Source organism: Numenius arquata, chromosome 29, assembly GCF_964106895.1.
Source record: "Numenius arquata chromosome 29, bNumArq3.hap1.1, whole genome shotgun sequence".
Lineage (NCBI taxonomy): Eukaryota > Metazoa > Chordata > Aves > Charadriiformes > Scolopacidae > Numenius > Numenius arquata.
The window spans coordinates 1-62465 of record NC_133604.1 but is presented as its reverse complement, the minus strand read 5'-3'; the positions used below and the strand labels follow the sequence as shown (position 1 = coordinate 62465).

Genomic DNA, 62465 nt, shown 5'->3' with positions numbered 1-62465 from the left:
TCTGGGGTGCAGGGGCTGCTGAGGACTGGGGGGGGGGGGTGTTTTGGGGAAGGGGCTGCGTGTCCGTGGTCTGCAGCCCCCCCTCCACTCTGCCCCAGCCACCCCGGAGCCACCCGGCCATGGAAGCCACCACCTCGCTGCTGGATGCCGCAGCGGTCGGGGACCTGGTGCTGCTGGACCCGCTGACGGAGGAGTCGCTGCTCCAGACGCTGCAGGAACGCTTCCGCCGCAGCGACATCTACGTGGGCACCGGGCTGGGGCGGGGGTCTGGGTGGGGAGGGAGGAGGGGAGGCCACAGGGTCTGGGGTGGGGAGCGGGGTACGGGCACCGGAGCAGGGACCACCAGGCTCCCCACGGCCCCACACCCACACCGTCCTGCTTGCCCCGCAGACGTACATCGGGAACGTGGTGATCTCGGTGAACCCCTACCGCTCCCTGCCCATCTACACCCCCGAGACGGTGCAGGAGTACCGCAACTGCAACTTCTTCGCGGTGAAGCCCCACATGTGAGCACGGGGAGCCCTCGGTCCCCCTGGACCCTGCCAAGGGCTTCGCGCACGGGCTGGCCCGAGGCTTCAGGGTCTGGGGGAGTCCACCTGGGGTGGCCTCACAGCCACAATGTGGAGGGGCTTTTGGTGTTTCCTGAAGCCCCCAGACTGCTCCAGCCCCCTTCTAACCCCTCCTCACCCCCAGCTACGCCATCGCTGACGATGCCTACCGCTCGCTGCGGGACCGGGACAGGGACCAGTGCATCCTCATCACTGGCGAGAGCGGGGCTGGCAAGACGGGTAGAGCTGGGGCTACCACTGGGCGCTGCAGGGCTGCGAGGGGCTCGCGGGACGGGTGGCCACGGCCATGGCACCCACGGCCCCTCGCCCGCAGAGGCCAGCAAGCTGGTGATGTCCTACGTGGCGGCGGTCTGCAGCAAAGGGGAGGAGGTGGACAAGGTGAAGGAGCAGCTCCTGCAGTCCAACCCCGTGCTGGAGGGTGAGTGACCCGCACCTGCCACCCTGCCCCCGTCCCAGGGGTCGGCACAGCCCCCCCAGCCCACGCTGTAACCCCGTCCTCCCCCCGCAGCCTTTGGAAACGCCAAGACCATCCGCAATGACAACTCCTCCCGATTCGTGAGTGACTGGGAAACCGGGGCGACGGGGCCAGGTCCCGCATGGCCGGACCCAGATGGGGCTGGAGCATGGCAGGGGATGGGGCTGAGGACGTGGGACCCCCCACGGCATCCCCCTGCCCTGACCCCAGCCGGTCCCTAGGGCAAGTACATGGACGTGGAGTTCGACTTCAAGGGGGAGCCTCTGGGAGGGGTCATTAGCAACTGTGAGTACTGATTCCTCATCCCGGGGGGGGGGTCCCTGCCTCACATGCCCTGGTGACACTGACCCCTGCCCACAGACCTGCTGGAGAAATCCCGCATCGTCCGGCACGTGAAAGGCGAGAGGAACTTCCACATCTTCTACCAGCTCCTGGCCGGGGGCTCGGCGCAGCTGCTCCGTAGGTCCAGGCTCCCCAGAACAGGGGGTCAGGGGGGGCCAGGGGCCTGGGGGGCCATGGCTGAGCCACCTCCTGTCCCCCCCAGAGCAACTGAAACTCCGCCAGGACTGCCGGCACTACGGCTACCTGAACCGGGAGAGCTCCGGGCTGCCTGGCGTGGATGATGCAGCCAATTTCCGCGCCATGCAGGTACCGCCGGCTGTGACACCCCCCACCCCAAAGCACCCTGGGGCTGAGCCCGTCCCCCTGAGCTGCCTGTGTTCGTTCCCAGGATGCCATGAAGGTCATCGGCTTCTCGCCTGCCGAGGTGACGGCGCTGCTGGAAGTGACGGCCGTGGTGCTCAAGCTGGGCAACGTGCAGTTGAGCAGCAGCTACCAGGCCAGTGGGATGGAGGCCAGCAGCATCGCTGAGCCGCAGGGTAGGGATAAGGATGGGGACAGGCCTGGGGCGGGTGGGAGGTCCCCGCTGGGACCCCAGCTCGGCCCTGGCACCGCTGCCTCCTCCCGCAGAGCTGCAGGAGATCTGCGAGCTGATCAGGCTGGACCCCACCATCCTGGAGCGGGCTCTGTGCTCCCGCACGGTGAAGGCACGGGACGAGATGGTGCTGACCACCCTCAGCGTCCCCCAGGTGAGCGGAACTGGCCCCTGCTGGGGGGGTGATGCCCAGCAGCCCCCCAGGAGCCCACATGAGCTCCTCGCCCCTCTCCCCAGGGCTACTATGGCCGGGATGCTCTGGCCAAGAACATCTACAGCCGCCTCTTCGACTGGCTGGTGAACCGCATCAACACCAGCATCCAGGTGAGCCCCTCGGGGTGACAGGCACCAGCCCCCCCACCCTGGATGGGGCCCCAGACCCCCATCGCACATGGGGCCAGAACACAGCTCAGGATCCCGCTGCCTCCCCAGGTGAAGCCGGGCAAGCAGAGGAAGGTGATGGGTGTCCTGGACATCTACGGCTTTGAGATCTTCCAGGTGAGCACAGGGCCCATCCGGCCCCATCCTGCTGCTGGGGGGGCTGGGGGCAACCACTGGGACATGGGGCAGGGCTGGGGGCTCGGGCACAACCTGTATCCTTCTCTCACAGGACAACAGCTTTGAGCAGTTCATCATCAACTACTGCAACGAGAAGTTGCAGCAGATCTTCATCCTGATGACCCTGAAGGAGGAGCAGGAGGAATATGTCCGAGAGGTACCCCTGGCCCGTGCTGGTCCCCCCCTCTGCTGTGCCAAAGCACGGCCCCGAGGAGCCTTGACCCCCCCGGGGATGGGGAAGTGCCGGAGACGGCTCGGCAGCATGTCCCTCCCTCCCTTGCCCCGCTCCCTGCCGCGAGCGGATTCAATGGCAGGAAGGCAGGGAGGGATTCGGGATCCCTGTCCCTGTGGCCGGACATCCGGTTCCTGCCCCACATCAGCTGGGGGTGTCCGTGGGGCAGGGTCTGTGCACCCTGGGGGTCTGTGCGTCTGACCCCCCTCTGCTCCCAGGGCATCCAGTGGACCCCGGTAGAGTTTTTTGACAACAGCATCATCTGCAACTTGATCGAGAACGTGAGTTGCCCCCCCAGTGCCGGGGTCCCAGCTCCCCCACGGTGCCCGGCATGAGTTGGGGCCGAGCAGAGCCCGGAGAGGCTCCATGTCGATGGAGCCGCTGCTCGGGGCCGGGGCCGGTTTGGGGTGACGACGACTGTCTCGGCACAGAGCAAGTGCGGGATCCTGGCCATGCTGGACGAGGAGTGTCTGCGGCCCGGTGTGGTCAACGAGGACACCTTCCTCACCAAGCTCAACCAGCTCTTCGCCACCCACAAGCACTATGAGAGCAAGGAGACACAGAACGCCCGGCGCGTCATGGACACCAGCCTCCCGTCCCAGTGCTTCCGCATCCACCACTACGCCGGCAAGGTCCGCCATGGCCACGGGCACCCACCAGCACCCGCAGCCCCAGCCCCGACGGGGGCAGCCGGGACCCCCGGGTCCTCTTCCCAGCTTTCATGGGGGCAAACGGGCACGGAGACACTGAACCATAGCCCGCTTGCTCATTCCCTCCTCCCTCCCGAGCATGTCTCCCCATGTGCCCCGCTGAGCCCTGACCCTGCTCCCATGTCCAGGTGACCTACAACGTGACGGGCTTCATCGAGAAGAACAACGACCTGCTCTTCCGTGACCTCTCACAGGCCATGTGGGCCTCCCGGCACGAACTGCTGCGCTCCCTCTTCCCCGAGGGAGACCCCCAGAAGGTGTCCCTCAAGCTGCCCCCCACCGCTGGCTTCCAGTTCAAAGCCTCAGTGGCCACGCTGATGAAGAACCTCTACTCCAAGAACCCCAACTACATCAGGTACCGGCCCTGGAGGGAGCCCTGACCCCAGCCCTTGTGCCGGCGGGACCCCCCCAGCCCACCGCTGCCCTCCCCAGGTGCATCAAGCCCAACGAGACCAAGACAGGGATGCTCTTCACGCCGGAGCTGGTGCTGGCGCAGATCCGGTACCTGGGGCTGATGGAGAACGTGCGGGTGCGACGGGCGGGCTACGCCTTCCGCCAGCTCTACGACTCCTTCCTGCAGCGCTACAAGATGCTCAGCCCCCGGACCTGGCCCCACTGGACCGGCAGCCACAGGTACGGGGCTGGGCTAGTCTTCGGGCACGTCCAGTGGCCCAGGGGCTGCTGAGCTCTGACCGGCCTCATCCCCCGGCACGGTGCAGGGAGGGGACGGAGGTGCTGCTGGCAGACCTGGCGTTTCCCCCCGAGGAGCTGGCGTTCGGCCACACCAAGATCTTCATCCGCTCCCCGCGCACTGTGAGTCCGGGGAGGGGGGAGCCAGGGGGACCCCGCTATGGGGCAGTCGGGCTGCCGGGGTTGGGGGGCAGGGCCTGACCCAGAGTGGGTGCCAGCCCCATGGGTCCCTGAGCCCCATGGGCAGCCCCGAGCCCATCCTGGGGGCTCCTGGGTGGTGCTGTGGCTCCCGGCGGGGGGTCCGTGTCCCCGTTCGGTGCCCAGCGCTCGCCCCGGCTGTTCCCAGCTCTTCGACCTGGAGAGGCGGCGGCAGGAGCGCGTGGCCGAACTGGCCACCCTCATCCAGAAGACGTTCCGGGGCTGGCGGTGCCGGACCCAGTACCAGCTGATGCGCAAGAGCCAGATCCTCATCTCCGCCTGGTTCCGGGGACACTTGGTGAGGAGGGGGGTCCCGGTTGTGCTTCTCCTGTTCATCCCTCACGCCTTGGGTAGGGCCCCCCCTTGGCTCTCCTGACCCCCCACCCCGCTCACCCCACCTCTCCTCACCGCAGCAAAAGAACAGGTACAAGCAGATGAAGCGCTCGGCGCTGATCATCCAGGCGTACGCTCGGGGCTGGAAGGTGAGGGCTGGGTGCCGCGGGGCTGCTGGCCGGGGATGGCAGGTTGCCCACCGCGGGCAGTGGGGTGGGGGCCGCGCGGCGGTGTGGGGGCCGGGGGCTCCGCCTGCCCCATGGTGGGACAAGACTCACCTCCTCTCCCCGTCTTCCATCCTTCTCTCCTGCCTCTCTCCTGCCTCTCTCCCTCCCGCTCCGTATCTGTGTCGGTGTCTCCCCGCCTCGGGCTCCCCGGGCTCTCACCCCCCGCAGTCTCGCCGGCTCCTCCGGGAGCTGAAGTCCCAGTGTCACCGTCACGCCGCCGCCACCACCATCGCTGCTTACTGGAGAGGGTACCAGGTAACGGGGCCAGCCCCGCCACGGGGCCGCGCGCCCTCCCGCTGCCTCTGTCCTGCTGTCCGCGCCGCTGCATCCGGGGCTGTCTGTCTGTCTGCCCACCCTGTCAGGCTGGAGCCGGCTGTCCTCTCCGCTGGGGCTCAATGGGGACGGGGAGGGGGACGGACACCCATGTCCCGGGGGGGCTGGCAGGGGGAAGGTGGCGATGTCCCATGTCCCCGCCGCCGCTGACGGCCATCTCCGCAGGTCCGCAGGACGTACAGGAGATATTTCCGCTCCGAGGCCAGCACCCGCTTGGCCAACTTCATCTACCGGCGGCTGGTGAGCGGGGCTGGGGGGAGAGGGGGCACGGCACCTTCCCAGCCCCCCAACCCTGGGGCTGCACCGGAGACCCTCCCGACCCCCCGCCGCATTGCCGCCCCCAGGTGCAGAAGTTCCTGGTGGGGCTGGCGAGGAACCTCCCGCCGCTGTCGGTGATGGACCGGACCTGGCCCCCCGCGCCCTACAAATTCCTGGCTGATGCCAACCAGGAGCTGAGGAGCATCTTCTACCGCTGGAAGGTGGGAGCGAGGGTGGATTGAGGGGCTCTGTCTGGGACCCTGTGCCCCTCCGTGCCGGCCCCTGGCAGGGGGCTTCAGCAGCACTGAATCGCCCCCTCCCTCGGCAGTGCAAGAAGTACCGGGAGCAGCTGACGCCGCAGCGCAGGGCCCTGCTGCAGACCAAGCTCCACGCCAGTGAGCTCTTCAAGGACAAGAAGGCTCTTTACTCCAAAAGGTGCCGGGGCTGGAGGGGTGGCGGGGGGGTGGGAGGGTGCACGGGGTGGCACCGGCTGACGGTCCTGTCCCCAGCCTGCAGCAGCCCTTCCAGGGCGAGTACCTGGGGCTGACGCAGAACCCCAAGTACCAGAGGCTCCACGCCGTGGCCAAGGACAAGCTGGTGATGGCCGACACCGTGAGAAAGGTGAACAAAGCCAACGGCAAGGTGAGCCCCATCCCTGTCCCCATCCCCACCGCTCCGGGAGGGGAGCGGGGCCGCGCTGACCCCCCCCTGCCCACAGACGGTCCCACGGCTGTTGCTGCTGACCACCGAGCACCTGGTCCTGGCCGACCCCAAGGCTGCCCAGCCCAAGACCGTGCTCAGCCTGAGCGACATCAGCAGCATCTCCGTCACCCGCTTCTCCGACGGCTTCCTGGCCCTGCACCTCAAGGAGGTACCTGGGAAGGGGGGCGCCTGGGGGGCTGGGGGGGTCCCCAGCAGGGCTGACCCCCCCCCTCTCCTCCCCGCAGACCTCCACGGGTGGGGCCAAGGGTGACTTCTTGCTCGTCAGTGACCACCTCATCGAGCTCGTCACCCGCCTGCACCAGACCCTCATGGACGCCACCGCCCAGGCCCTGCCCCTGCACATCAGTGACCAGTATGGGTGGGGCAGGGGGCGGGGCTAATGAGGGTGGGGGCAGAAGGGGGCGTGGTCATAGGGGCGTGGTCTGTGGCAGAGCCACAAGGGTGGGTCAGAGCGGGGTGAGGCTTGTGTGGGTGGAGCTTACATGGGTGGGGCTCACAGGGTGGGGCATCAGCAGGAAGGTGCTGATTGGCTGTGTGAGAGCCGCTGGGTGCAAAGGGGGCAGCTCATTGGGCAGGAGGTGGGGTGGGGCTGGGCGTGTCCCCACCCCACCCACCCCTCCGCCCTGCTGCCCCCCCCCCCCCCCAGGTTCTCCACCCGCCTCCAGAAGGGCGCCATGGCCATCACCGTGGTGGAGTCGGCCAAGGCAGGCACCAACATCCCCGTCTGCAAGAAGCGGGGCAGCCACAAGATGGAGATCCTGGTCCAATGAGAGGACCCCCACCCCCCCTGGAACCCCCACCCACACACCGGCACCCTCTGCCCACCCCCCTTTGTGTCATCCCCCCACCCCCCCGGGTCCTTGCACTGCCCAGGAATCGCTGCAAACCCATTAAACAGATGCTCTGGTGTCGGTACCCGGGCGGTGTCGCAGGGGGTGCCCCCCGGTACTGGTGGGACAGGGGCATCCAGTTGTGCTGGAGCCCTGGGACGCAGCGCTGCGGTGCTGGAGCAGGGTGGGGGCAGAGCCCGGCCCTGGGGATGAAGCCCCCCCACTCCAGCCCCCCGCCTTTCCTGCTGTCTGATTGCGGCCGGCGCTCGGCTCGGCGGTGATTGGAAAGGCCCCAAATTGCGGCCACTTTTCCCATTAAGTGGGAAAGCAGCTCGCTCTGCCGCAGAGGCAATTTCTGGGTGTCCGTGGGGGGGGGGGCTGGCACGTGAGGTCCTTGGCACCCGCCTGCCTGTGCTGCCCGTCCCCATCTCCCCCTGCTGCAGGTTCCCCCCACGCTGGGTGCTCCCCGCTGTGCCCCCCTCCTCGCCAGCAGCCCTCCCCAGGCTGGCCCCACGGCTCCAGGGCTGGCGCCGGAGCTGCGTTTGGGGACCAGGGCTGCAGCCCAGAGCAGGGGGACAGAGAGGAGCCACAGCCCTGGTGCCACCACTGCAGCCCACGTCCCGCAGGACCTCTGCCAGTCCTGCAGCCCCCAGGAGCCAGGTCCCTTCACAGCCCTCATAGCAGCCCCCCCCCCTCCCGCTGCCTCTTCTCTCCTGCACGCATCAAGCTCTTGGAGAGGGGTTTTTTTTCTTGTCCCCACACGTCACCGGCGCTACCTTCGGGAGCTGACAACTCCCCGTCACATCAGCATCAGCACCAGCTCCCAGGTGGGGCCTGGAGCATCAGTACGGTTTGTCGTGCACGGCGGGGGGGGGCATGTGCTGGCACGCGTGCCGGGGCACTTGGGCAGCGTGTGCACGTGGGGGGGGCACGTGTGTGCGCGGGGGCACTTGACGGCGCGGACGTGCCCCCGTTCCGAGGGCTCCCCTCCCTCCCGCCGCGGGCTGTGTCACATCCCAGCGCTGGGACCTTCCTGCCCGTGTGTGTCGAGGGGCGAGAGCTGTAAACAAGCCCACCACCGCCCGGGGCACCACGGCTCTTCGCAGCTGCATCGTGCTTGGCACCACACAAGTAGGTGTTATTAATTAATTAGGCGGTCTCTGGCCAGGCTCCGATTTAATTAACGTCCTCGGCATTGCAGATGCTGCCCTGCCCCGGGCTGTGCTGCCACGTGAGCCGCCGCTGCCAGGCCACCTTCCCGCGGGGCCACCGCCGCCGCCTGTTGCTTGGGCTGGAGTCAGCAGCTCTCACTTGTTGGCCCGAGTTGTCCCCCCTTCCCTCGTGTCCCTCTGGTTCTCCCCAACTTTTCGTCCCCATCTTCCGTCTCCGCAAACCCCAGCCCCTGCCCGGGGTGAGGGTGCGGGGGGTGGCTGGGGATGGGGGGGTCAGGGTGAAGGGCCAAGCCCAGGCTCCCAAAAGGCCAAGTTGGGCTGGGGCCATGGGGGGGGATGAGGTGCTGGCCCTGGCTGGGTCTCAGAGGGGCCTGGGGGAAGGCAGACGAGGCCCATTAGAGCCAGGAGCGCACCCCACGGGCAGGAGATGGGCAGGGTGTGCGGTACAGAGAGGGTGTGTGTGCGTGGGCACGCGTGTGCTGCTGTGCGCAGGTGAACACGTGTGTGCATGCGTGTGCACCGTGTGTGTTCGGTAGGAGCCCGGCTGGTCCCCGCTGTGGTGCGAGACCTCCCTAAGCCCGGCTGCAGAGCCACCGCCGGCAGCCCTGCCAGCGCGGCAGACGGGACCGCTGCCACCGCGCGTGTGCCCACACGTGCCAAGGGCTGCGTCGTGCTCGGGTGCGTGTGTCCCCCCATGCCTGCGGCGTGAGGAGGGGCCGGGGGCTGCGTGGGCACAGCGCCTGTGCTGGCCCCCCACCACGGGGCTCTGCGTTGCGGTGGGGAGCTGGCGTGCCTGCGTGGGCGCGCTGGTGTCGCGGTGTGACTCTGCGTGTGTAACGGGTGCCTGTCGGTGACATGGTGCCTGCGTGGGTGTGAAGCTGCAGGGTGGGGGTACCACCTCCCCCCAGCCCCCATTGGCGGCTCTCCTCTCGCCCACCCACGCCGTGCCATGGGCAGAGCCCCCTATTTAACTCCGCACGGCAGCCAGCACCCGGTACTTCGCCTCCCGGTGGACCCGCGCTGGGAGAGCCATCGGCGCGGCCTGTGCCCGCTGCCCACCTCCCCTCGCCGCGTCTCCTGCTCTGCAGCCACCGGTGCCGAGGGACGCTCTGCCCCGGCTCCGCACCAGGCGACACCTGAAGGCTCAGCAGGTCTGTGGGCACCCGGCCCTGGGGGTGTCCCGGGGTTCCTGGGGGGCTGCTCTCCTGTCCTTGCCCAGCTCGGGCTGGGAGAAGGGAGGAGGGGGAAGGTAGCAAAGCCGCTGGGGAGGGCACGGGCCGGGGGGAGAGATGGGGTGAAGGTGCCCCTTGAATTCGGGGAGGGCTTTGGGGGGGCTCTGGAAGCAAGTCTGGGTCTGGGATCTGGCCACCAGCAAGTATGTGTGTGCCAGTGTGTGTGTCGGGGGACATGTGTGTGTGTCAGGGGACATGTGTGTGTATGTCGGGGAACACGTGTGTGTGCCAACACGGATGATTGTGCAGGACTGAGTCTGAGCCCGTGTGCGTGATCTCCCCGTGCTCACGCTCGGCCCCGTGTGCGTGTTTGCACGGCCCGGCTGGTCCGTGATGGCACAAATGGGCACGAGTGGTGGCACGGGACCCCTGGGTCTGTAGTGCAGCTGCGTCCCCCTGCACCCCGCCCTCACCTCTGCGATGCGCCCCCCGTAATGTGCCCCCCCTGCACCCCTGCGAGGCAGCCCCTGGTGCAGCCCCCTCCCCAGGACGCTGACAGCCCACGTTGCGGAGGGGCGGGTGATTTACTGCCCCGTCCCCCCGCGCCGCCCCCGGGAAGGGGCGCGAGTCCTCCGGCTGCGGACATGGGTGGGGGTCCCGCCGCCCCCGTCCCCCCCCCCGCCCCCTCCCGTGTCGCTGCTTTCCCTTCCCAGCGCTTGGCCCGGCCCCGGGCTCGTCCCGGGCCGCCCCGCGGAGGGGTCGCTGGCTCGGGGCGGCCCCGGGCCCCGCCGCTGACCGCCGCCCCCAGGCCCCCCCCCCCGAGGATGAGGAGCCGCCCGGCGCTGGCGGCGCTGATCGTCCTGGCGCTGCCGCTCGCCCTCGCCCGCCGCCCCCCCGCCGCCGCCCCGCCGGGCCCCGCGCCCCCCGCACAGGTAGGGCCGTCGGGGGGGGAGCGGCGGGCGGACGCGGGACCTCCCGGGACCCCCCCCCCGTCCGTTCACCCGCTTTATTCCCGCAGGAGATGCGCGTCCCGGAGCCGCTGCCCTGGAGAGCCCGCGGCAGCCCCGGGGCCGCCTTCGCCGCCGTCCTGCAGCTGCTGCGGGAGGAGGGCGCCGGTGAGGGCCGGGGGGGCCGGGGGAGGGTGCGGGGGGGTCGGCCCGTCCGGTCCCCGCCGGCGCCGCTCACCCGCTTCGGTCTCTTCCAGGTCCCCCCGCGCCCGCGGCTCCGCAGAAGCGTAAGTCCCGCCCGGTGCCGGTCCCGGTCCCGGTGCCGGCTCCGGTGCCGGGCCCCGCGGCGCTGACGGCGGGTCTCTTCGCAGGGGACATGCACGACTTCTTCGTGGGGCTCATGGGGAAGCGGGCGGCGGAGCCCGGACGGACGGCGGGGCGTGGGAGCGGCGGCCCGCCCCCCCGGTGCTCCCCGGGACCCCCCCCGGCCGGCGGGGCCCCGCTGCGGGCGGCGTGAGCCGCGGGACGGGCTGGATGGGGCGCGCCCGGGACGCCCCCCACCCACGGGGGACCGTGCGCTGTGCCCCGGGGCCAGGAACCGGCAGCGGGGGCTCCGCTGCGACGGCGGTACCGGCTGCGGGGGGCGGGGGGGGGGGGGGGGGCCGCTGTCCCGGGAGCCGTCGTGGGACCCGCCGGTGGCGGAGCCGCGGTCGCAGCTTCACCGCCCCCCGCACACGTCCTACACCCACGCGTGTACATACACCTGTACCTGTACCTGTGCACCCGGATACACCCCCCCGCGCGGGACACGCACCCCGACCGCCTCTGTCTCTTGCCTGCGCCGCGCTGGGACCGCCCGGGACGCGCCCACGGGGAACGAACCCACGGGGACGGGGCGGGGGTTTGGGGGGGCGGGGGGGGGGGAAGGCGGCGGGACCGGGGCGGGAGGTCCCGGGTGGCTGGTGGGGTACAGCGACCTGCGCCCCGCACCCCCCCCCCCGGCGCCCGTGTCCGTCCTCCGGTCCGCGGGGGGGCGCTGCGGCGGGCGGCGGGCGGAAGGCGGCTGCGGGGCGGCCGGGGCGGAGGGAGGGCGGGTCGGCGCCTTTGTGTGAGCCCAGCCGGGATGGTGCGGGGCGCAGGGCGGGTAAGGAGCCACCCGGACCGCGGCCACCCCGACCCCCCCGGGGGACCCCGCTCGGAGCCCCGCGCCGCTCCCCCCTCCCCCGCGATGCGCCCCGCCTCCCTCCCGCCGCCCCCGCCGAGCCCCCCGGGGCCTCCCGCTGCCCGCCCGGGGCTCCCCCCGTGGGCCCCTTCCTGCCCCCCCTCCCCTCGTGACTCCCCCCACAGCCCACCCGTGGGTCCCCTCACGGCGACCCGGTGGGTCCCTCCTTGGCCCCCCCCCCTTAGCCCCCCCCCCCCCGCGTGGCTCCCCCAGCCCCCCCGAGCTGCTCCCTCCCTCCCCGCCCCCCCGCTGCTTCCTCTGTCTCTTGGGGCATCTTGGGGGTTCCCCCCCGTCCCCCCTCACAGAGGGGACCGTCTCCCGCCTGCGGGCAGCGGGTCCCGCCCCCCCCCACCCTGGGGGGCCTCCTCCTGCCCCCCCAGTTCTCCCACCCCACCCCCGACCCCTTTCCCTCCTGTCCCGGCCCCCGGCCGCCCCCCCGCAGAGATCCCCAATCTCCGGGGCTGGGGAGCGTTTCCCCTCCAGAGCCTTCCCCGGCCATCCTCATCCTCCTTGTCCCCCCACCCCGCCGCCTTCCCGGGCAGCGGCCGTCCCTGCCCCCGTCCCTCGGCTTCCCGGGGGGGTTGGCGTGTCCTCGGCTCCTTTTTGCCTTTCCCCGGAGCTGGGGGGGGGGGGCGAGGGGGGGCAGCCCAGGCCCCTCCGTCTCTGCGAACTCCTGCTCGCTCTGCTGCCTTCTGGGGTGCTCGTCGGTCACGGGGGGTTGGGGGGGGGGTAGAGCTCCCAGGGTGAGTTCGCCAGGTCCCCCGAGAGCTGGCAGAGGCATTCCAGGGGGGGACACAGGGTGGCAGAGGCAGTGGGACCAGCTGGAAGGACGAGCTCAGGTGGGAATTGCGGGGGCCAGGTGCCTGGGAACGCTGCACAAACCGCCGGGAAGTGCCGGAGCAGCGGAGGAGAAATCCCAGGGGAAGCTGAGAAGCTGCTGTGCCGGGGAGAATCCGAGATGAGATCCCACCTGGAAACAGCGAGTTACCGTGGGGGTATGAGAGAAACCTGAAGTGAAGGTATGAAGCGGTGGAGAGAGGAGAGGAGCCCCCCAGGGGACGCCGAGCAGCGGGGGGAGCCTTCTCCCCGGTGCGGGGGTGTCTGTGTGACAGGCACCAGCTGGGGCTCGGTTTCAGAACCGAGGGACCTCTGTCCGTGTCCAAATAGAAGCGGGAATTTCAGGCGGTTGCTGGAAGAGTAAACGGCTCTATTTTGTCTTTTTGTGCCTTTCTCTTCGCTTCCCAAAGAGTCCGTCTTCAAAGTTACAAGCTAGGTTTTGGTGGATCTCCATCCAAGTAGCTGCTGCTTCTCTGCTGCTGGTCAGGAAGGTGGAAGAGGGGAGGTGTGACTGCAGTGATGTCTCTTTGGTTGTTAAGGTGCTAACGTTCTTTGCATCTTCCTCTCTCTAGAGCCCCTTGCCCTGCAAATTTCTGGATGCCAAGCGCCCCCTGCTCACGCAGCTGATGAATGCGTGAAGAAGCAGCTGACCAGGAGAGGGGCTCGTAAGCAGCTGCTAAGATGGGCATGAGGATCAAGCTGCACAGCACCAATCACCCCAACAACCTGCTGAAGGAACTCAACAAGTGCAGGCTCTCCGAGACCATGTGCGACGTCACCATTTTGGTGGGCACCCGCTCCTTCGCGGCGCACAAGGCTGTTCTGGCCTGTGCCGCCGGCTACTTCCAGAACCTCTTTCTGAACACGGGGCTGGACGCTGCCAGGACCTACGTGGTGGATTTCATCACACCCGCCAACTTCGAGAAGATCCTCAGCTTTGTGTACACCTCGGAGCTCTTCACGGACCTCATCAACGTGGGTGTCATTTACGAGGTGGCGGAGCGGCTGGGCATGGAGGATCTGCTGAAGGCCTGCCATTCCACCTTCCCCGACCTGGAGAGCTCGGCCATCACGAAACAGCCCTCCTTGTCCATGAGCGAAGGGCGGTCAGGTCCCCTGAGCAGCACCTCCTCAGAGCAGAGCCACTCTTTGGGTGAGATCCGGGGCGGCGGGGAGCATTTTGGCCCGGAACGGAATTACATCCTGCACGGGGAAGTATCGGGCAGCTACAAGGAGGACGACAGGAACACGGTGAGCGAAGGCAGCCAGACCCTTCCCCTGATGCATCCGCAGCAGCCTCCCAAGACAGAGCAGGAGTCGGAGCAGGGGCAGTTCGCTCCTGCCGCCAGCGTGGCCACCCAGCCCGGCCTGGGCAGCGTCAACATCGTCGTTCAAACCACGGCAAGCTCCTGCCAGCAGTACAAGGTCCAGAGCAACGGCGACTACGGCAAGGGCGGCTTCTTTACCGCTGATCCTTCCCTGGACATCTCCGCGGGGAGCAACTCCTGTCCCAGCAACAGCGACCACTCCAAAGAGCAAGGGTTTGGGCAGATGGATGAGCTTCAGCTGGAGGATTTGGGTGAGGACGATCTGCATTTTGAGGATGCCAGCGAGGAGCTGGGTCCATCGGAAGAAGTTATTGAGCTGAGCGACGACAGTGAAGAAGAGCTGGCCTTTGAGAACGACAGCCGGGACAGCAAGGCCATGCCCTGCCAGGTCTGCAAGAAGGTCCTGGAGCCCAACATCCAGCTGATCCGCCAGCACGCCAGGGACCACGTCGATCTGCTCACCGGGAACTGCAAGGTCTGTGAAACCCACTTCCAGGACCGGAACTCCAGGGTGACCCATGTCTTGTCCCACATCGGCATCTTTCTCTTCTCCTGCGACATGTGCGAGACCAAGTTCTTCACCCAGTGGCAGCTGACCCTCCACCGGCGAGAAGGGGTCTTCGACAACAACGTCATCGTCCACCCCAGCGACCCACTGCCCGGGAAGGTCACCATGTTCGGGGGAGGGCCTGGCTCGGAGCTGGCGTGCGCTGCCTGCGGGAAGCCCTTGGCCAAAGATTTCCACACCGTCCGCAACCACATCCTGGACCACGTCAACCTGAAAAGCCAGACGTGCGGCGTGTGTGACCAGCGGCACCTCAGCCTCTGCAGCCTGATGTGGCACACCCTGTCTCACCTGGGCATCTCCGTCTTCTCCTGCTCCGTCTGTGCCAACAGCTTTGTGGATCGGCACCTCCTGGAGAAGCACTTGGCCGTTCACCAGAACGTGGAGGAGGCTCTTTTCCGCTGCCACTTCTGCGGCCAGAGCTTCAAGCTGGAAGCGGCGTATCGTTACCACGTCAGCCAGCACAAGTGCGGGGGCAGCCTGGACATCCGACCCGGCTTCGGAGACCGTCTCCAGCAGCAGGGCCTGCAGAAGAGGAAGCTGCCGGAGGAGTTTCTGAGCGAAGACTTGGCGCTGCAGAACCAGCCGGGCAACAGCAAGTACAGCTGCAAGGTCTGCGGGAAGAGGTTCGCCCACACCAGTGAGTTCAACTACCACCGCAGGATCCACACCGGGGAGAAGCCCTACCAGTGCAAGGTGTGCCACAAGTTCTTCCGCGGCCGCTCCACCATCAAGTGCCACCTGCGGACGCACTCGGGGGCCCTCATGTACCGCTGCACCGTCTGCGGGCACTACAGCTCCACGCTCAACCTCATGAGCAAGCACATAGGGGTGCACAAAGGCAGCCTCCCCCCGGACTTCACCATCGAACAGACTTTCATGTACATCATCCATTCCAAAGACGCGGAGAAAAACACGGACAGCTGATGGGGTGAGGCAGGGCAGGGCCAGGAAAGGAGCAAGCGCTGATTACAGAAGCTGTGGAAAAAATGTCATTTATTTTATTTAATGGTCAGGCATCATGGATGGAATCCTCCTTTTCTATTTTTTTTAATGTTTTTGGTTTTTTTTGGCCTTGCTAGGGCTTTTTAGATTGGTGGCATTGTACAAATGAACAGCACGTGAGCTACGTCACTGTTTCCAAGAAGTCTGTCGTGTTTACTTACCTCTGGTCCTGTTAGAGGCCATCGAGTTCTGTGTTTTTGGCATTTCTCACTAGGTTTTGAATCTAGATTTATTATTTTTTTTAACCTTTTAGCCCACTTGACTAGGCTAACCCTCAGTTTGAGCTTGTCCACAAACTGATGCTGCTAAGATTTTTCACACCTGACCTCAGTAGAGAGGGACGGAGCCAGAGCAGGACGGTGCTAGACTCGAAGAAAAGGAGAAAAAAAGAAAAAGAAAGAAAAAAGGAAAAAAGGACTCATTCTGGGCATCACTGGGGTTCTGCTGCTATTGCGAGGAGATAAGCAAAGTCCGTGTCACCGAATCGGCCTTGAAGTCGTTGCTCCGTTGCGGGGAGACGAGCCACGGCGTGAGTGCGCTCGTGCCAGCGAGGATGGAGACCCGGTGGTGAAGGAGCGGGATCGTCGCCCACACGGGCATTTCCCGGGCCCCGGCCCGAGCAGGGAGCGGGGCTGACGGCTTCTTGCTTGTGCCCTGAGACCCCGTCTCCGGAGGAGTGACACCAGCTCCCTGAGGAGCCCGAGCGGCGCCGGGGGGAAGAGGCAGCTGCGTGAGCGGAGCGGTCTCCCGGAGGAGTCGCTGAACTGGAGAGGGCAGGGGCGGCGGGTTCCTGCTGTGGGGTCGGCTGCTCCTTGGGAGATATTTCGTGGTGGCACGGTCACACCTGACTTCTGCTGGCCCGCAGCTGGCCACCGAGAGCGTGCCAATGTCCCCTCCGCTCTCCTCTGCCGGCGCGGTGCGTCCCGAAGTGCCGGATGCCAGAGAGCGGCGTCGCTGCGGCCGCGCGGGTCCCGGCATCGAGACGTGATGAAGCTTTGCCTTAACTCCCAGGAAGGTACCTTTGAGGACTCTCCTCTCCACCGAAGGGACAGCCCCCTCCCGCCGCCGCCCCCGTGGATCGCCCCGTCCCGGACTTGTCTCGTGGCAAACGTGTGGCGCAGGATGGCGTCGGTGCGACGTGAGTTGGTTCACCTCTGGTCGGATGGGGCTGTAACTTCAAGCAGGCGCCGGCCGGGGGCTGCGGCGGCCGGTGGGAGCCTCAGCTCGGCCTCTCCCTCTCGGGCGCGGGACCCTCCTCGGCACGGGGGGGCTCTCCCGGCCGCGCTGGCGAGGTCAGCCTCGTGCCGGCAGTGTTTACACCGAGAAGGGTGGGGATCGGCTTTTTCCCATGTTATCCTGCTGTGGGGCAGAGGTGGAGAGGAACAAATATTTCCGATGCCGCAGCATGAGTTATGGCTGCCCTTAGGTAACTCATTCTACCTCACAAACAGGAAGCGCTCAGGGCTTTCAAGCCGCAGTCGTAGTAATTTGGCTCCTGCGCTCCTGTAACGATGTGCTGTTACAAAACAAAACTAGTGATTTGCAAACCCTGTAAACCCGTCCCGCTTTCCCCTCCTCTCGGGGGGAAGCGGCAGAGGAGCGGCCTGGGCTGGACGCGTGGTCGGTGAGCTCGGAATTCTCGGGGGTCGCTCCCCCCCCCCCCCCCCGCTCCCCTGTGGCCTTGGGCAAGTCACTTCACCTCTTTGCCTCAGTTTCCTCATCTGTAAAATGAGGGTGGTGACGCTTGTGGCACCTACCTACCTCCCGGGAGCGCGGCGGAGATCGCTGGCTCGTACCTGCAAAGCGCCTGGGAGACGCGGGGCGCTCAGTGAACGCTGACCTTCCGCCTCCCAGGGAAACCGCAGCCTCCATCTTTCCCTGCTCTGTGCCACTTCCTCGGCCTGGCCCGCTCGGGTCACTCCTCTTACAGCCTCCCCGGCGAAAGCAAACCTCCCTTTAGCCCCGTCTCAGCGCTGTGAAACCAGCTCTGGAGCAATATAAGAAGTGGGGAGGGGCTGGGGGGGCAGGAATGTGTGTGCTGGTGGGGGGCAGCGGCGCTGTGCTGTCCCCTGGGGTTTGGGGAGCACGTCTCCCCGTCGGCCGGGAGCTGGAGGAGTTCGCATCCCGGGAGAGAGGAGTTGGAGGGTGTGGAGGTGTGGGGCGGCTGGAAGCCCCTGCCCCTCGGCTCCATCCATCCTTACATCCCTGCGTTTCCACCGCGGCGGCTCCGGGTCCGGCCCCGCTGTGACGGGGGACGAGACAAGAGCCGTGTCCCCGCCGGCCGTGCTGAGCCCTGCCTGGACCTAACGACCCTTCCCAGGCGGCTCCTTCATCCTGCGCATGTGTCCCCCGCAGTCACCCCACGGACCCGCAGCGCCCGAGTCCGACCCCGCTGCTCGGAGATGGGGAGGGAGGGACGGACCTTGCCGAGGAGGAAGGAGAGGATGGCTGAGGCCATCGGGAGTTTGTGTCATTTCCCCAGTCCCTGTAGCATTGGCCAAGTTTGGGGGCAGCTGACGCCGCCCTGTGTGGTGTTAAACTCTGTTTGTCCTGATTTTGGTGCCCGGAGCTGGTTTTCAGAGGGGGGGGAGGCACCGAGGTGATCCCGGACCCCGGGGCTGGGTCGTGTCCACCACTGGAGCTCTGTTTCCAAACCCCCTGGTACCAGTCAGCTGCTGGGCCACGGTGTGTGGTCGCTGCCTGGTCTGCGGAGCCGTGTTTAGTTTTAAAAAAAATATATATCATTTTGAGAATGCGTGGCACTCTAGAAAAGCGCGGGAGGTGGCGGTGAGTTGGTGGAGGCTCCTCTGAGGAGCTCGTGGAGTTGTCCTGGGGGTGGCTGGTGGAGAGGAAGGGATGAGACCTGCTCTGGAGATTGCTATGAAGGATGTGAGGGGGGCAGCGAGGCTCGGGAGAGCCGAGTCCTTGACGCCTCGAGACCCTCCTAAAATGTCCCAGAAGCTTTGATGAGCTTTTGGGTGGGTTTGGGTGCTGCCGCGCAGAAGCATCTGCAGCCCCGCGTCTAGATAAGCTGTGAAGCAAAAGCCTTTTGTGCACATAAACCAAAAAAGAGAAGCTTTTACACTGAAACAGTAACGGGCAAAGCAAGCCCACCCTTCTGGACACAGGGACGGGAAAGCAAAAGCCCACCCCATCTTCTGGGACGGGGGGAGCGCTCGGGTCCCTGGCATTTCTGCGTCTCGGATTCTTTCCTGTGTTATAATGGATTATTCCCACATGAAACACCCTGAGATCAGCAGCGAGTCCCATCTGATGGGGGGGATGCCGGGATGGATCCAGGGGTTTTCCCAGGAGGGGTCAGAAACCTGCGCCCTCCCTCCCCCGGCCTGTCCTGCGCCTCTCCAGGGCTCTGTCGTCCCCGTCCCCTCGGCAGCCCGGCTGTCCCCGAGCCCGGGGGAGCTCCAGCGCTCCCCTGGGAAGCAGCACGGATGGAGTGAGGGGGCTTGGCCAAGCCCCCCTGGGCTGCGTGTCCCCGAGGGGCCGTAGCTCCGTCCTGGCTGCGTGGCGATGGAGGCACTCGGTGATGGCCGGGGGGCTCTGGGCCGGCGGCACAGGGCTGTGTGTGCCGGGAGGGGGGGGCAGCCGTGCACAGCCCTGCACCGGGGTCCACGCACCGTTTGTGGCATCGGGGGGGGCCGCGGCTGATGCTCCATCCCTGGATCTGTTGGCTCAGCCCCCTCCCCGGCCCCGCTGTCCCTCCGTGACCACGGGGACGACACTTACCTACCTCGCCCGGGGCAGCCGCGAGGTTTAACTCGTGTCTGCAAAGTGCTTTGGGATCCTGGGGGGGGGGCACGGGAGGGGAAGTGCTCCCCCGGGAGCGGTGCCGGCGGCGTTGGCAGAGAGCGGACGGGTCACAGGTCCCCGCGCGAAACCCTGGCACAAAATCCCCCCCCCCCCCCCCCAAAGGCAGCGCTTCGAGTCTTGCTCCCCATTTCTAAAACGCAAAGTTCAGTTTGATTCTCCCCTTTCTCAAAGGATCCAGGTCTCGTATCAGAATAATTAAGCAGAAGAAAGAAAAAGAGTTGAATTGCTGTCTAACCTTTTTGTTAAGTTAATAGTAGGTACTGACCTCCTGATATTTAAGTGTTTACTATCTATTTGCTGTAAAGTTTTGTATATTTTGTAAACTTCCCCCCCAAATAGTAGATGTCTAAAATCGTTGTACATCGGGTTCTTTTATACTCCATTGTTCAGCACAAAGTGTGGTTTTTATTTAGAATAATAAAATGGAAAACGTTGACCTCTTGTACCTCGCTTCTTTACAAAACTTGTTTCTTCAAATGTGCGGATTGGCATTTCTGTCCCTTGGGGGGGGGGGGGGAGCGCGTGAGCCCTTCCTGCTCTCCTGCTCCCGTGCTGGGCTCCGCAGGGATCGTGGCGCGCGTCCAGGGGCCTCTTCCTCGCCGGCTCCTCAGCGGCCGGAGCAGAGCCAGGAGAAGGGGGCTCTGGACTTTCTGCGGGCTCTTTCCTCGGCAGGTTGGGAGCAGAGCCCTCGTTAGGAGCCGGTTAGGAAGTTCCCGGGGTTTGTGCTCCTCCATAAGCCTTTTCCATGTGTTCCGGTGAGCCCTGGACCGTCGCAGACGGGGAGCTGTTGCCCGGCGAACGCTGCTCTTCTCCGGCACCAGGCTTCCGTCCCTCCCGGTACGGGGTCGGAGCGACCTGGGGTCGGGGCGACCTGCCATCGGCCGAGGTGGCCGGTCTCGGTTGCCGCTGGAGCCGCTCGGGCAGCGCTGCCCTGGGGAGAGCATTCCCGCTGGGATGGGACCGGTTCCCCATCCCGGTGACCAGCAGCGGGCACTGGAAATTCAAACCGGGAGGGCGGCCCAGGGGTTTATAGCCGGGAATCGCTGAAGGAGCCCGTGGTGGGGCCAGTTTGCCCTCGGGGATGGTGGTGGCTTTAAAGGGACGTCTGAGGGACCCGGCTAAAGGACGTGCCGGGTTTCAAGCCCCCACCCCCGGGAAGGTGTCACGGATTAACACCAACCGGCAAACGACCACCCCGCAGCCGCTCGCTCACTCCTCCCCCCGCCGCAGTGGGCCAAAACCAGGATATTTGGGTTTATTTGAGGCCACTCTGGCCCTGAGGTCTATGAACAGAGTTGCAGATACATCAGGAGGGTTTTAAAAAAAAATTTAATAGGTCAAATACCAAATTTTACATGTTTAAGTAACTTGAAATTGAATATATTGTTGTCCTGGTTATGTCACACATGAAGTGTCTCGTTATTGTGTATTTATCTGCAATTTCTTCATTGAAAATGGCAGAGTTTTAGCAAAAGGAAGCCTTAGGGAAGACTCTGGATCAAAGCTGTTGGTCGTGTCAGCGTGAGGCTGCCATCGCGGTCACCGGCCGGTCCCGGGTCCTGTGTTGGTGCAGATCCTGAAAGAAGCCTCTCCCCTGGGGGGGGGCTACAGCCGAAGTGGCTCCACACTCTCAGGCTGTGAAATTGTCTGTAAGAAACTTAATTAAGGAAGAGGAACGGCCGTGAGTTGCTTCCCTGAACAGGGGAGCTGTTGTGTCCCAGGGCCCTGGCTTCTTCCCCAGCTGCAGCACAAAGTATTTCTGTGTCAGAGACGGATTTGGCTTTTTCTGTCGACGCCGGTGCCCCCCAGAAGTGGGAAGGAACGTCCCCGTGCACAAGGAGCGCTGGAGTATTTGGTGCTTCACCCTGTCTCAGAGCCCCTGGAAGCAGCAAAGCCGTTCCCGGCCAGTCCCGAGATAAGGGGCGTCCGTGTTAACACCCCCCCCTCCCCGGCTCCTGGGCTTCTCCCGCAGCCCGGGATATCCTGCCCCCCCCTGTGCTCCGTGCTGCCAGCATCCTGTCCCTGGATTTGCTTATGCTTTGCTTTTTTAAAAATGTGTTTCTTGGGCAGCTCAAGGCCTTCGGTAGATTTATGGACTCCCTTCCAGCGACCGCTGCTCCCTCACCTTCCCCTGCCCAGGGCTCGACCCGCAGCACGTGGCGGCAGCGTCCGGATGGCGATGAACTTTCTCCGGATGCTCCAGGGTTTCTGTACGGGGCGGAAAAGCGCCCAAAAACCCACCGGGAGATGCTCCAAAGGAGGCTGGGATTAACAGGAGGGGTCTCCTGCTGCAGAACACAAACTGGGGACCCCCACCTCCGCTGCCACCAGTCGTCGGTTTGGAAGCAGCTGAGCCCAGTCAAACCCAGTTTTAACCATCGCTAATTGGCTGCTGGGTTTGCAAAATTGCTGTCAACGAGTTGCTGATCTCGAATCGTTCCTCCCCTCGTTAAAGCCCAGGTCTGGGTCACGCTCAGCCCCTCGCGGTCGCGTTGCCTTCATTTCTGTAAAATCAGGCTTTCGGCCGTTTGCCGGGCACGGGGGGGGGCGGGGGGAGGTTTGTGTTTCCTCCCTCCTGCTGGGGATGGCATCGCGGCAGAGGGGCCGCGTTCACCGGGCACCCCCGCGGCGCGGTGCATCCGCAGCACGTGTGGAAGTGAAAGTCGAGGGCTGCAGAAGAACTTGTGGGGAAGGGAAATGATCGAGTGCCCCCAGCCCCGCGGCTCGGGGCGGGGGGTCAGGTCCCAGGGGCCGGATTTGCGTTCAGACTTCCGAGCAGGCAGAGTAATGCACTTTATTACTGCAAGTGTTTCTTTCAGAAAACAGGAAATATCTCTTTCTGGAGTTCTTTCTTTAGCTAAATAGACCTGACAGAGCAGCTCATCACAGGCGAGATGCCCACAGCTCCCCGCAGCATCGCTGGGCACCCTGCCCTGCCCCGGAGCACGGGGGGCGGGGGGGCAGCGAGAAGTGCTGTTTAAAAGCAAAGTGTCTGCTTGTCACCAGGAAAATCGATCTCACTGACCTCAGTGAGGACAGGGGGCTGCCCCCTGCCCCGCTGCCACTTGCCAGCGACGAGGGGAGAGCCCGATCCCTCCCTTAATTGGGAGGGTTGTTGTCCTTTGTGATGACTATGGAATGCTGCGTGGTGGAGGAGGAGGGGTCTGCGCCCTTCTGGCTGCCTTGGTCTTTGGGGATGTACTTAACCACGGCGGAGATGAGCTTGCTACGGAAGTTTTTGCTGAGGAAGTTGTAGAGAATGGGGTTGATGACGCAGTGGAGCAGGGTGAAGCAGTCTATGATGTCGTAGAAGAAGTAGAGGAAGTGGGCGAAGGTGCAGTGGAGGATGATGTGGTTGCCGTCGAGGGTGAGCAGCGTGAGCATGATGTGGAAGGGCAGCCAGCTGACCAGGAACACCACGATGTAGGCGTAGATGAGCAGACAGTGCTTCCTGCTCTCCGGCTTGGAGCGCTTGATGAACCTGGCCGTCAGGATGTTGAAAACGGTGATGATGGGGAAGGGGATGAGGAACCCGATGGTGGTGGTGGCCAAGCTGACCGCCAGCGCCCACTCGTCATAGGTCTCGAAGGGGGCCATGAAGATGCAGATGGGCTCCCCCGTATTGACCAGCTGCATGTGAGCAACCTCCAGGAAGGGGATCGCTGCTGCCAAGACCCAGCTGCAGGCGCAGATGATGCGGCGCACGCGGTGCTGGTGCTTGCGCCAAAAGAGGGAGGAGCTGGTCAGGGACACGTAGCGATCCACGCTCAGGCAGGTGAGGAAGAAGATGCTGGCGTACATGTTGGCAAAGTAGAAGTAGTGCGTGAAGCGGCAGAGGAAGCTGCCCCAGAGCCAGGTGTAATCCAGCATCACCTCCAGCATCCAGATGGGCAGCGAGAGCAGCACTCCGAGGTCGGCGATGGCCATGTTGATAATGTAGAGGTTGACCAAGCTCTTGTTGCCCCGCGTCTGCCAGTTGACCCAGATGACGAGGAGGTTCTCCACCAAGCCCACCACAAAGATGACCAGGTAAAGGATGAAGAGAATCACCCGCTTGATGTTCTCATCCAGGCTGAACTCGCAGAAGGTGTAGGTGTAGTTCAGGAGGTGGAACAGCTCGGACCAGTTGTGGTAGTCCCCATACTCGTTCAGAAGAGTGTGCGTCTCGGCGGGGGCAGTGGTCGCCTCAGCCATCCTGGTAGCTGCACGGAAAGAGAAAGCGGTGAGATTTGGCTCAGCGGCAGCACTGAGCCGGACAGCCCGAAAATACAGAGAAACAGCCCATCTCTGCTGTCAGAGCTCAGTCCTCGCGGGAGGCTCTGAAAGGGCTCTTCTGTGTTATTTTTTTAATCCGGTTTTTACTCCTATGGTGACTTCCCACATCAACCCTCAAAAGATGCTGTATCCACATCAGACGATAACCTCGCATCCCAGAGAAAGCGCAAGCCTCAAACAGCAGCCGCCCACGCACCCACACACGCTCCCAGGTGGTGGCTGTCCCCAGGTGGTGGCTGTCCCCTGTCCCACCGCCTGCTCGGCCGGGGACCGGGGACCGGCAGCGCTGGGGACCGACGGAAGGGAGGTGAAAGCCCCCGCCAGCCCCGAGGCTCGGTGACATCGGTGACAGCAGAAACGGAGCTGAGGACCCGGGAGCGCAGCGACCTTCGGGCGGGACCCCCCCGCCGCGCTGCCCCCCGCCACCCCCGGAGCTCAAGGTCCTGCGGCCACGGAGCCCGGGGGAATCCCGGCCCTTGCATCCAGCAACCGGCTGCGAGGCGCCCGAGGCACCGGCACCGTCGGAGGCGGCGGGGACCGCGTCTGCTCGGCTCCGCGCCAGCGGGACACCCCCCCGACACCCCCTCCGACCCGCCTTGGCGTGCGGTCGCTTCATAAACCCGGCCCGGCCGCCCTCGCCCTGCCCGTCTGGGGACCGCTGGGACTTCCAAGTAGGTGACAAAATTATAAGCTTAAGGGAAATGCAGTTGACCTTAACATCCTTTTATTGCCCAAAGTGCGAGAGCTCCGACCCCAGCGCAGCTGCATCCGCACGGCGGAGCCGCCGCGGGCCCCGTCCAGCCTCGGGCCGCCGGCAGAGCTCGCCGGACCGGCCAGCGGCTCGCCCGGGGGAACCGGCGGAGCCCCCCGTGCCGCCGGGACGTCTCCGCGGCACTCGGAGCCCGGGGGAGTCGGGGACCGGCCCCCGCAAGAGCATCGGCCCCGCGGCGAACGGCTGCGCCCGCCCGGAGCCGAAACGGCGGCGGGGGGGGGGGGGGGGGGGAGAGGAGAGCGACCCCCGGGGATGGAGCCCGTCCCCCCGTCCCCGTCCCCGGGGCTCCTGCGGGTCCCGGGAGAGGCCGGTGGGAGAGGGGGCAGGCGGGCGCGGGGAGGCGGCGGTGTCTCACCGGCGGGGGGGGGCTGCTCGGGAGCGCGGCGATCCCGGCGATGCTCTCGGCTCGGCGGCTCGGGCGCCTCTGGCAGCTCGGGGTGGGCTCCTCGGCTGCTTCCCGGCAGGAAATGACCGTCGTGGTCCCACATCCTGCGCCAGCCCCGCGCGGGTGACATTTCGCTCCAGTCCCGGCCCCGGGGCTCGGCTCCCGTTTTGATTTGGCCGCGGCGCTGGGGAGGCCGCGGGCAGGTGCCGGTGCGGGAGCGGCGGGTGCCTGAGGATGGAGCGGGGGTCCCCGGGCAGCCCCCCCCACACCCGACCGCTGCGGCCCCGCGGGGCTCGGGGGCTGGATCCCGCCGGGGTCCCGCTGCGGGCGGGGGGGGGGCGGAAAATCCATCCTCCGGGATGGACCCGGCTCCGGGAGCCCCGGGGGGTTGAGGCGCGTTAAAGGCGGGTTAAGGCGAACGTGCCACCGCCTGTCCCCGACGCCGGGGCGAGCTCAGGGATTCCTTTTGGGGGGAAAAGGGCCAAAAGGCGACCGTCTCTGCCAGGTCAGCGCTCCCGGTCGCTCCGCGCTGTCGCGGGAGTTGACGGCTGTCGCCGCAGAAACACCTCTGGCCGGGCAGCGATTAATCGCGGAGCCGTGACCGCCTGGCAGTTTTGCAGGGGAAGGGAGGGGGCTCGAGCCTTGCCCCGGCGCTGGGGAGGGGGCTGATAGGCAGAAAATTTTGCATCAGGCTGCAAGTCCTGCGAAACAATTGCAGGAAATCTCCTTTTCGAGTGCAGACGAGACTCTGCGATCAACAATCGGCTCGGAAGGAAGGCAGCGCCGAGCGGGGAAACGCGAGGGCTCCGATAACCCCGGGGCTCACAACAACAAGCCCGGCGCCGGTGACCCCGAGTGCGACGGGGCTCGGGGGGTCGCGAAGGGCCGCCCGATGGGCTGGGGGGGGGGTGGTGGGGGGGGGGTTGCCGCCCGGGGAGGCAGCGATGCCGTTCTGATGCCATTAAACAGGTCAGGAAATTTCCACACCGAACTCTCCGGGGGGGCTGCCGATCCCGGCGGGGGCGGCGAAGCCCGGGAGCCGTGGGGGAGGCTCAACCCCTTCTCCCCATCCCTGCCGCGATGCCCGGGGTGCCCCGAGGCTCTCGGCACCCAAACCGTGCCCAGGAGCCCCCGGCCTCCCTGAGGGTCCCATTCTCCCCTTCGTCTGCAGATAAGGGGGGAAAATGCCGTTTCCTTCCCTCTCTCCCCCCACTCCCCTCCCGAAAGCGGCCGCTTGCACCCGAACGGGTCCTTCGGGGGTCGGGCGGACCCCGATAATGCCCCCCCCCCCCCCCCCGGGCCTGACCGGTTCCTCCTCCACCTGCCAGCGCTGCGGGGATAAATACAAACCCCGGGTCTCCCCCGGCCGCCGCCAGCCCGGTCCCACCGTAGGGGGGGGGCGGGGGGGAGAGCACAGACCCGGAGCGGGGTGGGCTCCGGGCGGCGGCGGCGCCGGGATCTGCCCTCCCCCGGGCAGGCGCGGCCGTGGCCGCGGTGTCGCAGCCCGTCCCCTCGGGGACACGCGGGCCCGAAACGTGACGGGCGGGGGCTGCGGGGGACGCCCCGCTGGTTTGCTAAGCCCGGCCAAGCGTTGAGAAAAGCTTTCCCGGGGGGGGGGGGGAGGGGGGGGGGAGCGGCTCCGCGGGCTGTAACGCGGCTGCACAAGGGCCCTGCGCGCTGCCCCCCGTCCCCCCCCGCGGCTCCTCGTCCCCCCCAGCTCCGCCGCAGCCTGGGGGTGTGTGTGGGGGGGTGGGGGTCTCGGTCACGCGTGGGCTCAGCCGCTGCGGGAGCAGCGCGGGGCTGCTGCTAAAGCTGCTCTTACCCCGCAAGCACAAGATCAGAGACCCAGCCCCCAGCTGGTCACCACTAATCAGCCTTTAATTAGAGGCGTGAGCGGTGCGGGAGTCACCGCCCAGGTGCCGGCAATATCCCGGGCTGGGGAACCACGGCGCCTTTTCCAGCGCGTCCTCGGGCGGCGGAGCCGAGAGCTTGTCCCGCCGGCTGGGGGGGGTGTGTGTGAGCAGCGAGGGGGGCGATGGGGGCGAGGGGGAGCTGAGGAGCAAAGCCCCGGCAAGGTTGAGCTGGACAAACACGGGGAAGAGCCGGGATGCGGCAGAGCGGGGGGTCCCGGCGGAGCTGGGGTGAAGCTCAACCGGCTTTGGGGAACCTTTGCAAAGAGGGGGTGCTCTCTGCAGAAAGCATCAGGCCTGAAAGGAAAACATCCTTAAGGAGGTCCCAGGGCAGCAGCCCCCCCCCCCCCCCCCCCCCCCCGGCGCAGGGCAGGGACGGGGACCCAGAGCCCCGTGAGGGTGGGCCGGACCCCCCAGCACAGCCACCGGCCCCCTGAAGGGCTGCGGGGACAGAGACGATCCCCAGTGGTGGTGCAGCCCCCCCCGGGCCACGTTGCGATGTCAGGGCCAGCCCGACTCCGGCTGCCGGGTCAGGTCCCCATCTGGAAAGTCCCGGAATTATCTGACCAGGATTGTGGCCAAAAATGGGAAAACACTGAGCAAAGTCAATCAAGGCGTGAGCCTGAGACCCTTGGAGCTCTCTGGGGTGGGACAGGCTGTGACCCAGAACCCCCCCTCCCTCCGGAGCTGGGATGCCCCACGGGGGATTTCACAAGGTTTCAAACACGGGAGGAGGGCCGGTAATTCACTTCAAGTGGATTTCTCGAGGCTCAAAGATCGTTTGATACCAATAATTTACTACTGATTGCAAAAAGAGAAAGATCTTTCTCACACAGTTTACCCTCTGTCTCTGTGTGTGTCTGGTTTGATTTTGGGAGCTCTGTCCTGAGTCTCGCGTGAACCATCCTCAAATCTTTAACTAAGTCACTGTATTGATTAAAGCACATTTTATTAAATCACCCTGTTAATTGGCTGACGATTAATATTGTTAAATATCATGCAACCTAATCCCGTGATTTATCATAACAGCATTAATAAATCTTAAATTGCTGCTTTCTCAAAGGTGTGCAGGATCCCAAAACAGCTCATTGGTGACAGACTGGTGTAGTCGTCGGGATCCTAAATCTAAACTCACGGCACCCTCTGAGTTTGGGGGTCCCTGCAGGCAGCCCCTCTCTTTGCACCAGCTTTATTGAGCAGGTTAACAGGGACCCGAGGCCGGTGGGGGCCCGCGGGCGCTGTGGCCACATCGCCGGCGTGGTGGCCGTCCTTAGGGGCGTGCAGGCGTCCCCCCGGCAGGGACAGGGAGGAAGAGGCCGATGATGGCATCGGTGAGCCAGGCCGGGCAGTAGCTGAGGGGCAGGAAGAAGAACCGGGCATCCCAGCCGGCTGCGTACCGGCTGCGGGGGCAGCGGGTGAGCAGCGCGTGCTCCACGGTGCCGGTGACCCGGGAGAGGCGGGGGCTGCTCAGGCGGTGCAGCAGGATGGTGCTCTTGATGTCTGGGTGAGCAGAGGGGGGGTCAGCCCGGCCTGGCCCGTCGGCGATGGAGGGGTTACTGGGGAGGGCCGGGGGTCACCGGGGACGTACTCACAGGTCTCCAGGTAGTGGCGGCCATAGGTTGCCCGGGTCTCCGCCGGGAGCCGTTCCCAGAGGCGCTCGAAGCCCTTCACCACCGTCGCAGGGTCGGTCATCCCCGTCCGGAAGCCGCCGGGTTCGATGATGGAGACCTGCACCCCAAAGGGTCGCATCTCGCGCCTGGCAGGGGGGCAGGCATCAGCCATGTGGGGTGAGGTAGAGCCTGTGACACCCCCCCCAGGCACCCCGTTGTCCCCTGGGGGGTGCAGGGGAGCTGCCTCCTCCTCACCCAGGGGTTTCTTGAAACCCTTCTTCTGGTTGCACAACGGCTGCTCCAACCGTGCCCCCATTTCCCAACCTGTGGGTGACCGGGTGGGTATTTCACAAGCCCCCCCGCCCCGGGCTCACTGCTCTGCTTTGCGGGGACTGATGTAAGTGGGTGCAGCGTAAAACCCTGTGTGGGGAAAGTGGGGCAGAGCCTCCCGGCACATCTGTGCCCACCAACGCGCACGGCTGCCGGACAAGCCCTGGCACAGGGAAGCACCGGGGACCACCGGTGGCCACCACTGCCGTACCTGAGGGTGTCGGAGAAGGCCTCCACACCGAACTTGGAGATGCAGTAGCCTCCCCCGAAGGAGGCGAGCCGGCCCATCACGCTGGCCACATTCACCACCCGGCCCCGTGCCTGCCGCAGCAGGGGCAGGAGGCTCAGCGTCACCTCGATGAGGCCGACCAGGTTGACGTCCAGCACTTTGACAAAGTCATCCTTAGTCAGCCACTCGTTGGGGGCGGTGGGAATGGCGATCCCTGCATTGTTCACCAGCCCCCAGAGACCTGGGAGAGGGGATGGGATGAACCGGGGCTGCTCCCCTGCCCACGGCCCCGTTCTGGCACTGCCTGTGCCGGCACAGGTCGGCGGGGTGATGGGGGTGATGATTGGGGGGGGGTGTTCACCCCGTCATACCTCGGTCGCCCACACGCTCCCGGACCCAGGCGGTGGTGGCGGCGATGCTCTGGCTGGAGGTGACGTCCAGCAGGATGGTCTGCAGCCGCGGCGAGGCGGCCGCCCGCAGCCGCGCGGCCCCGGTGTCGGTCAGGCAGGCGGCCAGCACCCGCAGCCCCCGCGCCTCCAGCTGCCGCGCCAGCAGGTTCCCGAAGCCGCTGTCGCAGCCCGTGATCAGCACGTACTTCTCCGAGAGCCCCGGTACCGTCTGCCGCTCCCGGTGCCAGCGCCGCAGCAGGTACAGCCCCGCCAGCACCGCCGCCAGGTACAGCCACATCCTCGGCACTGGTTCGGCAACAGCCTCCTGTGCCCTCCGTGTCCGTGCCCCACATACAGGTCCCGGGATGTGGGACCAGCCCCTGCCTTCGGGCAGTGCTTATCCCAGTGCTGCTCTGGGACAGGCTGGGGCAGAGGCAGGATTGCGGCAGCGCCTCGGGGAAAGATTTGTGTTTCTCCATTGCAATTCTCGCCACAGATCCATGTGCCAGGAGCTCTGCTTTGGCCGTTAATGGCAGTTTGTGCCGGCAGGGTGGGTTCGGCCGCACCACGGAGCTGGATTTGGCTGAACTCTCCGAGCACCATCGGCAGCTCCCGGCCCTGGGCTCCTCCCTCTCGCCCGGCTTCACTCCATCCCTTTGCCCCGGGATGATCCCTGGATGAAGAGGCCACGAAGCTGCCGGGGTGAGCCTGGACGCAGGCAAAGGGGTGTCCGCAGCTGCAGCGGTGCCCGGGCACGGTTTGCTGGAGCGGGGCAGCCTTCACTGACCATGTCTGTGGGTCAGCAGAGCCACGCACAGAAGCAGACGCTGCCCGGGATGCCCGACGGGCACCAAGGAGGAAGAGGAGGATTCAACCAGAGGTTGAATCCTGAGGGCCCAGCCTCAGGGAATCTGCCCAGATTCGTAGGGGTTTGGTTTTTATCCATGTGTTAATTCCTGGGGTGTCAGCTCGGCCGAGCGCAGCTCTCGCAGCCCAGGGGAGGCTGGACCCCGCACGGAGCAGGCGCTCAGGGGAACGGCCGGAGACCCCAGGAGCTCCCGCGGCACAGCCCGGCACAGCCGGTGGTGCCGGTGCTGTTGGAGGAGCGGGGACACGGCCTCGGTGCCGCAGCCCCGACTGAGGCTGAAACCAAGCCCTGCCATGCAGGGAGGAGGAGTTGACTTTATTCAGAACCAAACTGGTCTGCGAGCGCGGGGCAGCAGGGGGGGAGACACCGAGTGAGAAATTTGGGAACCTCTTGGCCCGGTCTCGGCTGCGGTGACGCCAGATCCCACCCCGTGCTGTCGGGCCCTGCCTGCGCCGCGTCCCCGTCTCAGGCTTTCTGGGCAGGTTTGGGGTAGGACCAGGAGAAGATGAGGTCGGTGAGGGCTGAGGGCATGTAGCTGAGGGGGATGTAGAGCAGTTTGGCGTCCAAGCCCGCCGAGTAGCGGGTGCGGGGGTGGCGGCTGGTCAGCGCGTGCTCCATGCAGTCTGTCACCAGCCGCAGGTTGGGGCTGCATCTCTTCTGCATCTTCCTGGCTGATACCAAAACTGCGGGGGCAGAAAGCACCGGTCAGGATGCCGGACCGAGACCCTCCAGCCGAACGGCTCGGTGGGATGACAGGGTGGTGGGACACCCCGTGGCCCCGGGAACGTGCCTTGTGTCAGGAGAGAAACAGCATCCCTTAACTCTTAGGTGAGGTACTTACACTCCTTCATGTAATTCTGCCCATAACTCGCTTTGGTTTCCTCCGGGACCTTCTCCCAGATGGAATGAAAAGTTTTCTCCATGTTCTCGATGCTGGTGATCTGGGTCTTGAAGTAGCCTGGCTCGATCATGCTGACCTTCACCCCGAAGTGGCGCATCTCAAGCCTGGAAGGGATCAAGGCCCCGTGGGACACGGGAGCAGCACGCGAGTGCGTCTGCGGTGCGTGGGCTCCCGCGGGGGATGCCCAGCAGCCTCGTGCCAGGGGTCCGGAGGGATCCTGACGCCCCACGCCAGCCCTGGTTTGTGTCCAAGGCGGCGTGTGAGCAAACATCTGCTGAATCCAGCTGGGATGGGGCCAACGCAAACCCCAGGACCGCGGGGCCGTTGCCCGCAGGATCTGGTACGAGGGCGAAGTCCGATGGGGGAGGCTCAGCGCCGGGGGCAGGCGGTGCCAGCCGGAGTGGCCACAGCCTCCCCTCCGCTGGGGAGGTCATCGGGCAGGGGAATGAAATCAAAGCTCTGCCAAGTCCTTTGCTTTCCCGGACCCTGGGGCTGCCTCTGCGTGAGCTCGGCTGAAAGCGGAGCAGAGGCTGCCAGCGGCAGGTGAGGGTCCCCCCAGGCAGGAGATCGCTCCCGTGGGACCAAAGTCCCGCAGCTGCGGCACAAGGGGTCCTGGCATCTGGTCCAGGCTTTAAGCGCCCCCGCAGCCCTTCCCCTTGCGCTTCGGCAGCAGCTAAAGCGAGCTCTGCCCACGGTCACTCGCGGTCGCAGGAGGAAGGGCAGATGGAGGCTCCACTGGCCAAAGCCCAGAAAACCCAACTGGGAAACTGGGGCAGTGTCTGTGGTGCCGGACTTACCGGAGGCTGTCAGAGAAGGCCTCCACGCCATACTTGGAGATGCAGTAGCCTCCCCCGAAAAAGGAGACGCGGCCCATCACGCTGGCCACATTCACCACCCGGCCCCGTGCCCGCTTCACCAGGGGCAGGAGGCTCAGCGTCACCTCGATGAGGCCGACCAGGTTGACGTCCAGCACTTTGACAAAGTCATCCTTGGTCAGCCACTCGTTGGGGGCGGTGGGAATGGCGATCCCTGCGTTGTTCACCAGCCCCCAGAGACCTGGGAGAGGGGATGGGATGAACCGGGGCTGCTCCCCTGCCCACGGCCCCGTTCTGGCACTGCCCGTGCCGGCACAGGTCGGCGGGGTGATGGGGGTGATGATTGGGGGGGGGTGTTCACCCCATCGTACCTCGGTCGCCCACACGCTCCCGGACCCAGGCGGTGGCAGCGGCGATGCTCTGGCTGGAGGTGACGTCCAGCAGGACGGTCTGCAGCCGCGGCGAGGCGGCCGCCCGCAGCCGCGCGGCCCCGGTGTCGGTCAGGCAGGCGGCCAGCACCCGCAGCCCCCGCGCCTCCAGCTGCCGCGCCAGCAGGTTCCCGAAGCCGCTGTCGCAGCCCGTGATCAGCACGTACTTCTCCGAGAGCCCCGGTACCGTCTGCCGCTCCCGGTGCCAGCGCCGCAGCAGGTACAGCCCCGCCAGCGCCGCCGCCAGGTACAGCCACATCCTCGGGCACCGGGACGGGGATCGGGACCGGGAGCTCGGCGGGCACGGCGGCTGAGCGGCTCCGGACCGACCTGCCCGCGGCGCCGCTGTTAATGATTAATTAGCCTGGCTGAGGGCTCGAGAGCGGCTCTGGCGCAACGGCCGGAGGGGACGGCGGGGCCACCCGGTGCTACCGGGCTGCGGGGGCGGCCGCGCCTCCCGCCCCGCCCTTCCCGGTGCTGCCGCCTCCCGCCCGACGGGCTCCCGGCCCCGGGGCTACGGGCTCTGCCCCGGTCCCGCGGCTCCGCCGGGTCGGGACGGGTCCAGTCGCAGCCGTGGGGCCGTCGGGGAATCGTTAACCCGGAGCGGTGAAGCGCCCGGGGGTTCCCGCACCCCTGCGCTCTGCCCCGGACGCCCCGGACCCCGGGACCCTGCTGGACCCCGGGCTCCCTCGGGTACCCCCGCCCCCCCCGGTGCTTTGCGCCCCTCCCGCGTGTCCCGGACCGCTCGTAGCCCCCGTCCCCGCTCCTCCCCGTCCCGACTCCCCGGGGCCGGACTACAGCTCCCGGCGGCCCCCGGGCGTCCGTCCCCGCCGCTTCCCGCCGCCGTTTCCCGCCATGGCGCGATTCGAGCCGGCGGCGCTGCCCGAGCTGCTCCCGGTCTTCTACCGGCGGCTCTTCCCGCACGGCGCCTACGGCCGCTGGCTCGGCTACGGCGGCGGTGAGCGGGGCGGGGGGCACGGCCGAGGGCTGCGGTACCGGGTCCCGGAGCACGTCGGGGGGCCGGGGCGCTGGGGCAGCGGCGGGTGGATGCACTGACCGGGGTCCGGGGGGAGCAGGGAACGGGGGGGCTCAGGAGTGCAGTGAGGGGGGGTTTGGGGAAACACATGGAGGCGTCCGGGCCCTCAGGGCCGTGTCGGGGCTGCCTTCCCCCCCTCCCAACCCATCCGCGCCCCCCCCCCAACCCGCCCGTAACCCCCCCAGTGGTGAAGAACTACTTCCAGCTGCGGGAATTCTCCTTCACGCTGCGGGACGACATCTACGTGCGGTTCCAGTCCTTCGGCAGCCCCCAGGAGCTGGAGCGGGAGCTGCAGAGAACCAACCCCTACAAGATCGACATCGGGGCCGTCTACTCCCACCGGGTGAGTCCCGCTCCCACCACGACCGGGAGCACGGGCACCGGCCGGCCCTGGGGGGTCGCAGCCCCCCTTCGGCTCGCAGGGTCCCTGTCGGGTGCTGAGCCCATCCCGTCCCACAGCCCAACCAGCACAACACGGTGCACCTGGGGGCCTTCCAGCCCCAGGAGAAGGAGCTGGTCTTCGACATCGATATGACGGACTACGACGACGTCCGGACGTGCTGCAGGTTCCCGGGGGGTGTTCACGGCACGAGCCAGAACAGGGGGCTGGGAGGGGGGTGCGGGGGCACGGGGCACAGCCTGACCCCCCACGCTCTGCCTCCAGCTCGGCCGAGATCTGCTCCAAGTGCTGGACTCTGATGACCATCGCCGTCCGCGTCATCGACCGCGCGCTTGTGGGTGAGGGTCTCAGGGACCCCCATGGACCTCATCCTTGTGCACCGAGGGCACATCCAGACCACGCTCTGTCCCACAGCAACGCCCAGACCCCCAAGGAGGGGCTGAAGCATCGCTCTCATGGGGCTGGAGGGCAGCGGAGGGTGCGCTGGTGCCCAGCGGGGTCTGCAGCGCTGCCAGGCTTGGGCGGACGCCACAGCCCCTCCCGACACGCTCCCGCAGCCCGGCTGTTCCCCCCGCAGAGGACCTGGGCATGAAGCATCGCCTGTGGGTGTACTCGGGCCGGAGGGGCGTCCACTGCTGGGTGTGCGACGACACGGTGCGGAAATGGTCCCCGGCGCTGCGGGCGGCTGCTGTGGAGTACCTGACCCTGGTGAAGGTGGGTAGACGGGGGGGGGGGGCGGGCACCCCCTGCCCGCCCCCCCAGCCTGACCACTGCTGTCCAACCTGCTCTAGGCGGACCTGCTTTGGCAGAGGGTTGGACTAGATGATCTCCAGAGGTCCCTTCCAACCCCATGTCATTCTGTGCTTCTGTCCCCCCCAGGGTGGAGCAGAGACCGTGAAGAAGGTGAACATCTCTGAGCCCGTCCACCCCTTCATCAGGTCAGTGGGGACCCCCCTGTCCAGCCCCCCGTCAGTGGCCACTGGCTGGGGGTGCTGAGCCTCTCCCCGCTCCGCAGGCGCTCGGTCAGTGTGGTGGAGAAGTACTTCGAGGCGTACGCGCTGGTGGGCCAGGACATCCTGGGCACTCCGGAGAGCTGGGAGAAGGTGCTGGCCCTCGTCCCAGAGGATATCCTTCTTGCAGCGGCCGTGCCGGGGGTGGAGGGAGGGTCCGTGGGGGGGCGCAGGGCCAGCAGTGCCCGCGATCAGCCTTGACCACCGGCCACAGCACCGCGAGCTGCTGCGGGGCGAGTTCCCCAAGAAGCGGGACTCAGTGCAGCGCTGGGAGCTGCTGAAGGGCAGGATGGAGCGGACGCGGGTGAGTGGCCATGGGGCTGCCCTGGGCGCTGCTGCCAACCCCCCGCTGCCCCCTGACACCCCTGTCCCCTCAGCGGATGGCGGGGACCGGGAAGAGCCCGGTGTGCTATGCGGACTGGGAGATCATGCTGCAGTACTGCTTCCCCCGCCTCGACATCAACGTCAGCAAAGGCGTCGGGCACTTGCTGAAGAGCCCTTTCAGCGTCCACCCCAAAACAGGTGGGTCTGGCGGCCTGTGGGGCCGGCACCCCGTGGGGACCCCCGTGGCTGGGCACCCCCGGCCGTGACTCCCCTCTCTTGCAGGTCGCATTTCGGTGCCCCTGGATCTGCAGAGGCTGGACCAGTTTGACCCGTTTGCTGTCCCCACCATCAGGTATGTGAGTGAGCAGGGCTGGCGGCACCGGGGGTCCCGGCTGTGCCCTCAGCCCCACCACGTCCCACCCTCTCCCGCAGCTCCCTGTGCCACGAGCTGGATGTGGCCAGTGACGACGGGGAGCAGGAGGACAGCGGGGAGACGGAGCCAAAGCGGCGTACACGGGGTGAGCAGGACAGGGACGGGGTGTGGGGGGGTCCCCACTGCCCCACTCCCGCTCCTGCTCAGCTCCCCAAATCCTCCAGACTACAAGAGGACGAGCCTGGCGCCCTACGTGCGGGTCTTCGAGCAGTTCGTGGAGGAGATGGAGCACGCCCGGAGGGGAGAGCTGCTCCGGAGGAGCGGTGAGAGCCGGGCAGGGATGGAGCTGGAGGAGGACCCCAGAGTGAGGACCCCGAAGCGGTCTGAGAAACTGCTCTTTTTCTGTAAAACTTCCCATTTCTCCTCTTCGCAGACCTCCAAGGAGAATTCTGAGGACTCGCTGCCGGGGGCCACGGTGGCAGCCCCGGTCCTCGCCGCAGGGCCGCCGAGGGACCAACTCTGCCATCGTCACCTCCACCGTCCTCACCTCCGCTGCCGGCTGCGGGGGTCCCGGTGCCGCGGAGCAGGGAGCCCGGCAGCCAGCGGCCATCCCGCCCCGGCTCCCTGCCCTGCTCCCACAGCCCCTTCCCCCATTTTGTACTTTTTCTACCCAAAGACCATTAAATGTCTCGGGTCTCCCCTGTGCCTGCGCCCTGCGACGCGCCGAGGCGGGAGGGGGCAGCGTCTGCGTCCCGACCCGGTACCTGGTGTTACCCTGCCCGGTACCCCGGACCCGGCCCACGGGGTCCCTGCCGCACACGGTCCCACGCCAGGCCCCACGGTCACGGCGTCTCAGCCCCGCACCCCGAGGGGCCCTACTCCCTTTCCACGGGGGTCCCTTCCCGACACCGGGGGGTCGCGGCCCGGCCGGGGCCCGGAACGGCGGAGCGCGGCCGTTGGGGCGGGGGGGGGCGGTTGGCGGGGCACTGCCCCCTGCCCCGGAAGTGCTCGTCCTGCCGGAAGTCGCGTCTCCAGCCCTTCGGTCTCTTTCCGCCGCCATCTTGGGCCCTGCTCCCCGCACAGTGAGTCTCGCCGCCGCCATCCGCCGCCATCCGCCGCCGCGGGGGCTGCCCGCCGCTCGGGGCCCGCGGCAGGGCCGGGAGGGAGTGGGGAGGGCGGCGGCGGCCCGGTCTAGGCCGCCGCTGGGGCCGCGGTCGCGCCGGGCAGGGCCGGGAAGGCCGGCAGGGACGGCCCGGCGCACCGGGCAGGGGCCGCCCGCTCCGGGGCGGGGGGGGCAAAGGCGGCCGAGGCCCCGCTTCGGGCCGCCGCGGGAGGCCAAGTCCACCGCCCGGCGGGGGGAGTCCCGTTGGCAGCCCCCGGGTGGGACCGGGACCGGCCCGTGCCGTGCGGCGCTCGGGTCCCGCTGGGCCCGGGGTGTCCGGTATCGACGGGGCGGCTGAGCCGTGTTCGCAGAGCTGTCGGTACCGGGAGGCGTTCGGTGTCTGGGCAGCGGACTCGGGGGTGGCTTTGGGAAGGGCGAGTTACCGGCGCCCGGTGGTCGCCCTCGTTTTGTCCGGAGCCCCGGCGAGCCCGGGTCTGTTGGGTTCTCCCTTTCCCCAGAAATGCCCGGCGAAGCGACAGAAACCGTCCCGGCCACCGAGCAGGAGCTGCCGCAGCCGCAGGCTGAGACAGGTGAGGCCGGGGGCGGCGGGGGGGGGACGGGCCTCGGGGCGCTCGGGCGCTTTTACAGGGGAAAAGGGGGAGCCGCTGCCCCGCGGGGCCCGGGGTGAGGGCGGGGGGGGGGGGGCGCTCGGTGGGTGAGGACCCGGGGGGGGCTGTGTGAGACCCCCCCCCGATCTCCTCTGCTCTGCCCCGGGGGCGTTCGGGGCCTCGGCGCCCGTCTGCTCGCCCTCCTGTCGCTGCTGCCGACAGAGATCCGTGGTTTTTTGGCAGTTTCCCACCCCAGCCCGTGCGGGGGGATCTCTGCAGGGACCCCGACTGGGCTCCCGTGGGTTGCGGTCCCTCGTGTCCTCCCAAAATACCAGGGAGGGTGTTACATCAGCCACGCTCTGTACGGCCCCGTTTCAGGTTTGAGTGCTGGAGCGGGGGGAGCGGGAGGAGAAGGGCAGTGGCCGGGTCGGGGTCTGGCCGAGCGGTGACCGGGACGGTCGGGGACACGCACAGGTGTCAGCAATCCCTTTGCGCTCTGGAGCTGCTCAGCTTTGGGAAGACGACGTGCGGCTCCACATCAGAAAGTCACATCGGGGCCAGGGAGCGTCGCTGCACCGGCCTCACACTGTCCGGGGGGGGCGGCACCGGGACTCGGGGCAGCTCAGAAACACCCCGGCAGGCGATTGTGGGCGCTGGTGCCCGCTGTGGGGCAGGGGCCCGTCTCCAGCCTGCGCTGGGACCCCCGGCGCTGCCCGACTCCCTTGGAGTGTCCCGGGTGTGGCTGGGGAACGCTCTACCCCAGGCGCAGGGACGCGCTGCAGAAGTGTGTGACCAGGTGTTGTCACCCGGCCCGGGGGAGCGGTGCGCAGGGGGGCTGTCTGAAAGGCCTGTAGGATTTGGGGACCACAGGAGAAGCGGGGCTTTCCTGGTGGTCGGGAGCTGCTGGCAGAAAACTTCCCTGGGGGACGTGGCCCCCGGTGCCAGCTGTCGGGGTGACAGCTGTGCTGGGGGCCCCGGGGAGCTGCGGGGCTTCTGGTGTCTCTCCAGGCGTAACTGGGATTCCTGCGGTGGGGCCACTTCCCAGCGTCACCCCCCTCCCAGGACAGCTTTATTCTCGGTCTCAGGTGACAACTTGTGCCTTTTCTCCTCCCGGAGTTCTGCTGCTCGCGAGGCTCTAACGATGGCGTCGGTCGGGGGAGTCTGACCGTGGGCAGCGGGTGCTGAGCAGCAAATGCAGTTAAAGAAGCTGCTCCCCCGGCCCCGGGGAGCGACACAGGCAGCGGCAGAGGAGCCATGGGGTTGGTGTGGAGGCAGAAGGCGGAGGCGAAGGGGGTGTGTGATGGTGGTTACCCCCTCTCTGCCGAGCTGGCTGTTCCGGCAGCACCAGAGGAGCGGGGGGTGCTGGTGCAGGGCTGGGAATCGCCCCGTGGGTGGGAGCCATCAGGCTCCTTTGACGTTTGTCTTATTCTTCGGAGGTCGGCTGCTCCGTGGAAAGCTGGTGGGATTGGGGAGGGTGGTCTCTAGCCCAGCAGTGCAGGGCGGGGTTCAGCTCTCAGGTGTGCACAGCCCCAGCCGCGGGAGGCTCTGCAGCCCTGAAAAATGGTGTCTGCTCTTGGAGGGTCCCGTGTGTCACCTTCCTTTGCGGAGGTGGGTGCCGCAGAGGGTGGGGCTGTCAGCGGAGCAGCGGTGAGTTGGAAATATTGTTCTTATCGCAGGGATGTCCTCAAGCGGTGCCAGTGGAGATGGAGGGAGAGCTGGCAGGGGTAAATGAGCAGGTTGTTGTCTGTCCAGCCCGTCCTGTGACGGGCTCGGGACCAGCTCAGCTCTTGGCAGGGGTTGTTGTTCCTTCTTGAGGCACCAGTAGGTTCCCCGACGCAGGAAATGTCCTGGTGCCCATTGGCACGAGGCGCTGATGTCTGGCACTCGCTGAGCAGCTGCCCAGCTCCGGGCTGGTGCCTGTCTCCTCCCACCACCCCGTGTTTTGGGATGGGGTTGGGGAAACGGGGCATTAGAAGCACCTTCTGGGCCGCTGTTCTTGTGGCAGAGAAAGGGACGTCACCCACAGGGGAGGCTGCTGTGAGTTCCACACACGTGTTACTGCTCCGGATGGGCAGGGGGCACACGGGCAGGGCTGGCCCTGCTGTGGGTGGGTGGGTGACCCGTGCGGAGCGGGATGTGGCTGCTGGGGGACAGCCAGTGCCCTGTGCGGGGGCAGGAGGAGACTCTTCCTCCCTTGACGTGATGCAGCCTCTGCGACCGGGACCATGATTTGGGCTCCACAGGAATGGCTTCTCCTCGGCAGCCAGCCGGTTGCTCTCCCCTCGCCATCCCTGCCGGCAGACGTGCCGGGACGTGCTGCCTCTGCGTTCGGGGTTGACACCGGGCGTGGGGCTGGAGCCGCCGAAGGGCGGGTGTGTGGCTGAGCCGGTTCTGCTCTCCCAACTGTCAGCCTTGCCGGTTACACTGGTCAGACCGGTGCTGCCCTCCCTGGGTCTGGCCGCACCTCTTCCCCAAGTGCTTCCCTGTGACGGGTGATGTTCACAATGCTGTTGGGAACAGCCAGGCTCTCTCCGGGCTCTCGTCGCTGGCTGGAGATCAGCGTGTGCCAGGGGAGCTGGATGGCGAGCGCTCTTGGTTGGCGGAACTTGTCTTAATAATTAAAACTGTTGTTCTCACCCGTTCAGCTCCAGCTGCCCTTCCTCCCGCAGCCCCTGTTACTGCTCCTGTGCCATCGCCAGGTACTCCCGTCCCTCGTTAACACCTCGCGTGCCTCATTAACCAGTTTGCTGTTCTGGGTGATTGCAGTTACGTTAACCCTAACAGCTTGCACAGGGGAGCGCAGGTCACTGCAGGGCAGCCAGGATTTGGGGTCCCATCCCCTCGGTGTGGATGATGCCACCCCCCCATGCCTTGGCATCGTTGTCCCTAAAGGGCACCTGCCTGTGCCGGGGGGGGGAGGAGGGGCTGCCCTCTGCCAGAGCGCTCCTGGAACAGTTACGCATGCCTGTGTGTTAAAATTTGACTTTTCCTTCCCATCCTCACATGGGTCCTCATCACCCCCCTGCTCTCGCCAGCCCGAGATGCGATTTCCCAGGATCAGGAGCAGCCCCTCTGGGGTCCCACGAAGGTTGTGGCAACCCCTTTGGTAGGGAGGAGCTGAGCGTGATGCTCGGCTCCTCCCTACCAAAGGGGTTGCCACAACCTTCATGGGGGGTCCTGGCCTTTCCGGTGCCACCTCCTGCCATGCCAGGGATTCGGCCACAAACGTGGGGTGGCAACTACTGATCCTGGCATCGGGTTTTTTCTTCTATCACTTGTGCCCCTCGGTTAGCTCGCATGCTGGCACAGTGTTCTCTGTAAAATCCCTGATGGTTTCTAGAGGCAGATGGATGTCCCGGTCTGTGCTGGGCCTGGCAGGTCTGGGGGACGTTCGACTGTAGCTTCAGAAGCCGGCACGAAGGCTGGGGGGGAGGCCAGGGCTCCCCCCCGTCTCCCTTCTCTCATCAGTTCACTCTGTTTCTCTCCTTTAGCTGTTCTTCACGCTGCTCATTCCCCACCTCTGACTCCATCTTCGGGTCCTGTGGGTCAGGCTCTCCCAGCGGAGCTGCCCAGCCCTGCTGGCCCCCCAGCCCCCTTTTCCCCCCCAGTGGTCCCAGCTGCGGCAATCCCTGTGTTTTCTGTCCCCCCCCAGCTCCCCACCCCAGCTCTGCAGGTCCCAGTTACCATTTCCCCTCCTCCGGTTCCGCAGTCCCCGATGGATTTTGCAGCCCCGGGATCTCCAGGGCCCATCCCAGTTAGCCCAGTGTCACCGGGACTCCCAGCCCCAGTGTCTCCTGTTCTGGGTGCTGCTCCTGCCGCAGTGACGGTGGCCCCCATTGCTCTCCCCGTCAGCCCTAGTTCTCCCCCCACAGCTCTTGCCTCTCCTGTGAAAGCTGTCCCCTCTGCTGCCCCTCAGAGTCCTGTGGGGCTGCCCCAGGCCCCCCTTCCTGCCCCTGTGGCAGCCTCAGCTGCCCCTGCTCCGTCTCAGGGCCCTGAGGCAGCCCCCACTGCTCTCCCACCGCCCCTTTCCCTTCCCGTTGGGGCGTCTCCCCCGCCAGTGGCCCCCTCTCTCCTGCCGGCTCCTACCACACCTCCCAAGGCTGCAGCTTGTCCCCAGAGCCCAGGCTCTCCCCCTCTCTGTCCTGCCACAGCACCACTGGCAGCCGCCCCGGCAGTACTGGTGTCTCCCAGCAGCTCTGCCTCTGCCCCGCTGGCTTCTGCTTCGGCCTCTCCCGTGCCCCCCATCGCTCCTCCCCAGTGCCCAGCCCTGGACGGTGCCATCTCTCCGCCTGTCTTCCTGGCTGCCCCCATGGCCCTGGCCCCATTGTCACCCCCTGCCCCTCTGGTGACAGCTGGGATGTCTCCTGGAAGTCCTGCTGCCGCCCCACAGGGCCCAGCCCCTGGTGCTCCAGTCTCTCCACTGGTTCCAGTTGCTCCTTCTGTTGCCAAGACCTGTCCCGCTGGCCCAGCTCCAGCTGCAGGAGACCCTGTCCCTCCCTCTGTGACCAGGACCCCTCCTGGGAGCCCAGACACTGGGGCAGCTCCTGCCGCTGCAGCAGCTCCCATCACTCCTGCCCTGGCCAAACCCTCTTCAGGAGCTGCAGCCTCTCTCCCAGGGCCACCGGCACCATCAACTCCCAGTGCTACCCCGGCAGTGGCCACAGCTGCTTTGGCCAAAGCAGCTCCAGCAAGCCCAGTCTCCCCTTCAGTGGCTCCTGTGCCTGCTGTCCCCTTGGCCCCTGCCACCTCCCTGCCTGTGACACCGGCGGTGGCAGCTCCAGCTGCCCCTCCTGCAGCAAAAGCAGCTCCTGTGAGCCCTGTCACTGCCCCATCTGCTCCCTCTGCCCCAGCTCCAGCTGCACCTCCTGCAGCCAAAGCGGCTCCCGTGAGCCCGGTTTCTGCCCCCTCTGCTCCCTCTGCCCCAGCTCCACCGGCTCCAGCTGCCCCTTCTGCAGCCAAAGCGGCTCCTGCGAGCCCGGTCTCTGCCCCAGCTCCACCGGCTCCAGCTGCCCCTTCTGCAGCCAAAGCGGCTCCTGCGAGCCCGGTCTCTGCCCCAGCTCCACCGGCTCCAGCTGCCCCTTCTGCAGCCAAAGCGGCTCCTGCGAGCCCGGTCTCTGCCCCAGCTCCACCGGCTCCAGCTGCCCCTTCTGCAGCCAAAGCGGCTCCTGCGAGCCCGGTCTCTGCCCCAGCTCCACCGGCTCCAGCTGCCCCTTCTGCAGCCAAAGCGGCTCCTGCAAGCCCGGTCTCTGCCCCAGCTCCAGCTGCCCCTTCTGCAGCCAAAGCGGCTCCTGCGAGCCCGGTCTCTGCCCCCTCTGCCCCAGCTGCCCCAGCTCCGGCTGCCCCTCCTGCCCCTCCTGCAGCCAAATTGCCTCCTGTTGGCCCCATCGCTGCTGCGTCTGCCACCTCCCTGCCTGTCACACCGGCCATGGCAGCTCCAGTCAGCTCTGCTGCAGCCAAAGCGGCTCCCCTGAGCCTGGTCGCTGCCCCTGCTACACCAGCGATGGCAGCTCCACCGGCTCCTGCTGCCTCTCCTGCAGGCAAAGTGGCTCCTGTGAGCCCCGTTGCTGCTCCCTCGGCCGCAGCCACACCAGTGCCTGCAACTCCAGCTGCCCCCCCTGCAGCAAAAAAGCCTCCCAAGGGCAGCCCTGTTGCTGCCACTCCAGTGCCAGCAGCTGCACCAGCTCCTGCCGCCCCCCCTGCGGCCAAAAAGCCTCCCAAGGGCAGCCCTGTTGCTGCTGCCCCAGTGCCAGTGGCTGCACCAGCTCCAGCCGCCCCCCCTGCAGCTAAAAAGCCTCCAAAGAGCAGCCCTGTCACTGCCCCCCCTACTCCTTCTGCCCCTGCTGCCCCAGTGCTGGTGGCTGCACCAGCTCCAGCTGCCCCCCCTGCAGCCAAAACACCTCCCCAGAGTCCTGGTGCAGCCACACCAGCTCCTCCAGCTGCCCCCCTGGCAGCTCCTGCCCCTGGCAAGCCGGCTCCTGCCCCAGCCCCGGGGGTTCCTGGTGCCCCCCCGAAGCCATCGGCTGATCGTGCTGCCCCTGCTCCCCAGAAACCAGATGCTGGCCTTCCTGCCTCCGCCCCGGGGGGGAACCTCTCCCCATCAAGTGCTTCCCCTGCAAAGAAGCAGCCCCCTCCCGCTAAGGTCGCCAAGCCGGCCCCCCGCCCGTCCCCGGCCAAATCCCCCTCGAAGGCCCCGGCCCCTGTCAGCGCTGCCACCGTCGACGAGGATGACCTGCCGCCTCTGATACCCCCCGAGCTGCCCGCTGCCGAGCCGCCAGCGCAGCCCATCCTGGTGGACCTCTCTCCCCGGGCAGCCGTGGCCCCCGCCGGGGCCCCTGCTCCTCCTCCGGCCAAGCCGCCTGGCCTGAAGAATGACAAGGGTATTTGCCACCGCGGTTTGCCGTGTGCATGGAGTGTCACTGGCTGCCCACTGGATACTAACCCGTAGATGGGGCCCGAGCGCCCCCGTGTCACTCGGTGTGTTGGTCCGGGCACGTCGTCTGCGGAAGTGCCGCGGCGGAGGCAGGCCTGAGCCGTGCCGGACGGCGCCAAACCCACCCGAGCAGCCGGTGAGCCGGGGAACGGGGAGGGGAGATGCCCTGCGGCCACGGGACCCGGGCAGGTCAGGGCTCGGCGTGGTCCGGTGCCAGCGGGTCGGTGTCACTAACGTGTGTTGTGGGGCACGGAGCACGGTGTGGCTTGTGGCGCGGACGCTGCGGTTGTTGCCTGAGCTTTCTTTGCACACGGGCTCTGGGAAGAGCTGCCACGTGCCTGTTACCGTGTGGTGTGTGTCCGGTGTCCCCCGTGTGTCCCCGCCAGCGGAGGGGAGCTGTGGGCAACGCTGGTGCCAAAACCAGCCCATCCCCATGCTCTGGGGAAAATTCTTTGCCTGCCTGAAGTGTTGGGATCCCCCAGGCTCCTGCGCGCTCGGTGTGGCCATGGGCAAGAGGCCCTTTCCAGAGAAGGAAACGGGACCGAATTCAGGTAACGGCTGCACGAGAGGGCGTCGTGGTCACCCTCTGGCTTCCTCCGAGCCTGGAGACGCCCGGCTCTGCCTCATTTGCTCCCGCGTGGTCAGAGGCAGCCGTGCCGTGGTTCGCAAGCTAATCACGGCACTGCAGCGCTGGCGCAGGAGCCGGCCGAGCCTCCCCGGCTCCGGCAGCTCTCGGGACCCGGCACAGAGGCCACCCTGAGCATGCAAAAATGCCGTTCCCTGATGGGGGTTTTCAAGGTAATTGCAAGTCATCCCCCGTGATGAGGTCACGGGAAGGTGCAGCCTCCCGTCGGTGAATTGGGGCTGGTTTCTGTGTGTGTCTGAGCTCCTGCAACCCTGGTTGCACCGCTGCCTGCGGAGGTTCAAGGGGATCCGAGAGAGTCCCCATCGGCACTGGTTCCTGTTGACCCACTGGCCAGCGAGTGCCACCCTGCGCTCGTCCCCGAGCCGGGCTGCCGCAGTGGCCAGTGCCGTGTCTCAAACTGGGGGAGCAGGTCAGGTTGGGGGGACACTGACTCCTGGGGACTCGGCGTTCAGAGCTAGCCACCAGGCAACCATGGGGCTCTGGCATCTGACTCCCACCACGGTCAGGGTGCTGGGAAGAGGCGATGTTCTTGTGCCACCCGCTGCTGATGGCGTTGGGGGTTGCAGGGTTAAAAAGAGCCCCTTCCACCAGATACTCCTTAACCTTAACCTTAGTCCTTAAGTGACTGGGAACTGCGTCAGCACTGGGAACCCCCAGCAGCAACGGCTACACCGAAGCTGTGTCGTTCTTGGATCTTGCTGTGTCCCCCGGACACATCTGAGCTGGAAAAGTGACAAGTGTGTTTCTGCAGGGTCCGGAACAGAGTCTGACAGTGATGAATCCGTACCAGAGCTCGAAGAGCAAGACTCCACACAGGCTACGACGCAGCAGGCACAGGTAGGGCTGGCCCAACACGTCCCTGCGCCAGGCAGGGTCCTTGCTGGTGCTGCCACCTCGGAGTCATCATGAGTCCCTCTTCTTTTCTCTCCTTGCAGCTTGCAGCAGCAGCTGAAATAGATGAAGAACCCGTTAGCAAAGCCAAACAGAGCCGGAGCGAAAAGAAAGCGCGGAAGGTGAGGTGGGATGGAGGATGGACCCAGCCCCTGCGCAGCAAACAGCCTGCCGGTGGCCGGCTGAGCTTTGCCTCGGGGTCCCTGAGCACTGGGATCTTTGCCCCATGACCCTGCAGCTCCTCACCGTACCCCGGGATGGTACCAGCCGGGCGTTCAGGAGCTGCGGGAGGTCTGAGTGACGTCCTGCCCGTGTCAGGCCCCCAAGCAGGGGGGTGCCCCCCCGTTCACGGGCAAAATCTTGTGTCTGGAGGGGCTGGAGGTCATGCTGTGGGTGTCACCAGTCCTGGGACTAGAGAGTTCCCTGTGGTGGTGTCAGGCTAAAAGCCCGGGAATGCTCTGCAGCAGGAAAATGCACATTTTCATCTGCGTGAGCGCAGCGATCGTTGCACCCGGGGCTCTGGAGAGCGGATGAGTGGACGCATCTTGTCATGGGCTGGGCTGTCTCAGCGACTCCCCCTTCCCTCCCTTACCTTTCTCTCGTGTTTTTCAGGCAATGTCTAAACTGGGCCTTCGCCAGGTGACGGGAGTAACCAGAGTCACCATCCGGAAATCTAAGAACATCCTCTTTGTCATCACAAAGCCAGACGTGTACAAGAGCCCGGCGTCAGACACCTACATAGTCTTTGGTGAAGCAAAGGTGAGCTGACTGCGTGGCGTCTGGCAGCATTTAATCCATGCTCGCCGCAGCAGGGCCGCTTCGCTGGGCTTCCTCCTCGCCACCCCTGCGCCGTGGCAGGTCCCGGCTGCGGTGTCCCCCCCGAGGGATGTGGGGTCCGTGCCGAGGGCTGGGCTGTGCGGCAGAGCCATGGGACCTGCTCTGAGCCTGCGGCCCGACGTCCCGCTCTGCAGGGCTGGCCTCACGTACGATTCTTCCCCCCTCCAGATCGAAGACCTGTCCCAGCAGGCCCAGCTGGCAGCTGCTGAAAAGTTCAAAGTGCAAGGAGAAGCTGTTTCAAACATCCAAGAAAACACACAAACCCCCACCGTGCAGGAGGAGAGCGAGGAAGAGGAGGTAATGCCTTCCCCCACCTGTCTCCACGGGGCTGGGCCGCAGACCCACCGCGTTAATGCGTGTACTGCGAACATCAGAGTTTTTTAAGAGCTGTGGTTTTCTTTCCCTCATCCACATCTTCGCTGTGATGGCAAAGGGAGAGCACGGGGTCCTCTCCCTGGAGGATCTGATCCCAGGCACTGCCAGGGACCGTCCCCAGGGCTGGGCAGAGCCCGCTTTTGCCTCCCAGCTTCATTGGTGCAGCCTGAGTGGTGCTGCCCCAACCCAGACTGTCCCCTTTTCCTCTGCCGGGCACGGAGCGAAGCGCGTGTGGGGCTGAGGTGAATCCCGGGCTCTGCCTCCTTTAGGTTGACGAAACCGGCGTCGAGGTGAAAGACATTGAGCTGGTGATGTCGCAGGCGAACGTGTCGCGAGCGAAGGCGGTCCGTGCCCTGAAGAACAACAGTAACGATATTGTAAATGCCATAATGGTGAGTGTCTGCCGGGGGGCAGGGAGAGAGCTTTGCTCCTGGGGGAATGCACGGTGTGTAATTCCCCGGAGCTGCGAGTGGGGGACGTGTCTGTCTCCCGCCTGCAGCCGCTGTGGGTCGGTGGCCGGGCTGCGGGGCTCCGTGCCACCGGCAAAGCCGGCTCCTGACGCGTCTTCCTTCTCTCTGCAGGAGTTGACGATGTAGCTGCCAGAGAGAGGAGCCTTTTTTGGTGTTTCAGAGAAGAGTAAAATGCAACTAAATTTAAAATTTGTACTATTTCTATCAATTAATAAAAGTTGTGGCTTATTGTTGGTGAAACACTTTCTGCTCCCTGTTGGCTTTGCTGCCCCCACCCTCCCCGGTCGCCAAGGCTCCAGGGTGGAGCCTTCCTCCCGGGAAGATCTGGGCGATACCCTGTCCCGTCCCACCCCAGCGGAAGAGCACCTGCCCCTTCCCTCATTTCCTTCCTGTCCCCAAGGCCGGGTGGCCGTGGGCCCCAGAGCCAGCACCGTCCCTGGGCGTCGGGCTCAGCCCAGGCCGTGTCTCCCTCCGTGGGTGGCAGGAGGGAGAGGAGGGGTCCGCTGTGGGGTGTCACCTCCCTGTTTCCTCGGGGGGTTCCCTGCCATCACCCTGGGCTCCTCCTCGAGTCCCCGTGGCCATGGGGCAGGGAGGGACATGGACATGGTGCACGTTCGGACACGAGGCCGGGGCTCGGCTGGGTCTGTCCCTCCGTGTCACCCTCCGTGCGGCAGAAGGGGCTGCGCTCAGCAGGGCCCGTGCGGAGCTGGTGCAGGGGGGGGCATCTCCCCCCTCTCACCGGGGACCGGGCCGACATCCCCCCAGACGCGGTTCTGGTTTGAGGAACCCACAATTTATTGTCGTTCAATTAATCTCTTCCCTGACGACCTCTCCCGGGAAAGGGAATCAGGGAAAAAAAAAGGAAACCTGAGAGCTAAATTTGAAGAGATTTACTAGAATAAGACTAAGCAATTAACATTAATAATACTATAGAACCGCTATTGATCCTGATACCAACACAAGGATCATCCCCAGCCCGTTCCCCAGCAGAAGTTGGTCCCCCGGCAGGGACAGCCAATGTGGGACCCTGCGAGCGCCGCGGCTTCGGGAGGGAGGGAAGGGCTCCGGGCTCCGGCACCAGGGTGAGGAGTTCTTGGGGTGGCAGCCACCAAGGGTGAGGGGAGAGAACTCAGCAAACTTCCTAATATCTGTTAAATGTGCTGTTCATGGTATGAAATAACCCTGTTGGACTGGGTCGGTCTCTCTCCTCCTCGTCCCCGCGCCCGGGGGGGCTCGGAAACACCGAGACGCTGAACCCCGCGCCCCGGTGCCGGCTGCAGAGCGAGGGTCTCCAACTCCTTCAGACACCAGCGTCTTCTGGAAGTGCGGTTTTCCCAGGCATTAGAAGAGAAATCACCGCTGTGTTGCTCAAACCCGGACAGATGCGTGCTCGGGGAAGGCCCAAGCACCACCGGTCTCCCTCCGCGGCGCTGCCGGGGCCCGGGACCGGTGTGGCGGCCGGGATCAGGCCCGGGGGCGGCCGCCGGGGCCCTGCGGCGCGGAAGGGGGGGGCGCCGGGGCCCGGGATTGGCGGTGGAGCCCAGTCAGGAACGGGCCGTGGCCGGGCCCGTGCGCGGACGAGGCCCCGGTCCGGTCCGTTCGGGCCCGGTGCCGCTGGAGGCGCCCCGCGGGGTCCCGTCCCGGGCCCGGCGGCGGCGGGGGCTGCCCCGTCGCCACGGCAACCGCGGGCCCCGCCCCCCGGCGGCCACCGCGCCTGCGCGGCGAGAAGCTGCTAGAAGGGAGGAGGGAGCGGGCGCGCGCGGGGGGCGGGGGGGGCGGCGGGGGGCGCGCGGCGGGTCGCGCATGCGCAGGAGCGGCGGCGGGCGGCGGCGCGGCGGGTATTTTGCTGCGTCACCAGCGCTGGGCGCCGCCGCTGCCGCGCGCGCGGGGCATTGTGGGAGCGAGGCCGCCCCGAGCCCCGAGCCCGCCGCCGCCGCCGCAGACACGGGCCTGACCCGCGCAGCCGCCGCCCCGCACCGCCGCCGGAGCCGCCGCCGGGCCCACCCCCACAGGAGCGCCAGCCGGAGCCGCCGCTATCCGCCATGTGAGGCCCGGGGGTGGGAGCGGCGGCGGCGCCGTCCCGGGAGGCCGCGGTCGGCGGGGCGGAGGGGGGAGGGGGGGGCGGAGCGCGCGCTCCCGCCGGTCCGCGTGGTGACCTTGGCCGGCCCCGCCGCCGCCGCCGCCGCCGTCCGGGGGGTGGGTGGGGGGGCGCAGGGTCGGGCCCTCCCCCGGTGGCCGCCCCGCGTTCGGGCGTTTCTGCCCCGGTCTAAAGCGAACCGGGGCCCCTGTCGCCGCCCCCGGCGGGGCGGCGGGTACCGGTGTGGGGAATGAATGGGGCCGAGGCGGAGCGGCCCCGCCGGGGCCCGTCCCTCGGCGGGCAGGGCTCAGCCCGGTGCCGGTGCCGCCCGGGACGGGGGCGTTGAGCGTTGCCGGGCGGTTTGAACGGTCCCGGCGCCCGCCAAACGGTCCCGGCTCCGACTGCGAGGAATCCCCGGTAAGTAAGAGATCCCGCCGCCCTGGGGTGCGGGCGCTGTGCTCGTCTCCTGAGGAGCTCTCGCCTCCCCACGCTCAAAACCCAGAAGCCGCCTCTGGAGCGTGTTGGGGCCGCAGGAACCCCCCGCTCCCGGTGCCGCCGCCGTCCCGGGCGCTGCGGGGGCCGGCAGCGACCCACCGGGCAGCCCCGGCCCTGGCCCTGCCCGCGGACCCCCGGGGTGACCCCGGTGGAGCGGGGAGAGCAGCCGGGCCCCGGGGTTTCCCCTCCGGAGCCAAAACCCGTGCCCCGAAGTGCCTCCGCGCCGGGAGCCCTAATTAGCTGCCTCCATTGTAATTCCATTGAGGCTGCTTCCGTGACCCAAAACCGGCGTGTGCCGTTCCCGGCAGAGCTCCGGTGTTCTCTCCCGGTGCAAACGAACGAGGAGCCGCACTTGGCGGCGCGATGCTTTTCGGGGGGAAATCTGGCTCTTACGGAGGAGGCCGATGACCCCGTTACCCTCTGACGGGCTGGATTTCCACGGGTTTGGCTTAAACGAGAGAATCGGAGCGCTTTTCTGAGCTTTTTGTTGGCCGGAAGGGTTGATGTGCCCCAGGGAGGGAAGCGTTGCTGCTCTCCCCGTCCCCAGTGGGGCCTTCGCTTCGGGGCGGCTCTTCTGAAACTCGTGGGGCTGCTTCATCTTAACGTGACCGAAAGCGAGAAGGATGCAATAAAGTTGGAGTTTTCCGTTTAATGTCTGTGGAATCCATCATCGTGAAACCGCAGCGCTACTACATCCTGCCTACGATTGTCTATGGTCTGAAACCAGTTTCTTTTTTAATTTAAAAAAAAAAAAAGAAAAAAAGGCGCCTTTCCAGGGCATATAAATGAAAGTAAAACTTGTTACGTAAACCAGGTTTCTCAGTGCCGTCTGGGGGTGAAAATCTCATTCAGCAGATGACTTTTGCAGTGTCCTCAAACTGTAGGAATTGTCAGGATACTTTCCAGGAAATGAAGCCGGGTGGATGAGGAAGCACGAGGAGGATGGGTTTGGAAACGCTGTGGGATCGCACCGAGCCACCAACAGTCACACCTGAGACTCGGCTCGTGAGTACAGCGTGTCAGGAGCTGCTCCTGCGGCGAAGCCGGAGATGGAGGTGTCTGCAGCAGAACTGGGGCTCCCCTGAGCCCCCGCGGGTCGGACGGAGCCGTGAGGCCTCTGGGGCGAAGCTGAGCCTGGACATCGCTGCTGTGAAGCTTCTAGAACCTGTTCTACAAGCCTGCTATCAGGATTGTCATCTGAATGCGGTGGCTAGAAGAGGTGGTCGGATGCAGACGTGTGGTGGCCGTGGCTGTTTAGGAAGTCACCGAAACGCGTGGGTGGCAGCAAAGCTTAGATTTGACAGAAGAAATCCTTCCTGTGACTTGTTGCCTGGGCTGTTCCCTGCTCGACGTCTGCCGTGGTTTATTGCTATGGCACGTTTAACTTCTCTCTTCCAAAGAAATCTCAATCCCGTTGGGATGATACGTAACCGAAGCGCATTCCTGGGACTGGGACTGTTGGCACGAGGCCGAGGTCCCCGGGGATGAGTTTTGTTGAGCAAGATGGAGCAAACGTTGGGCTCCGGGTCAGCTCAGGAGTCCCGGCGGCGTTTCTCAGCGCCTGTAGGAAAAGGGAAGACTTTCTGTGGGAATAGGAGAGCCGTCGCTTCGAAGGGCTCGGAGCACGTGTGCGTTTCACCGTTGGCCTCCACGCGTGCGGTCGCTTCCTCGGAGTCTGGGTGTGGGCAGGGATCGCCAACGAGCTGCGACTTCCATCTCATCCCTCGCTCGGGTTCGCGGTCCCAGCGCATCCTGTGCTGCTGGTTTCAACGGTAGGTCCTGACTCAAGCAATTCCCCCGGCGGCTGAAGGAAGGTTTCTTTCCATCCTCCCTTTGGGAGGAGGAGAGATTTGAAAAACAGATAAGAAGAATGAGAGGCTTTAATTAGAGTAGGCACGGTCAGGGTGGTAAGTACTGAATATCCGGGCAGGCAGCGTATGTTTAGTGTTAGAACATAATTCACACGTCTAGTACATTTTCTTTGGTCTCTTCCCCTCCTCTCGGTAGCCCACAGGCACGCGAGGCTCCCTCAGCTCTAGGGCCCTTCAGTGGGACGTTTGGAAGTGCTGGGAACGGGCCGTTAGTGCCTTAAACCCCCTGATCTTGGCAAAGATGCTGAGGTCGCGGCCAAGCCAACGCTCTGAGGCTGAGGAGTGTGAGCAGCTCCCTGGGGAGGCCGGAGATATCTCCATTGACATTGAAAACGTTTGCGAAGTGTTACGGCCATTCAGTGCGTCGTGGTGAGCAGGGACACTGAGATTTCTGTTCTGGTGACGCTGGTTTGAGCCACGTACCCGGTTCCACGCCGTGGGATTTCTGTCTTCCAGCAGCACGAGAAATGGCTCTGAGCAGCACTAAAGGCAGAGGGGACAGAGCGCGGCGTTTAGCAGCCTCTTTTTTTACCTCAGAGTCTTTCAGTCCCTTTTAGAGGACAACGCTTGCGTCCAATAAGGAATTAAAAATAGTATAGTAAGAAAATTTGCTACTCTGGGATCGTTTGGCTTTACCCGAATAAATAGATGCTGCTTCTGCCGCTGTTGTGGCCTTTCCTGGAGCTGGCACCGGGGTCTGTGCACCCAAACTGCTGAGGGGGCCCAGAGCAGGACTGGGTTTGACCCCCACAGACACGGGGGGAGAGGAGCGGGGCAGGAGGGGGCCGTGGGGCAGGGAGCTGTGGGGCAGGGAGCAGGGTTTCTCGGGGGAGCAATGCGGCGCTCGGTGAGTAACTTCAATAATGCGTCACAGTTTGAGATCAAGAGTTGAAATGGTTGATGATCAGGTGAGTCGAAATCTGTTCTGAAAGTTTAGCAATGGTCACCTTAATGAATGTTCTGAGCAGTTAATTACCCCTTTGTCGGGCGACTGTGCTGTAATGCTCCGAGTGCAGTAATGAGGGCAAACGTCCGCTCCTCGGGGGGTGCAGTGGAAGCCCCTCTGTCACCCACAGATGGGAACGTTGTTGGCTCTCTTTGTGTCCCTGTAGTGAGTGTAGGGGCCGTAAGTGACCGTTCAGCCCAGAGCACTTCACTTCAGCCCGACTCGCAGGTGGGTCTTTGAGGTCTTCTCTGCCAGGGCATGAGCCATGAAATCTTGGCTTTGATCATGCCCCTCTGGAAACAGCCCAAGCGAGGAGCGTCCGCGTCTCCTGTGCCTTGGCAACAGCAGGGCTGGGTGGCCGTTTGCCTCCTCCTGGGGCCCAGAGGAGCGGTTTTGGGCTTGGCCGGAGCTGCCAGGAGAGTAGCAGAGCGGTGGGGAGCCCGTGGAGCGACCCCACGTGGAACTGCGAACCCCCGCCAGTGTGTCCCTGGACGGACTGTTGCTGGTTGTGGTGTTTGCGGAAAGCCAGAAGGATCCCCAAGAGCGTGGGAGTCAGAGTCCGTGGACGTAGAAGGCTGTAGGACGATGTCAGAACAGCGATTCTTTGCTCCCAGAGAGGTACTGGCTTCAGCTGGGGCTTGCGCACGGCAGAGGTGTCGAACCGTCCATGTTTTTAATAGTATGAATGACCCAAAAAGCGAGCTTTTTGGTGGTTGTGCTCTGGGGTTTTAGCTCTTCGGGTGATAAAAAGCAAAATGAAGTCTGTTGTTGGAGGTGACTGAAGCTTTGCCATCGTCTGTAGTGGCTCGTCTTGAGAAGTTTGTCATGATTTTGGTTAGTTGTAAGGTTTATTTCAGTCTCAGGGTTTGATCACTTCGGGGAACAGCAGCACCAGCTTTTCGGGGGCGTCGCACATGGAATGCCTTGTATCACTTCTTGGTTTTTACATCTTTTTCCAGTCTTAAGCATCTTTTAAAGGTTATTATTAAAAGACAGTAATGCAGCTTTTAAGAACAGTAAAAAGTCTTTTAGTTGAACTTCTCTAAATGTAATAAAAAAAAAAATAATCAAAGTGTTCGAGTTGTGTATCGGGAGAAAACGAGGAGAGGCACCGTTGGGTTTCCTGGCGGCACCGAAGGGTGAGTTTTAAAACTCTCTCAGTATTGCTGAAAGATAGGAAACTTGATTTGAACTTGTCTGCAATGGTCTCTCGGCAGGCAGCCTGCTTCTGCGAAGTGGTACGACCGAAGGGACTACGTCTTTATTGAGTTTTGCGTTGAAGACAGTAAAGATGTTAATGTAAATTTTGAAAAATCCAAACTTACGTTCAGGTGAGCACCTGAAGGCACGGGGAGGGGGCGGGATGGGGGGGGACCTAAGGGCTCTGCTGGCACCGATTCCACGATGTTTTTTCTTAAAGTAGCATGTTCTGTGAATGAAGCATGTTTTTTAAGACATTTCCTGCTAAATGCAAGTTTGTTGTTTTTTTTTCTCTCTCAACAGTTGTCTTGGAGGAAGTGATAACTTTAAACATTTAAACGAAATTGACCTTTTTAATAATATTGATCCAAATGTAAGTATCCTCTTGACTCTCCTCTTGCTGTGTTCTTGGTGCTGTACCCTGAAAAACACCATCCCTTCTGCCAGAATTGAGGGCAAATTGTTCCTTAGGCCCTAAGAATGTGCTTAAACCCACATCTCTGAAGGCGTCTCTGGATGGTATTTTTCAGGACTGAATAAGTTGATGGCTTAAGTGTAATGTGAGCAGTTCCTGGTGCAGCTTGTGATGATTGTGCTAATGGATATTTGTTCTTTTTCAGGAATCAAAGCATAAAAGAACAGACAGATCTATCTTGTGTTGTTTACGAAAAGGAGAATCTGGTCAGGCATGGCCGAGGTTAACAAAAGAGAGGGCAAAGGTGGGTTTGGGCTCCTCGGTGGCCGGGGCCTGTTGCCTCCCCTGGTTTTTAATCTTGTTTAATATTTGGGTCATATTTAAACGATGTAGCAGTTAATGGGTCGCTTGCCATGCTTCTGACCAGAACGGCAGTTCTTATTAACCTTCCTCTTCTAACAGCAGCAGCTCGTTACTTTGCTTGTCCTTAAATAACTTCTCGTGTTGATGTGCAGCTCAACTGGCTCAGCGTGGACTTCAACAACTGGAAAGACTGGGAAGATGATTCAGATGAAGACATGTCCAATTTTGATCGCTTTTCTGAGGTATGGGAGTACCTGGAGGTTTGGGCTTCGCCCTGTGGGGGCAGGCAGGGGCTGGCACCTGAGGAAGAGTCGTCTTCCTCTGCCTTCCTCCTCTTCCTCCTCCTCCTCCTGGGCGCGGGCTCTGGCTCTGAGCCGTGGCCGTTGGCGGGACGGGCAGTTTGTGTTTGCTGGCAGATCCAAACTGAACATTTGTCCCGTTGTAGATGCCGGCACTTGCCCAGTGCCCTGCTTGGTGCAAGGCAATTAATTGAAATGTTTTCACCTGCTGCCTCGGTGCAGCTGATTTGTCCAACAACGGGCAGCTGTTGGTTACAAGAGTTTTAAGCTATTTTCAGACGCGGGGTGCTGCCCTCACTCACGAAGAGTGCGTTTGGCTTCCCCCGGTGATGTGCCTTTCTCTCCCCGAGCAGATGATGAACAACATGGGCGGAGACGACGACGTAGACTTGCCAGAAGTAGATGGGGCAGACGATGTAAGTACTCTGTTGGCAGTAAATTCGTGCCGGGCTGGCGCAGCGCGTTCACTGTCGAACTCTCCTTCCTCCTTCAGCACTGGGTGAAAGCTTAAATAGCACCAGACCTCATCTGGACAAATGATGTCACCTGGCAAAGTCACAGTCCCCCCCCACCCCGAGCTGTGGTGTCAATGCTTGCGGTGTCACCTCTGCGGTGACGGCTGGTTACTGCAGGGCTCTGGCCAGCGGGGCCAAACCAAGCCCGTCTCGTGGAGCCCGGCATTCCCCGACACTGGGGTCACGCTGCCACCGGGCTTTGGGAACGGCACCTCATTTGCTGGGATAATGAGGTGGGGGAAATAGCCTTCAAGCGCGGTCTGCTTCAGTTAATGTTTCTCCTTTTTTTCCAGGACTCACCAGACAGTGATGATGAAAGTAAGTGGGTGTTCTCCCGTCGTTCCCGCACGGGCGCTCACTGAGTGCTCCTTGCTGAGCCCCAGCCTCCAGCGCAGCAGCAGATGTTCCCTCCTGTCAGTCTCCCTAAATCCCGGCTGCGAGCCAATGCCGGTGCCTGGCCCGAGCTGTGTGAGACGATATAATCTAGCAAAAGCCTTTCCACACGAGTGTGAAATAACCAGTTTGACCTTCCCAGCCAGCTTTAGTCCTGGGCTTTGGCTTTAAGAGCAGCAGGAGCGTGCGTGGGGCGCCGGAGTCTGCGGCACTGGCCCTGCTCGAGTCACTCCTGGGCTTCAGAGTGAGAAGAGGGACTGGGTCAGGCCTGGAACTGCCCCCTGCCCTTCTTGGTCAAGGGCTGGATCTTGCTCCTGTCCCCTGTGATGTAGTGGGGCTCCCCTGTAGCTTTTCTTAAAAAAAACAAAGCAGCAAAACCCCCCACCCACTAACGTTCTTCTCTTTCTCTCTAGAAATGCCAGATCTGGAGTAAGGAAAACCGTCGTCTTCAGGGTTTGGGGAAAGAACTTCATCACAACATTTCATAATTGAGATAAGAATTCCTGAGTTGATAGCCCTAAAGGGAGATCCTGCATCCTTTAACCCATTTTCAGTCCATTTTAAATGGCTTCACTGATGGTAGGTGTGTACCATTGCACGGGGCGGTCCTAAGCCACGAGAGGCAATAACGTTATGCATGAACCGTTTTCCAGACTTCCAAAAAAAAAAAAAAAACAAAAACAAAAACAAACCAAACCCAATTGAGGTGTAGGCAATCGATAGAGAACAGTCGCAATAAAGTTTACAGAGCCTCCTTGCCTCGTAGCGGGTGTAATTACAATGGGAGAATCCTGAATTTTACACCGAGTGGTAAACGAGCATTTTTTTTCCCCCCCCTCTGCCGCCTGAAAATTGTACCTTTGTACCGGGAACAAAACACGGCCGTTGTCATTGGCTCACAAAACTCCGCCGCGCAGAACCTCCGTGGTGTCTTCAGCTCTGTTCCGCTAAAGTTTGTATTGAAAAGGAAACCGGTTTCTCCCCGTTTGGCGTCGGCACGGCCCCGGTGCCGGTGGCTGGAGCCCGTTCCCCCCCCCCCCCCCCCCGTTAGACCCTCCAGCTTTCCCCCCCCCCCCCATCCTCCCCCCGCCTCGCCCGGGCGCGGGTGCCTGTACGTTGTTGCTTGTCGATCTTGTACGTTTAGACCAAATCGTATTTGCACTGTGGGTGTGGCAGCGACCGGCCGGCGGCGGCTTCGAAACGGGCTGAAAAACCTCAATTTATGTTCAGAGCAGCGGGGATTTTTTTAATGTCTACATTCTTTCTAATAAACTGTTGAAGACTCCCTGGCTCTCCTTCCGCCTGGGCCCTGTCCCTTCATCTGCCTGCGCCGGGGGCTTCTCTACGGCGGGGGGGGGGGCGGGAACCGGCCCGAGGAGGGGGGGGCGGCGGGGCCTGGGCCGCGGTCACGGCGCCCGCCCCAAGGACAAGCCTGGGACACGTGCGCCTCCGTTTCCGGTGCCCTTCAGGCGGAGCCCGCCCCTTCCTGCCGAGCCCGCCCTATCAAGTCGTGGCGCTCTTCGACGGATAGAGCTGCCGCCCAATCGCGAGGAGGCGGAAAGCGAGCCACCGGACGGATCTGGCCAATGGGAGAGCGAATGCGGACGGTGCGGCTCGGCGCGGCTGCCAATGGGCGCGCGCGGCGGAGGGTGACGCGCTCGGCGGTCCCGCCCCGCGGGGGCCGTGTGGGGCGGGCGGGGCGCGGGGCTCAGTCGGCGCCGCCATGTTGGGGCTCGCGGGTCGCTGCTCGGCCGCCGCCGCCGCCGCCGCCCGGCCCCTGCTGCACCGCGGGGCCGGGCCGGGCCGCGACCTCCTGCCGCTGCTCCTCAGCCGCGGGGCTGGTCCGGCCGCCGCCGTCGCGGCGCGTGAGTGCGGGGCGGCCGCGGGGGGTCACCTTGGGGCCTGCGCGGGGGCCGTTACCGGGGCCCCGTTATCGGGGCGGGGCGGGCTGTGAGGGCGGCACAGGAGCCCTGGGTGCACTGGGGGCTGCAGGGGGTCCCGGGTGCGGTGAGGAGGGGGGTGCGGGCGGTCACGGGTGCACCGAGGGGAGTCCGGGGGACTGTAAGGGGTCCCTGGGCGGATCGGGGGGTGCGGGGGGTCTCCGGTGCACCGAGGAAGGAGCGTAGGGGGCTCTGGGTGCACCGATGTGGGTGCTGCAGGGGATCCTGCAAGGGCTGCGGGGGGTCGCGGGTGCACCGAGGGGGTGAGGTGCAGGGGGTCCCCGGTGCTCCGGGGAGGGTGCAGGCGTCCTGGGGCACATCCCAGGGGAGCCGCGGGGTGCAGGGGAGCCCCGTTCCCGTACCCCCAAGGCACGTGGGAGCCCGGAGCTGCCCTTTCCCCGCCCGACCTTGACTCGTCCCTCTCCTCCCCCAGGACGGGACTATGCCGCCCAGGCAGCCCCCGCCGCCAAGGCCGGTTCCACCACCGGCCGCATCGTGGCCGTCATCGGGGCGGTGGTGGACGTGCAGTTCGACGAGGGGCTGCCCCCCATCCTCAACGCCCTTGAGGTGCAGGGCAGGGAGACGCGGCTGGTGCTGGAGGTGGCCCAACACCTGGGTGAGCATTTGTCGCAGAGGGGCTGCGGGGAGGGGGGGAGTGGGGGGGACTCCTCCCGTGATGATGCGTGTGATGACTTTCGTTCTCCTGAGCTTGCTGAAGCCACGGATTTCAATCTGAGGAGGAGGAAAATGGCTGCCGGAGGGCTCTGGCCCACAGGGCTGCAGCCTGAGCGTGGCCTGGGCTCGTTTTTCCTCTGTGATACTTTGTCCCTGGGTCCTGCTCTCTTGGTCCTCCTGCCAGCAGACGGTTCCCTTGGCAGGGCCCGGGGAAGCCACCAGCAGCTGTCCCCAGGGTCAGCTCGAGGGCGCTGCTGTGACGCCGTCCTGGGGTCTTGGCAGGGGAGAACACTGTGCGCACAATCGCCATGGACGGGACAGAAGGCCTGGTGAGAGGACAGAAGGTTCTGGACTCCGGGGCACCCATCCGCATCCCCGTCGGCCCCGAGACCCTGGGCAGGATCATGAATGTCATCGGGGAACCCATCGACGAGAGGGGCCCCATCACGACGAAACAGTGAGTGATGTCACGGGCCGGGAGACGAGCATCGTGCGGGGTTTGGAAGTGGGGGCACAGGTTCTGGAACAGCAGACGGCTGTGATCAAGGATGTGGCACGTCCCTGTCACCCTGGTGTTCTCCTGGGTGGTGAGCGGGGACCACGCTCGCACGGTCTCCTGCCGGCACCGGGCTCGGTTTGGCTGCTCAGCTCCTCCCTCCGCCTCTCGCTGCAGGTTTGCTGCCATCCACGCCGAAGCCCCTGAGTTTGTGGAGATGAGCGTTGAACAGGAGATCCTGGTGACGGGAATCAAGGTGGTGGATCTGCTGGCTCCCTACGCCAAGGGTGGCAAGATCGGTACGTTCCCCCAGAGGGAAGGGGGGTGTCTGGGGAGGGGGGCGCCCTGCCAGCCCCCCTGAGGCTCAGGGCCGGCCCCTCTCCCCTCTGCAGTCGTTTCCTTCGCTGATGAGTAACCATTTGACTTTCGTTCTTCTGAGCTTGCTGAAGCCACGTTTATCGATCTGAGGAGGAAAGGGGTGGAGGGAGCCAGCAGGGGCAGCCGGGTGGGCTTGGGGTTGAGCGCGATTCCGGTTCCCCCCCCACCAGGTCTGTTCGGGGGTGCTGGCGTCGGCAAAACCGTGCTGATCATGGAGCTGATCAACAACGTGGCCAAAGCCCACGGCGGTTACTCGGTGTTCGCCGGCGTGGGGGAGCGGACCCGTGAGGGCAACGACTTGTACCACGAGATGATCGAGTCCGGGGTCATCAACCTGAAAGACACCACCTCCAAGGTGCGCGGGGTCTCCTGGGGGGTGGGGGGATACAGGGGGGCAGCAGGACGGCGCCGTGCCCACACTGGGGTCCTGCCCGCAGGTCGCCCTGGTCTATGGACAGATGAACGAGCCACCGGGTGCCCGCGCCAGAGTGGCCCTGACGGGGCTGACGGTGGCCGAGTATTTCAGGGACCAGGAGGGTCAGGACGTGCTGCTCTTCATCGACAACATCTTCCGCTTCACCCAGGCGGGCTCCGAGGTCTGTGCTGGTTCCTGGGGCTGAGCGCGGAGGGGGCCGGACCCCCCCCCCTCTGCCTTGTGCAGCCTCTCAGGGGCTCCCATCCCTCCCAGGTGTCAGCCCTGCTGGGCAGAATCCCCTCCGCCGTGGGCTACCAGCCCACGCTGGCCACCGATATGGGCACCATGCAGGAGCGGATCACCACCACGCGCAAGGGCTCCATCACCTCGGTGCAGGTGAGGGCAGGGCCGGCTGCGCTGCGCCGGGGGAGCCGCCGTGGCCACCGCGATCCCACCGTCCCCTCCCACCTCCCCAGGCCATCTACGTGCCAGCCGATGACTTGACCGACCCAGCCCCCGCCACCACCTTCGCCCACTTGGATGCCACCACGGTGCTGTCCCGAGCCATCGCCGAGCTGGGCATCTACCCGGCCGTGGACCCCCTGGATTCCACCTCCCGCATCATGGACCCCAACATCGTGGGCCCCGAGCACTACGACGTGGCCCGGGGCGTGCAGAAGATCCTGCAGGTGAGGGGGGGGACCCCCCGCGGGGTGGGGGGGCAGGGAGGGGGCAGGAAGCCCAGTACTGGTCGCTCACACGCCCCCCGTGTCCTCCCCCAGGACTACAAGTCCTTGCAGGACATCATCGCCATCCTGGGCATGGATGAGCTCTCCGAGGAGGACAAGCTGACGGTGGCCCGGGCTCGCAAGATCCAGCGCTTCTTGTCCCAGCCCTTCCAGGTGGCCGAGGTCTTCACTGGCCACATGGGCAAGCTGGTGCCGCTGAAGGAGACCATCAAGGGCTTCAAGCAGATCCTGGCAGGTGGGACAGCCCCCCCCCCCCCCCCACCCCCGGGCTGGGCTGGGCTGGGCTGGGAAGGGGTGGGGGGGAGGGCGGGGGGGGTGTCTCTGGGGTTGGGCTGGGGTACCCCCTCCCCCTGACGCAGCCTTTCCCCCCCCCACCCCCCCAGGTGAATACGACCACCTCCCGGAGCAGGCCTTCTACATGGTGGGGCCCATCGAGGAGGCGGTGGCCAAGGCAGAGAAACTGGCCGAAGAGCACGCCTGAGGAGTCACCGCCCCCCCCACCCCCAGCCCGTGTCCCCCCCCGCGGCCCCCCCTGGGGCCAGACCCCCAGTATTTAACGTTTCCAATAAAACATCGGTGAAAACACCCTGGGCCCGTGTGTGCTTCGGTTCAGGGGTGGGGGCCCGTGAGTCGTCTCGTGTCCCCCCCACCCCGCCTGTGGGGTGCTGAGGCTGGGCTGGCCCCCCCGGGGCTCCCTTACACCCCCCTCTGCTGTGGGATGGGGCGGGGGGGGGGACGACACGGTGAGGGGCCCTGCGGCGCTCAGCTGCCACCAGCAGCACTGGGACCCTCGGCCCCGTGGGGTCCCTGGGAGGCGGGAGAGACCCCCCCCTGCCGGTGTCAAGAGGCACCAGAGGGGGGGGAATTGGGGAGGGGGGGGGGGGACAGTCTCTGCCCTCGTCTGTCCCGGCCCCGTGTCTGGGTGTCGCCTGCCCCCCCCCCCCCGCCCCATTTCGCTGCACAAAGAGCCGCGCCCCGGCAGCTGCGGCTTTGTCCGGGGGGGTCCCGGGGGGCCGCGCCGGCCTTGCCCCCCCCCACCTCCCCCGGGGGCACCGAGACACCCCCCCTTCCTCCTGCCCCGGGGGTCGGACCGAGCCCCGTCACCGGGTGATACCGGTCGGGAGGGGGCGGGAGATCCCTAAGTTCTGCGGGGGGGGGGGGGGGTGTCCGTGGAGCGGCCCCGGTGCGGGGGTGCCCCCAGCCGCCCTCGCCGCCCCCCCCCGAGCCGCGAAGGGCCGCGGTCCCTTTAAATGGCGGCGCGTCCCGCGCGCGGAGGGCGCGGCGGGCGGTGACATCACGCGGGGCCGGGAGCACCTGCGCCGCCACCGGCACCGGCGCCGCCACCGGCTCCGCTCCGCGCCAGGCGGGCACCGGGCCGGCCCCGCCGCCCCCAGGTAGGCACCGCGCGGGACCGGCCCCGGGGACGGGACACCCACCCCCCCCCCCCCCGCCGGGACTCACCCCCGCGGGGCCGGGCCGGCTGCACCGGGAGCCCCCGGTCCCCATCGGACCCCCCACCCCCGAGCAGGGAACCCCCGCACCGGGCCGGGATTTCCTCCCCCGGGACAGGCCCCCCCCCCCCCCGCACCGGGACCCCCTTCTCCTCCCGCCGCCCCGGTACCGGGAGGCGCCCTCGGCCCCTGCGTGGCGTGACGTCACCGGGGATCCCGGGGGCCGGGGCAGTCCGGGGGGGGGGCGGCGGGGGCCGGTTTCCTCGCACCGAGCCGGAGGAGCGGCGGGGTCCCGGTCCCGGTCTCGTCTTCCCCTGCCCCGCGCAGCGCCGCCGGTCCCGGGGTCGAGCCGCGGAGGGGGAGCGGGGGGGGGGGGGGAACACGGCAAGGGAGGGGGGGGGGGGGGCGGCCCCGGTGGGGGCGGCCCGGGGTCGGGGGAGGGGTCCCCGGTGCGGGGGGGGGGGGGTGGCCCCGCGTGGGGATTCCCCCCGCCCTGACCCCGCCGGGGGCGGGGATCCCCCTCCCACGTGGGCGCGGGGCCCGCCCCCTCCCGGTGACGCGGGGGCGCCGCTCCCGGTGACGCCACCGCGGCGGCGGTGACGTGGGCGCCGGGGGGCGGGGCTGTGACCGCCCGGCGGCGCGCGGCGCTTCCTGCCCTGCGCCGCTGCCTCGGCCCCGCGGGCCCGGTGCGTGCGGCCCGGCCCGGCCCGGCCCGAGCGGCCGCGCCATGCGGAGCCGCCTCCCGCCCCGCGCCGCCTGAGCCGGGCCCGCGGCGCCCGCCGGGCCCGCGCCGCCGCCTGCCAGGTGCGGGGTCGGGGCGGGGGGGGGCGGGCGGTAACGGTCCGCGGCGGCCGTTAACGGCTGGGGGGGGGTGGTGGTGTTAGGGGGGGAGGCGGAGGCGAGAGGGGGCTGGGGCGGAGCCGGTGAGACCAACCCCCCCCTTGGCGACCTCGGTGAGACACCCCCCTTCCCCCCCCCTCCCCCCCCCCCCCGCATCCTGCATCCTGGTACCCAGCGGACACCCCCCACCCCCCCCCTCGCTTACCGGCACCGGCGACCCCCCGATCCCCTCCCGGTGCGGCGTCCGGGCCCGACTCGAACCGCGGGGAGCCCGGGCCTCCGTCCCCGGTGGCCGGTGCGGTTTCCTCCGCTTTCCCGTTCCCTGCGCAGGAGGGAGCTTTTCCCTCTGCCCCCCCCCCCCGCCCCGCACCGTCCTCCCCCCCCCCC

General features: G+C 65.6%; 10 protein-coding genes and 2 non-coding genes across 13 annotated transcripts; 9 read left to right on the top strand and 3 right to left on the bottom strand.

Moving 5' to 3' along the window:
- The first annotated feature begins 119 nt into the window (after positions 1-119).
- MYO1A (myosin IA) lies at positions 120-7154 on the top strand. 2 transcript variants are annotated; one of them, XM_074164991.1, is made up of 28 exons: positions 120-242; positions 391-506; positions 694-788; positions 883-987; positions 1078-1124; positions 1266-1329; positions 1405-1503; positions 1589-1692; positions 1775-1922; positions 2014-2132; positions 2216-2302; positions 2411-2476; positions 2589-2693; positions 2987-3049; positions 3200-3400; positions 3607-3833; positions 3911-4111; positions 4198-4291; positions 4515-4664; positions 4780-4848; positions 5095-5181; positions 5425-5499; positions 5604-5738; positions 5846-5952; positions 6027-6159; positions 6236-6388; positions 6465-6592; positions 6887-7154. In XM_074164991.1, the coding sequence occupies exons 1-28, from the start codon at positions 120-122 to the stop codon at positions 7008-7010; spliced, it is 3225 nt and encodes a 1074-aa protein (XP_074021092.1). In that variant the 3' UTR covers positions 7011-7154. The 2 variants fall into 2 exon arrangements, with proteins under 2 accessions (XP_074021092.1, XP_074021093.1); XM_074164992.1 differs by lacking the exon at positions 5095-5181.
- A 3084-nt stretch (positions 7155-10238) lies between these two features.
- TAC3 (tachykinin precursor 3) lies at positions 10239-10878 on the top strand. Its single transcript, XM_074164825.1, has 4 exons — positions 10239-10346; positions 10433-10529; positions 10619-10648; positions 10733-10878. The coding sequence occupies exons 1-4, from the start codon at positions 10239-10241 to the stop codon at positions 10876-10878; spliced, it is 381 nt and encodes a 126-aa protein (XP_074020926.1).
- Positions 10879-13101: 2223 nt separating this feature from the next.
- ZBTB39 (zinc finger and BTB domain containing 39) lies at positions 13102-15240 on the top strand. The gene has a single exon (XM_074165006.1). The coding sequence runs from the start codon at positions 13102-13104 to the stop codon at positions 15238-15240; it is 2139 nt and encodes a 712-aa protein (XP_074021107.1).
- A 7005-nt stretch (positions 15241-22245) lies between these two features.
- Positions 22246-23340, bottom strand: ACKR5 (atypical chemokine receptor 5). Its single transcript, XM_074164997.1, has one exon. The coding sequence runs from the start codon at positions 23338-23340 to the stop codon at positions 22246-22248; it is 1095 nt and encodes a 364-aa protein (XP_074021098.1).
- Positions 23341-27758: 4418 nt separating this feature from the next.
- LOC141476329 (retinol dehydrogenase 16-like) lies at positions 27759-29344 on the bottom strand. The gene is made up of 4 exons (XM_074164995.1): positions 29029-29344; positions 28640-28898; positions 28081-28244; positions 27759-27988 (listed from the first exon to the last, which is right to left on the bottom strand). The coding sequence occupies exons 1-4, from the start codon at positions 29342-29344 to the stop codon at positions 27759-27761; spliced, it is 969 nt and encodes a 322-aa protein (XP_074021096.1).
- Positions 29345-30379: 1035 nt separating this feature from the next.
- On the bottom strand, positions 30380-32317 carry LOC141476264 (retinol dehydrogenase 16-like). Its single transcript, XM_074164907.1, has 4 exons — positions 32002-32317; positions 31613-31871; positions 30756-30919; positions 30380-30597 (listed from the first exon to the last, which is right to left on the bottom strand). Exons 1-4 carry the CDS (start codon positions 32315-32317, stop codon positions 30380-30382), a joined length of 957 nt encoding a protein of 318 aa, XP_074021008.1.
- Positions 32318-32913: 596 nt separating this feature from the next.
- Positions 32914-35654, top strand: PRIM1 (DNA primase subunit 1). The gene is made up of 13 exons (XM_074164952.1): positions 32914-33016; positions 33280-33437; positions 33554-33660; positions 33759-33832; positions 34072-34208; positions 34374-34432; positions 34510-34619; positions 34717-34808; positions 34882-35026; positions 35111-35180; positions 35261-35346; positions 35426-35524; positions 35635-35654. The coding sequence occupies exons 1-13, from the start codon at positions 32914-32916 to the stop codon at positions 35652-35654; spliced, it is 1260 nt and encodes a 419-aa protein (XP_074021053.1).
- Positions 35655-36225: 571 nt separating this feature from the next.
- Positions 36226-46797, top strand: NACA (nascent polypeptide associated complex subunit alpha). The gene is made up of 8 exons (XM_074164954.1): positions 36226-36283; positions 36822-36893; positions 44739-44824; positions 44923-45000; positions 45491-45637; positions 45884-46012; positions 46360-46482; positions 46672-46797. Exons 2-8 carry the CDS (start codon positions 36824-36826, stop codon positions 46684-46686), a joined length of 648 nt encoding a protein of 215 aa, XP_074021055.1. The 5' UTR covers positions 36226-36283; positions 36822-36823; the 3' UTR covers positions 46687-46797.
- A 1566-nt stretch (positions 46798-48363) lies between these two features.
- On the top strand, positions 48364-56433 carry PTGES3 (prostaglandin E synthase 3). Its single transcript, XM_074164953.1, is given in 9 exon segments — positions 48364-48528; positions 48531-48604; positions 53167-53280; positions 53453-53522; positions 53770-53868; positions 54080-54169; positions 54580-54642; positions 55035-55059; positions 55548-56433. Coding segments are annotated over 9 exon segments (720 nt in total). The 3' UTR covers positions 55568-56433.
- Positions 56434-56827: 394 nt separating this feature from the next.
- ATP5F1B (ATP synthase F1 subunit beta) lies at positions 56828-60377 on the top strand. Its single transcript, XM_074164815.1, has 10 exons — positions 56828-56999; positions 57508-57690; positions 58032-58206; positions 58423-58544; positions 58794-58978; positions 59061-59219; positions 59312-59434; positions 59515-59727; positions 59821-60022; positions 60171-60377. Exons 1-10 carry the CDS (start codon positions 56858-56860, stop codon positions 60266-60268), a joined length of 1602 nt encoding a protein of 533 aa, XP_074020916.1. The 5' UTR covers positions 56828-56857; the 3' UTR covers positions 60269-60377.
- On the top strand, positions 57742-57815 carry LOC141476349 (small nucleolar RNA SNORD59). The gene has a single exon (XR_012463668.1). It is a non-coding gene; the product is annotated as a small nucleolar RNA SNORD59 (small nucleolar RNA).
- On the top strand, positions 58644-58717 carry LOC141476348 (small nucleolar RNA SNORD59). The gene has a single exon (XR_012463667.1). It is a non-coding gene; the product is annotated as a small nucleolar RNA SNORD59 (small nucleolar RNA).
- Positions 60378-62465: the final 2088 nt, after the last annotated feature.

What these genes read in the sequence shown, in the direction of transcription:
- LOC141476329 (XM_074164995.1), bottom strand. Translation starts at nt 29,344, where the DNA reads ATGTGGCTGTACCTGGCGGCGGTGCTGGCGGGGCTGTACCTGCTGCGG. An exon ending in GGAGCGTGTGGGCGACCGAG is followed by an intron (nt 28,899 to 29,028) that starts GTATGACGGGGT and finishes CCCCTCTCCCAG; the next exon opens with GTCTCTGGGGGCTGGTGAAC. An exon ending in GCCTTCTCCGACACCCTCAG is followed by an intron (nt 28,245 to 28,639) that starts GTACGGCAGTGG and finishes CCCCCCTGCCAG; the next exon opens with GCGCGAGATGCGACCCTTTG.
- ACKR5 (XM_074164997.1), bottom strand. Translation starts at nt 23,340, where the DNA reads ATGGCTGAGGCGACCACTGCCCCCGCCGAGACGCACACTCTTCTGAAC.
- ZBTB39 (XM_074165006.1), top strand. Translation starts at nt 13,102, where the DNA reads ATGGGCATGAGGATCAAGCTGCACAGCACCAATCACCCCAACAACCTG.
- ATP5F1B (XM_074164815.1), top strand. Translation starts at nt 56,858, where the DNA reads ATGTTGGGGCTCGCGGGTCGCTGCTCGGCCGCCGCCGCCGCCGCCGCC. An exon ending in GGCCGCCGCCGTCGCGGCGC is followed by an intron (nt 57,000 to 57,507) that starts GTGAGTGCGGGG and finishes CTCCTCCCCCAG; the next exon opens with GACGGGACTATGCCGCCCAG. An exon ending in TGAAAGACACCACCTCCAAG is followed by an intron (nt 58,979 to 59,060) that starts GTGCGCGGGGTC and finishes TCCTGCCCGCAG; the next exon opens with GTCGCCCTGGTCTATGGACA.
- TAC3 (XM_074164825.1), top strand. Translation starts at nt 10,239, where the DNA reads ATGAGGAGCCGCCCGGCGCTGGCGGCGCTGATCGTCCTGGCGCTGCCG. An exon ending in GCCCCGCGCCCCCCGCACAG is followed by an intron (nt 10,347 to 10,432) that starts GTAGGGCCGTCG and finishes TTATTCCCGCAG; the next exon opens with GAGATGCGCGTCCCGGAGCC. An exon ending in GCTGCGGGAGGAGGGCGCCG is followed by an intron (nt 10,530 to 10,618) that starts GTGAGGGCCGGG and finishes GGTCTCTTCCAG; the next exon opens with GTCCCCCCGCGCCCGCGGCT.
- PRIM1 (XM_074164952.1), top strand. Translation starts at nt 32,914, where the DNA reads ATGGCGCGATTCGAGCCGGCGGCGCTGCCCGAGCTGCTCCCGGTCTTC. An exon ending in GCTGGCCCTCGTCCCAGAGG is followed by an intron (nt 34,620 to 34,716) that starts ATATCCTTCTTG and finishes ACCACCGGCCAC; the next exon opens with AGCACCGCGAGCTGCTGCGG. An exon ending in GCAGGATGGAGCGGACGCGG is followed by an intron (nt 34,809 to 34,881) that starts GTGAGTGGCCAT and finishes CTGTCCCCTCAG; the next exon opens with CGGATGGCGGGGACCGGGAA.
- LOC141476264 (XM_074164907.1), bottom strand. Translation starts at nt 32,317, where the DNA reads ATGTGGCTGTACCTGGCGGCGGCGCTGGCGGGGCTGTACCTGCTGCGG. An exon ending in GGAGCGTGTGGGCGACCGAG is followed by an intron (nt 31,872 to 32,001) that starts GTACGATGGGGT and finishes CCCCTCTCCCAG; the next exon opens with GTCTCTGGGGGCTGGTGAAC. An exon ending in GCCTTCTCTGACAGCCTCCG is followed by an intron (nt 30,920 to 31,612) that starts GTAAGTCCGGCA and finishes GATCCCTTCCAG; the next exon opens with GCTTGAGATGCGCCACTTCG.
- MYO1A (XM_074164991.1), top strand. Translation starts at nt 120, where the DNA reads ATGGAAGCCACCACCTCGCTGCTGGATGCCGCAGCGGTCGGGGACCTG. An exon ending in ACGGCTTTGAGATCTTCCAG is followed by an intron (nt 2,477 to 2,588) that starts GTGAGCACAGGG and finishes CTTCTCTCACAG; the next exon opens with GACAACAGCTTTGAGCAGTT. An exon ending in TCCACCACTACGCCGGCAAG is followed by an intron (nt 3,401 to 3,606) that starts GTCCGCCATGGC and finishes TCCCATGTCCAG; the next exon opens with GTGACCTACAACGTGACGGG.
- NACA (XM_074164954.1), top strand. Translation starts at nt 36,824, where the DNA reads ATGCCCGGCGAAGCGACAGAAACCGTCCCGGCCACCGAGCAGGAGCTG. An exon ending in GCGAAAAGAAAGCGCGGAAG is followed by an intron (nt 45,001 to 45,490) that starts GTGAGGTGGGAT and finishes CGTGTTTTTCAG; the next exon opens with GCAATGTCTAAACTGGGCCT. An exon ending in AGGAGAGCGAGGAAGAGGAG is followed by an intron (nt 46,013 to 46,359) that starts GTAATGCCTTCC and finishes TGCCTCCTTTAG; the next exon opens with GTTGACGAAACCGGCGTCGA.